Source organism: Nyctereutes procyonoides, unplaced genomic scaffold, assembly GCF_905146905.1.
Source record: "Nyctereutes procyonoides isolate TBG_1078 unplaced genomic scaffold, NYPRO_anot_genome, whole genome shotgun sequence".
Lineage (NCBI taxonomy): Eukaryota > Metazoa > Chordata > Mammalia > Carnivora > Canidae > Nyctereutes > Nyctereutes procyonoides.
Window position 1 is genome coordinate 37,197,715 of NW_026575030.1, and position 72,089 is coordinate 37,269,803.

Here is a 72,089-nt window from a genome sequence, read left to right on the forward strand (position 1 = left end):
TCCTCTCACTTCTACATAAAACTACTGGTACTGAATTTTGGGTGTTTTGGCCACACTGTGTGTATTCGTGGCTATTGCTTTGGTTGGAGTTCAGATAATTGCACTTATCATCTCTATATGATTCCATGATTAAAAACATTAATATGTGAATGTAATTCTGGTGAGTACTGTACTTACATTTTATTATCGATTTTCAGCACAGAATTATGCAAATCTAGGACCCCATGAATGTCATTTAATGCTAATGATTTGCAACTTGGTGAGGAGTTGCAGCTTTTCAGAGGAATTAAAAGAATAGAGAGAATTTTACATTTGTGGGGAATACAGTATAAGTGAAGTTCCTAATTGGAAGAACAGTTAATTTTTTGTTTTTCCCTGCTTAAGAAGGATGCTAATGTACCCCTCTCTCCCTCCTCAAGCCTTTCTGAAGATGGAGACACCATCTCTGTCACCTGCCTTGGGGTGAGAAAGCAGTGTAGAAGAGTTGCAGCTTTTTGTTATCCCAGCAGTATGAAACACTAATTTTCTGGGATAAACCATGAGTTCAGAAAAAATAGAATTTCCTAGTGTGTCAATTGTGGGCATTCTGTGAGTGTCCAGCAGAGAATGCTGTGAATTGCTTCTGTCAGTATGACTGGCACAAGCTCTTAAATCTGTTGACAGCTTGCAAATCCTTTTGCTGACTTTCAGATTATTGACACCATTATGCACTGACTTTCATGTTAATGCAATAACAAAATAAATGATTGAATATACATTTTCAAATAAAATCTCATACTCAAAAATTAAACTTCAGATCTATGTTTATTGTCCCTCAACAGCCACTTGATTGTACCAGGGTGTTGCACTTGAATTCAGTTTTAAGTATATTAGAAAATGTGAGGGGACTTCTGGGATGTCCACATATTTGAACGGGATAAGGCTAACACTGTATTATTATTATGAATTGATCAATCTGGATAAATTGCATCTGACTTGTGCTTTTACTCAGTATATTTTGAATTATGTTGTAAACTGTGCCTTACCAGATTGTTACTGTGCTTTAACTAGTTGTATTCCTACATACTTCAGAATTGTTTATAGTCTAATAAAGTTAACCTAATTTATCCTACTTTTTCAAGCCCGGATCTCAGATGATAACACTTATTTATTTTAGTGTTTAATGCTAAATTTCACCTTTTGATTAAAACCTTATTTAGCCTACTAAAATAGGGCTTGGTTTAAATTCCAATTAACCTTTTGTTTCATCTATGTGATTTAAATGCATAGTATTATTATACCTCGATAATAGAGTATAATTTTATCCTTTAATTCTTCATTGAAGCTGACTATGTTTATTAAGCTAGTTTGAATTTCCTGACTCTAGCTATACTGCTGAGATGACTCAACTAATCATTATTAAATAAAATAAATTGTTCCCTTTACAAAATTCATAAACCTTATTTCCTTAAATATTTTTGGAAATCTGAATAAGCTATTTTTTTTCATAAAAGTGAATATGAATCACATTTTTGCAAACTTGGATGAGCTTAATATGAATCTAGCTTGGTCAACACTGCCTATACTGAAAAATTTAGTAGTACCTTATATTCACTTTAATTCAACAAGGCACTTGAGGCCCTCACAGTATAGTATAAATGTTGAATAACATTTCTGGACTTTGAAGAACTCACTGTCTAGCAAGGAAGATAAGCACGTGAGTAGTTAGCATATTATGCTACATGCTGTAATGGAGGGGTGTATGTGAAGTATGGCTTCAAGCCTGAGAATGGAGCACTTGATGTGGGACCACAAGGGAAGGCTTCCCAGGAGACATGGGACATTTGAACAAGGTCTAAGTGAGAGTACATCAGATGAGATGAGATCCCGGGCTGAGAGGGTAGCGTTAGCAAAGGCACAGACCAGTTAAAGTGTATTGCAGATTTGAAAAGTTTGAGCACTGATGAATGACTGGTTCATGGTATGTGTGTATGGGGCACAGAAGATAGGTAGAAAGATAGGAATAAGAGGGATAGGAGATTAAAATGTAAAAGGTTAGATAACTACATGATATTTTGATGCTTCATATCTAACACTTGCATTGTCAGCTGTTTTATAAACTACCTAGAGATAGGATGAAGGTCAAGGTTGTAGGGTGCTGTAAGAAATGGGAGGGAAGTCCAGATTGGGTACAGGTTAGGGTGATTATTTTCATATTAACTGGCTTCCCTATGAAAGCTATGAAACTAGTCAAAGATGAGTCAACACAATTGTCATAAGTTCACCCCTTTTCTAATGACTAAGACCATGCCTTACCATAGTTTTCCCTACTCAGTCTTGGAACTTGGGTCCCACATCTAGAGACTTTATTTATTCCATAAAGAGAAGTTAAGAGGAAGTTCCAGACACCTAGCCTTTCCTCAAATCAGATCATTAGCAACTCAGATCATTAGCAACACAATTTACTTTGAATCCACCAGGATAAATCTTATACCTCTATCTCATCAGACTATAAGAGAAGCCCTACACTAGCCCTTCGGTGATCTTGTCCTGTACCTTATTTCAGCTCTCACTCCTATGGTATTACTCTCGATCATATCATAACCAATAATTACAGCCCCTCCAATATATTAATTTAATGCATCGCGCTCTCTAACCGGGCTTGAATTCTATGGACAATCATTATAGATGCTTCCGGCCTCTAGCTCAGTTCTTTTGTTTCTCTGTTTCATATTGACTTACTTGGGAAAAGGCCATTACCCTAGTTAAAAGGAGTTCTTTGCTTGCTCCATGCTTACAGTTGTCTTCTGACTAGAGAACAATTCCCAAATATGCTGAATGATTCTACTTTAAATTCATGACCATGAACATTAGATGGGTTTTTAATGCTGCCTGGCAATTATACTGAATTTTCATAAACTAGCATGGACTCTCCTATACTACTCTTTCATATTAGTCCCTTTTTCTCAAACCTAAAACTTATCCTCCATCTATAATCTCAGATAATGGCATCCCACTGAGAAAATTGAAACCCCCAAATAGAACTTCTAAGGACTCCCACAACTGTATCTCCTCACCTATCAGCTTTTCCATTTCTGTCCTTTTCCCTTTGTGCTTGTATCAGCACTCCTATCTTAACCCAATCCTTTTATATATGTTATCAGATTCTATTCTTGCTTTCTATTTGACTATCTTTCCACTTAGCTTTTCAAAAGTGGCATTGCAGCAATTATCTACACTCTTTAAAAAGTTGCAGTGAGGGGATGCCTGGGTGGCTCATCAGGTTAAGTGTCTGCCTTTGGCTCAAGGCGTGATCTCGGGGTCCTGGGATCAAGTCCCACATTGGTCTCCTTGCATGGAGCCTGCTTCTCCCTCTGCCTATGTCTCTGCCTCTCTCTCTCTCTGCATCCCTCATGAATAAATAAATAAAATCTTTAAAAAAATGGTGAGGAATAATGGGTATTCAAGTAAACTGAAGATGCTTAAAATACAAAATACCCGTGAAACCATCACCGTATTTACAATAATGCACACATTCCTTACCCTTCAAGGTTTCCTCATGTCCCATTGAAATATTTCCCTCTCCTCTCCCCACCCACTCACTATCATCAGACAACAACTTTGTCACCATACTCTGTCACTAGAGATTATATTTTCATTTTCTTTAATTTTATATGAATGGAATAACACAATATGTACTCCAGTTTGGCTTTTTTTATTCAATATATTTAGTCTGAGATTCACTGATGTTACATGTATCAGCAGTTCATTCCTTCATCTTGCTAAATAATATTCCCTTGTGTAGATATACCAAAATTTGTTCATCCATTCCTCTTGTCAATTTCTACAAAGCAAAAACAAAACAAGACCTTTGACAGGCTTTTAATTGAAATTGCATTCAATCTATGGATCAGTTTCAAGGAAATACTGAATTTTCTGACCCATGAATATGGATTATCTACTTAGTTAGGTTTTCTTTAATTTCTCTCAGCAGTGTATTGTCGTTTTTGCACCTTTTGGGGGTTAGATTTATTTGTAACTATTGCATACGTTTTGTGTTATATGTGGTATTTTTTCAACAACTGTTCATTGCTAGAATTAGGAATAAAACTGATTTTTTTATATTTATCTTTAATTTTGTGATATCATTAAACTCACTTATTAGATTTAGTATTTTGCTTTGCAGGTATCATTGGATTGTTTTCAAGAAGATGATCGTATTGGTGAGTAATCACAGTTATTTATTTATTTATTTGTACTATGGATGCCTTTTATTTCCCTCAAGTACTGCACTGGAGAACCTCAGGTATAATGTTGAATAGAAGAAATGATAGCAGAAACATCCTTGTCTCATTACTGATCTTAGGGAAAAAAAAGCAAGCTGTTTCTGACCTTGTAATATGTTGTTAACTGTAGATGTTTCATAGATACTTTTTATGAAGTTGAGAAAGTTCATAAAATGGTTTTTCTATTTTAGTTTATTGCTGTGATTAATTACATTGATTGACTTTGAATTACTAAATCAATTTTGCATTCCTGTGATAAAACTCACTTCATTAGGATATTGTTCTTTTTTATAAATTTTTGGATTTAATTTGCTAAAGTTGTGTTAAGACTTATTATAGCTGTTTTTGTGACATTGATTTGTCATTTTCTTTTCCAGTAATGTCTTTCTTTGTGTTGGTATCAATATAATGGTGGCCTTATAGAATGAGTTGGGGAGTACTACCTGTCTTTCAATTTTATGGGCTCTTTATATAAAAGTGGTATTATTTCTTAAATATTTGGTAGAATTCACCAGTGAAGCCATCTAGTCTAGTAGTATTTTTTGTGGGAACGTTTTCAAAAGCAAATTCTTTAATTGATATAGGGCTATTCAGAGTATTTATTTCTTCTTGACTGAAATTTGGTAGTTTTTCTTCCAAGTAATGCCCATTTAATCTAAGTAGTTTATTGCCATGGTATTTCTCATATTGTGCTCTTAATAACAGTAGAATTTGTAGTTTGTGATTTGTTCATTCCAGAAAATGATAACCTGTATCTTCTCTTTTCCTGGTTAGTACGACTAGAGATCTATTAATTTTATTAATCTCAAAGAACCAGTATCAATTTTTGTTTTATTGATATTCTCTATTGTTTTTCTGTTTACTACTTTATTGATTTAAGTTCTGATATTTTTATTTCCTTTCTTTGTTTTAGGTTTATTTTGCTTCTCATTTTCTAGATTCTTAGGTGAAAGCTGAGGTCATTGACCTAAGATCTTCTTTTTTTTTCTAATTTGGGCATTTAAGGCTATTATTTTCCCTATAAGTACTACTTTAGTGGCATCCCACAAATTTTAATATGCTGTGCTTTCATTCATTCCAGGATACTTTCTAATTTCTCTTTTGATTTCTTATTTCACCATTGGGTTCCTTAGAACTGTGTTATTCAAGTTTCCAAGTATTTAGGAAATTTCTAGATATCTTTGTGCTATTTATTTCTAATTTAATTCCATTGTGATCAAAGAACATAATATGTATAAATCCAATTCTATTATGTTTATTCATACTTGATCTATGGTCCAGGATATGGCTTACCCTGGTAAATAGACCATGTACCTTTGAGAAGGATGTGTATTCTGCTGTTGCACAGTAGAATGTTTTCTAAATGTAAAGTAGGCCTAATTGATTGATAGTGTTACTCAAATCTATTATATCTTTACTGATCTTGAGCCTCCTTGTTCTATCAGTCATTAGAGTGGTATTGAATTCTGACTGTAAATGGATTTGTGTATTTTTTTTCTAACAGTTCTATCAGTATTTCCTTTATGCATCTTGAAACTTTATTATTAGGGCACAAAAATTTGTGATTTTTAGGCCCTTTTGAAGAATTGACCTATTCATCATTATGAAATGACCTTGTTTATCTCCAGTAATATTCTGAGCTTTGAAATCTAGTTTATCTGATATGAATATAGCCACTTCTGTTTTCTTTTGATTAGAATTTGCATGGAATCACTTTTTCTATTCTTTTACTTTTAAGTTATTTGCTTATTTATATTTAAAGTAGGTTTCTTGTAATCGCCATGTAGTTGGGTCCTGCTTTCTTATCTAATATTTGAAAATATCTGCTTTTCCATTAGAGTGTTTAGATCACTTACATTTAGTGTGAATCAACACCCACAGTTTGCTACACCTGTAGTCTTAACATTTGATGCCAACTCCATTTTTTTCTAGGCACAAACAAAAAAGCATAAAAAATCTTGGAATTAAACTCGATTCTTTTCTTTCTCTCATAATCTCCATACAATCTGTTAAGACATTCTATTAGTTTTACCTTAAAACTATATTCAGAATCTGACCACTTTTCATCATTTTCAATCTTCAAAAGTGATGCCATCCTGTTCTGAGCCACCATCATTTTTTCACTTGGCATTTAGTAGCTACTTAACTTTTATCCCTGCTTTTTTCCTTTTCTTTTTCTCAAGGCAGTCGCTAGAATATTGCCTTGAAAATGTAGGTGTAAATCAGAACATATAATTTTGCTTAAAATCTTGCAATAGTTTCCTATTTCATTCAGAATAAAGCTGTCATCTTTCTAATATTAACCAGGATTCCAAATAATCTATTCTTACCTTATACTACCTTTCCCTTCACTTCCTCTATTCCAGCCATACAAGCCTTCTCGTTATTCCTTGAAGATGTCATGCCCTTTTCTTTCCTTACAGCTTTTGGACTGGTATTTCCTTTTGTCAGTAACATACCTCTTCTGATATCTCTATGGTTAACTCCCTCAGCTCCTTTAAGTTTTTTGCTCATAAGTTACTTTCTCAATGAATTCTATGCAAATAATCATGTTAAAAATGTCAAACTGCCCATTTTCCAAACCCAGCATATTTGGTTCTCTTACCTCTTCAGCTTCTCATTGTGCTACTCATATTAAAACTTATCAATTTCCAAATGACATATTAGGTAAAGGGATAGTATCCAAGATCTCTAAAGAACATATCAAACTCAACACCCAAAAAACAAATAACCCAGTCATGAATTGGGCAGAAGACATGAACAGATATTTCTCCAAAAAAGATATACAAATGGCCAACAGACACATGAAAAAGTGTTCAACAACTCTTGTCATCAGGGAAATACAAATCAAAACTTTACACTAATAAGAATGGCTAAAATCAACAAGACAGGAAACAACAGATGTTGGTGAGGATGTGGAGAAAGAGGAACCTTCTTACACTGTTGGTGGGAATGCAAGCTGGTGCAGCCACTCTGGAAAACAGTACAGAGGTTCCTCAAGAAGTTAAAAATATAGTTACCTTATGACCCAGCAATTGCACTACTGGGCATTTAGCCCAAAGATACAGATGTAGTGAAATGAAGGGGCACCTACACCCCAATGTTCAGAGCAGCAATGTGTGTATATATATATATATATATATACATATATACACACTATATATATAATATATTATAATATACATAATTTATATATAATATATAATATATATATAATTTATATATTTTATATATACATAGTTACACCATGCAGCAATGTGTGTGTGTGTGTGTGTGTGTAAAGGACTATTACTTAACCATCAGAAAGGATGAATACCTACCATTTACATTTACTTTGGAGGGTATTATGGTAAGTGAAATAAGTAAATCAGAGAAAGACAATTATTATATGGTTTCACTTATATGTGGAATATAAGAAATACTACAGAGGACCATAAGGGAAGGAGAGGAAACTGAATGGGAAAAAATCAGAGAGGGAGACAAACCATGAGAGACTCTTAACTCTGGGAACTGAGAGTTCTGAAGGGGAGATGGGGAATAGGGTAACTGGGTGATGGGCATTAAGGAGGGCCTGTGATGTGATGAGCACTGGGTGTTATAGGCAACTGATGAATTATTGAAAACTATATCTGAAAATAATAATATTTTGGCTAATTGGATTTAAATGTAAAAAACTTACAAATTTCCTTTTATATTAGTTTATTTTTATTCTCTTTCTCATTTCACTAGGCTTTAAACTCCCCAAGGCATGATCTTAGTTTCATTCACTGATATATATACCTGTAAGTGCTTGGTTAATAACAGGCACTTGAGAATGATTAGTTGAAGTAACAAATAAAAGTGTTTTGTGTTGATATTTTGATGTGACCATTTTGCCATGGGAATGATAAAATAATTGTGTCTAGAAAATAACAACAACAATGAAAGCCATGCTTACACATAGAGCAGATTTGTGGTTGCCAAGGGGTGGGGGTGGGTGAGAAAAATGTGTGAAGAGGTTCAAAAGGTAAAACAAAACAAAACAAAATAAAAATGCCAGAGATGATTGGACTGAGTTACCAATGTATTGAGAGAACTGAGCTGTGCTTTTCATAGAAGGTGAGCAAACAATATTTGTTGAACTAGTCAACCCTGGGTTTAAAACAACAGCCCCCCATTATATACTTATATTAAACATGGGGAATGGGAATTGAATATTGCAAAAATAACCTATAAAACCTATTTGTTTCAATAATAAAATCTATAATAGTATGTGAATATGATGTTTTTGTCAATCTAAGCATCCGAAAAAACTATTATACGAGGCAAGTAGTCCAGAAAAAAATCGTGTCAAAAGAAATATTAACATTGTCAAAAATTATGTCATAATCATAAAACTATGTCAAAATCCACTTATTGCCACCACTGCCAATAGGTTAAGCCCATTGTCCTATTTCAAGCATGGGCCATGCATACTTAGAGGCAGAGTTTATGTCTTATGCTATGGGAAATAGGGGGTATACATTTTTTTTAGGAGTTGCACTACACGACCAGACATATGCTTTAGAAAAATAAATGGTGGTCATGTAAAGAAGGGTGTAGATGAGAAAACATTTCTGGAAGAAAAACACTTACAGGACATTACTATGTACCTTTATTCCATGGATATTTGCTATTTGACTATCTCTTTGTGTGCCTTGATCTTTAGCATCTTGCTGCCTTGTACATGCTGTTTCCTCTCCTTAATGTAGACTTCAAAACCATATATCTACATTGGCCTTGCTCAAGGAAAATCAGTTTTTTTTCTTTCTAGAATATTTAACATGATATATTCAGTTGTTTGATTATGCATCTGTTTTTGCATCTATGCTTGGATATCTGCTGTTTCATTTCATTTTTTGGAAACCCAGTAACAAGCATGCTATTCAGTATAATACAGTGAAGTGATCAATAAGTTATTTGGGAATGACTGAGCAAGATGATGAGAATGTGAGTTGCAGTGGCAATCAGGATGGAGGGGTGTGTGTGTGTGTGAGCAGGTGTGTAGCAGAGAGGGAATTAATCAGTCGAATGTGAGTCATGAAGGAGATAGTGGAGGTAGGAGTGTCATATAGGTTTTAGTTTTGTCCTTTGGATAAATATTTCATTCACCAGAAACTTTAATACTGTGGTAGACACAAAAATACTGTCTCTATTATTCTTTTGGAAAAATTGGGAAAATATCCCTGGAATGTTTGTGTGCTCTCTAACTTATAAAGGAAAATAAGATGCTTTCTTAGACTTCAAACATAGGTCCAAGTCTGATTCAACCAAGTGTTGGAGGGAAAAAAGCTTTTGCCAGTATTGTGTTATCTTAATTGAGCACAATATTGTACATTGGCCGTGTAGCCACATTTACAGTCGTTAATATCTTTTTAAAAATGTATGGCTACAACATTGGAGAGCTGCTGTATAAAAGAATTCTAAGCAGCAACACAACAGCTTAGTGATAGCATCTGTTTGAATTGAATTGATAGCATCTGTGGCTCTAAAGGCGCTGACTGAAAATTGATTTGGAGGAAATCTAGAAGTCAGTTCAATTTGGTGGGTTCTAGTGAGACATACAGGGTGCAATTCAGAGTAAGAATGTAAAATTAAACAAGTGGGCAATTCTCAATGGTAATCTGGTTTACTATAGGATGGAAAAAAAGGGAGCTCCCAATCACAAATAGTTTCTGACTCAAATTGATTTAGTCTCCAAATCTGGAAGAACATCCTTAAATATGAAATAAGGGGCAAACACATTCAGATTTATCTGTTTTATTTGTTGTCATTAGCTGTCATTGATTTATGCAAAACAAAAATTGTTTTGCATGTATCAATGACAGTAGTATTTGAATGGAATCAGGTTCTCATAAATATCTATTGATTTAGATACAGATCATGGATGAATTAATATCAGACCAGTCTCAGGAATTATGAATAGAGTGTGTGCTTATTTATACAATAAAGCATGTATATTTTGAACTAAGGTATTTGGCGATATTTTCTGCAATTGTGTTAATATGGATTCAGAGATAACTAACTTCTTATACTACTGTTGTAAGGATAAAAGAAAATATATAAAGGACATCTGATTGAAAAAGAAAGAAGACTCTGTCCATATATATGAGGATAGGAAAAAGTCAATTTTCTGTATACCAGTAAGCTTTGACTTTTTGCTATCCACCCCCATGAGAGAGTCATATTTTACAAAATGGCAGATTGGTGTATTAAAACTCAGTTAGTTATGTTTTGTTCTCTTCTATACAGGTGGGCAGACTGGTAGATTCAGTCCAGTTCTTGCTGTTTCTTGTCTTTTACTCTCTTTTCACCTCCTCTGTTAATATAGGGCATGGGGTAGTTGAGATAGGGCCCAGTCTGTAAACCCAGCTGATTCTTTTGCTTCCATTTCCCATGTAGCATGTAGATTCCTTAGATTCCAATTAGTTGAATTAAGAACTGTCTAGTTGTTGGACGGGTATTCAGAGACATTTATTTTTCTTTATACGAGTATGAGGAATACAAACTCACAAAGATGCACAAAACACAGGTAGCCTTACAGATATAGTGGTGTTTACTTGGGGGTAGGAAGATCAATTTTATAAGAGTTACCATCTACCTAGACACAAGGTTTAGTTTAATAGGGTGAACATCAAGGGGTAAACTGTTTGCTGTACTTGAGCTCTTATGATGAAATTCTGGATTGAATTATTGGGTCTTTATCATGTTATAGGAAGCAATATAGAGGAATGTTAAGAACACAGACTGTGTATTCAAATCCTGAGTTGAAATATGATGTTTACCACTTATTGACTATTTGACTCAGCTTCTTTTTGACTCTTTCAGATTCACTTTTTTCTTATAAAATGGGAGATAAAAATGAAATTTGTTTTATAGATTTTCTTTGAGAATCAAATAAGATAATGCATATAATGCTTAGAATGAGCTCTGATACATAGTAAGTGATTTAAAATTTTAGTTGTTATCATTACTGTTTTATTCTATTTTTAAAAGATTTATTAATTTGATTTAGAGAGAAAGAGGGACTGAGTGTGGGAAGGGACAGAGGGAGAGGGAGAGAATCTTAAGCAGACTCCCTGCTGAGCATGGAGCCCCACGTAGGCTTCTATTCCATGACACTGAGATCATGACCTGAGCTGAATCAAGTGAGGCTCTTGACTGACCGAGCCACCCAGGAGCCCCCTATCATTGCTGACTTATTAACAAAACCATACTTTAGTTCTTATTTATTACTCTTGGTATAATTCCTTTGGGAAAGCCTTGAAAACAATAAGTGATTGACAAGATAGGATTTAGGAACTCTTCCAGGGTCCCTGGAAATAATATTTACCTCAACTGAATAACTTCTAATGCAGTTCTAAAAGAACAGGCTATTTCTATTAGCAAATTGAAGGCTACTTGTATCATCTATGGAGGTTAGCATAATGTTTTGCATATGGTTGGTACACAGTAAATATCTGGAATGAATGAACCCTCTTTGTTTATGGGGAAGCAAACCATGACATAGAAAGGAGAAATTAGCGGAAAATCTCACAGCTAGGTACCAAATGGCCATTAGATGCTACCTATTGTAATGAATCTTAGTCCCTTACTTTAAAATTTTTTTCTATTGCTTTTTGGATTGTTTTGTATTACCTTAAAACTACAGCTCTTCTTAAGAGTTCAGAAAAAAGATCAAGAGTCTACCTGCAAAACCACTTGAGCTCAGAAATCAAACACAGCCTTAAGACACTGAGTGTAGTGTGTAATCAAATTCTACATTGGATTCCAGAAATTGGAAGCAAGAAGCAGCTCTTCTGAATAAAGTTCACATTTAGACAATAGTGCTGGTGCCTGGCATATCGTAGTTGTATGTATGTGCGTCAGTTCTTCCTGATTTAATCTTGATTTCTAAGACGTTTGAGGGGTTGTAAGAAATCATGGGAAAGTCTGGCCAAAGCACAGAAGGAGTTTATTCTGATTACAACACTCATTGCCTGAATCCTGTTCAGCAGGATTTTCATAGAAAGGTATCTTGAAAATTGACCCGATTTTTAAGAGAAAAAATTTAAAATATCATTAGAAAAACTCAGTAGGCTTACTTATCAGCAAATATGTATTAGTTATGAAAATATATTTTGTACATTTAAAGAGCCTTTAGCAATGTAGCTTAATTCTTCATCTATATACATGTAAAATATATAAATATATATACATTGGTATAAATAAATTTATAAAAATATGTATTTTTCAGGCTTGAAAAAAAACCCTTATATATTTTCCAATTTCATAGGATTCAAACTACCAAGAGAAATACTGTGCCCTTCTCTTGTGAAGTGTCACAGTAAAACAATTTGAATTGAAAATCTGGAATGCAAACTGTTTTTGCCATGAAAGAATTGGAGTAAGGCTTCAGAAATATGTTGGTTATAATCCTTGAAACATCAGCACATTAAATTATATTTAATAGGATTTTTTCAGTAGTGCTGATATATAATTGACATACAGCACTGTGTAAATTTAAGGTGTACAGCGTAATGATTTGGTCTACATATTTGGTGAAATGATTACCACAATGAGTTTAGTTAACATCCATCATCTCATATGACACCGGAAAAAAAAAGAAAAAATGTTTTTATTTCTTGTGACAAGAACTCTTAAGTTATATTCTCTCTCTCTCTTTTTTAAAGATTTTATGTATTCATTCATGAGACACACATGCACACAGAGAGAGAGAGAGAGGCAGAGGCAGAGGGAGAAGCAGGCTCCATGAAGGGAGCCTGATGTAGGACTCGATCCCGGGTCTCCAGGATCACACCCTGGGCTGAAGGCAGCACTAAACCACTGAGCCACCTGGGCTGCCCGAGATTTACTCTCTTAACACCTTTTATATATACCATACAGCAGTGTCAACTGTAATCATCATGTTGTACATTAAATCTGTAGTACTTATTTATCTCATAACTGGGAGTTTGTACCTTTCCACCATATTCATGCAATTCCCAACCCTCTCTACCTCCACTTTTCACCTCTGGTAACCCTAAGTCTGATATCTTTTTCTCTGAGTTTTTTATTTTTCTCTCTTTTTTTTTCTTTTTTTGAGTTTCCACATATAAATAAGATCACATAGTATTTGTCCTTCTCTGACTTATGTTACTTAGCATAATGTCCTCAAGTTACATCAGTAGTTGCAAATGGGAGGCTTTTCTTCTTTTTTATGGCTGAATAATATTCGTGTGTTTGTGTGTGTGTATACACAACAACATTTCATCCTTTGTTTTTTTTTATTTTATTTTTTAATTTTTATTTATTTATGATAGTCACACAGAGAGAGAGAGAGAGGCAGAGACACAGGCAGAGGGAGAAGCAGGCTCCATGCACCAGGAGCCCGATGTGGGATTCGATCCCAGGTCTCCAGGATCGCGCCCTGGGCCAAAGGCAGGCGCCAAACCGCTGCGCCACCCAGGGATCCCACATTTCATCCTTTGATTCATTGATGGATACTCAGGTTTTTTTCTGTCTTGGCTGTTGCAAATAATGCTACCATGAACATGGGGATACAGATATTTCTTTGACATAATCTTTTCACTTCTTTTGGATAGATTCCCAGAAATGGAATTGTTAGATCATATGGTATTTTTATTTTTAATTTTTCTGAGGAATCTCCATACTGCTTTCCATAGTGGCTGTACCAATTTACAATCCCACCAACAGTGTACAAGGGTTCCTTTTTCTCCACATCCCTGTCAACATTATGCTATTTCTTATCTTTTTAATGATAGCCATTCTAGCAGGAGTGAGGCGATATCTTACTGTGATTTTAATAGGGTTTAATTTTGAAATAGAATGCCTGTTATTATGTTCAATACTATAATGTAAACTCTGTGAGGGTAACGGCTTTGTTTATTCACACAATCAATACTTTATGAGTACCTGACGTTTCCAGGGTAGTGTATGAGATAGAAAAATAGGTAAAACCTCAAATTCTGCCCTGCGTCAGTATGGTGAGATAGGCAAGGAAATAAATCTAAGAAAATATGATTAGCATGATTGTAGAGCCAAATGCAAGGTATTGTGGAAGCATAAAGATTCCAAAGAGGGAATATATCTTGGACCACAGATTGGGGACTATAGTAGAAACGTCTACTGAATTGGATGTATTGTATTTTCTTTGGGGGTGATTATCTTAAGGACTTTGAAGCTGATGCTGTATCTTTAAATATTTGCATTCAAATGATTCTAGTGCTTTCATGAGGCAGATCTAATACCTTTCTTTAAAGGTACTTAGAAAGAGACTTTATGAGATTGAGATTGAGTTTGGAAAGGTCCAAATTACAGTCTGTGGTTCCTCATACGGAGTTCACTTTGTGTGGATGGCAGAGTGCAGATTAAAGGCTTGGTATTTGGAGCCAGATGCCCAGGGATTAAGTTTACTCTGACTTCGTGCCCATACAGAAGTTAATCAATGCATTCTTGCTTTGTTTTCTTCACTTGAACAAATTTGGATGAAAATAGCACTTACCTTTTATAAGATTGTGATAAAAATTAGATGGGCTTATTCTTTAAAAAAAAAGATCAGTTTCTGACACAAGGGCTGAATAAGTAATAACTATTATTATTATTATGTGATAAGAAAAATAAGTGTGTAGGCTTTTGACCTAACATTGTTTGTGGATATTTTATATTAAAACAACAACAAACAAAACAACTAAATGCCATATAATGTGCCTATGTGTTTGCACCTCCAAGACCAATCATGAATGTCTGGTTAGAATGAGTTGGGTCTCTTGAAGGAGTGGAGCTCATTGGAATGCCTCATATGTGGAATAAGATCGGATTGTACCGTTAGCATGTTTTTCATGACAGTAATCCATTGGATGCAGTTTCCAGAGATACTAGGCAAATGTCCATCAAGCTTAAATACGCAGGTCATTGGACGTATTTCTCAGAGACTCTCTAGTTGGATTGACCTATGAAAGATTACAATTCAAGCCTTTCCAAACTCAATCTGTCCTCATCCTTGAAGTGAATTGGACGGAGGCCTTACAAAAAATCCAACTCATATGAGACAGACTTTTTATGACCTGAGTGAAGAGAAGGGAGTAAGAGAATGATAAACTGGATTTTTACATCTTTATGGGGGCAGATATCAGTAATCTATGTGTAGTGAGTTTCATCTGGATAGAAGTCTGTGAGAAAAAACTAAGGTGGGGGGTGGTGCTAAGATTGGAGAGACTCACATGAGGTGGCTCATTACAAGGAAAGTATTGTATACTTCAGTGTTCTGTAGAGATTCAATCAATCAGTTACTAGCAATATATTTTACCTAATTTTCCTGGTATTCAGTTTCCTCATCTATAAAATGGTTACAGTGTTTCCTAATTTCAGAATTGTTATGAGGAATAAACGTGGCAAAGTATGCAATATAGGACATGATTAGTTCCTAAGTATCAGATCTTTCCCCCATTCCAGAAGTTCCCAATAACTAGCTACTGCCTTCTGGGAAGAAAGCCAGTCTAGGAGATTGTGAATGGATTACTATGGGCAGGTGCTCCTTTCTTCCATCCTTCTACAGGGCATTCTGTAGTTCCATGTCTGGCAGATGAATCTTCTCTCTACATCTACTTAAAAAATTCTCCTTTTCTTGCCTAATGCTTCATTCTAGAAAATATTAAGGAAAAGAGTGTATGTGCAGTCCCAGCACTGGCTTCTTTCCTAGTGAGTCTTCTGATACAATTTAACTTACCTCTTTTATATGTAGTTAAAAAATGTAAATATTAAATCACTGAATTTTATTTTCAATGAGGAGGAGGATAAAAGGAAAAAGAAAAGAAAAACACAGAAGACAGGGGAGAAAAACTTGATTATTTTGGAATTGCAGCCTCTGCTGATGCAGACAAATGGTGGCTGTGTGTTTTGCAGAGCCCTGGCATGCCGCCATCCATGATCCACCTTAATATTTAATAGGCATTTGTGCAGAAATACTGCGTAAGTATGAGAAATGTTAATTGCTCATAACATTTTTGTTTTATTTTATTTCGCAGCCTGTTAGACATAAAATAAAAAATGTTGTTTGGGTAGGTTGAAAATTTTCTATTTGGCTCTTAATTTTTTCTGAGATAATTTTTCTCTGCGGAAAGTTAGTAATAAATACTTTGTATTTGCATCATGCCTCATTCTGAGAGGATCAAAGTCCTGATCACAAACTCACTGAGACCTGGGAAGGATTCCAGGCTCTTCTGTACTTTGCTCAGCTCTCCTGAAAATGCCATTCCTAGTGGTGGGGCTGAGCTGTGGGGGAAACAGTCTCTTTTATGTACCATCAACTTCTTGAAGTTGATTTAGCCCTTGTGGAAAACATCACAAAATCACAAATTCTGAAGGTTCACTGCCTGTCTGGTTTTAGCTTCATTACCAAATGAATTTTTCTCATGTTTTTGTTAAAATTTCACTTAAAAATCGGTTTTAGTTTGGATAGAATTCTGTAAAATATCTGTACAAAGCACTAAATAAAATAATTTCTAGTAACTTCTTAGGTTTACAGCAGAAGGAAAAGTGATACCTGCTTGTAAATGTAGAGAGAATAAATGTGTTTTGATAGAGAATTTTTACATAATGTGAGATTTTCTGGCCATTCGTAGTATAGTCCAAGTTCTATAATTCTGTTTTTTTTTTTTTAATGCAACATGCTGTTCATGCTTTTAATGGGCTTCTTTTTACTTCTGTGAAGACTTATTCTTTTTTTGTCTGTTCAAAAGTTACTTTTGTCGAGTTTTTCTGTACCTACCATGTGCTCAATTTGTCATTATTTACCCCAGCCTACGTGTTTCCTCAAGTCTAATAGCACTTACCCATGGCACTATAATTATGTGTATACATGTTTATTTCTCTCACTATGCTCTGAACCTTTTGAAGAGAGATTGTCTTATTGTTTTCTGAATCTTTATTGTCAGAGTACCAGATACTTTTAAAATGTTCAGAAACATTTTTTAGATGAATACATAAACAAAAGATGCTGCAAAATTTAAAACTTCAACAGATGTTTCATTTCAAATTGGCTCTTCAAATCAGTATCACTTCAAGAGACTTTTTAAGTGGTGTTTTAAAAGCAATTAAACTATATCTTTTATTAATTTTAAATGAGTATTTGAGAAAAATAGGAGAAAATAAATAACTTGAAATCCTAAGTAATAATTGGATAAGAGATAATTATAAGGATCAGTGTGGACTTTAGAAAGTGAATTTGCTTTACTATAAGGGAAAAATTGTAGGTGCTTATAAACAGAAAGGTAAATATACCTGTTTATGAAAGGCGACAAGGTATTTCAATCTCTGGAAGCTTCTACAGATAATGTAAAATGTAATTCTTTACAATTTCACCCTAAAGCAATATAGTCACTTGTTTGCTCTTGTGTGTTGTATTCAACTCTTCATTTTTATCTCATTTTGTCTGCTTGAATTTTGTAGCATACGGTACAATCTTCAAGAGAATTTGAATGTTACTCTTTCATTCATGCTTACTCTGTGGAACTTTGAGGCAGCTTTTCAAAATAGTTCATAGAATTGCCATAGGCCACAGAGCAAGTTAGCTGTAAGGAAGGGAAAAAGGTTCAAGTCTCTTATTTCCCTGGGATCCCATTCTCCTCTATGATGAGTAAAAAGTTCTATCTTTAGACTACATATTTCAAATGATCTATAAAGGTATAGAGTTTCTACAATAGTGTGAACCTCCATAAAGAAATACAGATGCATATCAATAATAGAACCTTAGTACAACATGTCTGGAATGCAGAGCTTTAAAGTGTTTATCCTACTAATTTATATTACTGAGAATCTATCTTAAAGAAATAATTAAAGAAAAGTGGAGGGAACCCTGGGTGGCGCAGCGATTTAGCGCCTGCCTTTGGCCCAGGGCGCGATCCTGGAGACCCGGGATCGAATCCCACGTCGGGCTCCTGGTGCATGGAGCCTGCTTCTCCCTCTGCCTATGTCTCTGCCTCTCTCTCTCTCTCTCTATGTGACTATCATAAATAAATAAAAATTAAAAAAAAAGAAAAGTGGAAAGGTTTATACTAAATGACTTCAAATTGTTATTTATCTTAGTAAAAAAATGAAAATGATTAAATGCTCAACAATGTAGAATTAATAGATAAATTATTGTATGTCTGTGTGGTGAAATATAAAACAAAAATTCAATTATTGGAAGAGTTTTGCAAAGACATTGGTGAATGGCCACAATATAATGTTACATGAAGAAAGATGAAAATAAACTGTTATATAAAGCATGATTTTACTTTTAGCAAAAAGTATCCACACACATACACATTAGAATAAGAAAAAGAAAAAATGGAAAGGAATTAAGAACAATTGTATTAATTTTTTCAATATCCTATAAGAGCATATATTGCTGCAAAATTAAAAAAAATCGCACTGTACCTCCTTATAGGTTAAGCCTCTATTACAATTTGTAAGAAGTTACTTGTCAGAGTAGATTCAGCACATGGTAGAGCATTGATACAAATGTTGTTTTGCTGCCTGATGTCCTGGAAAATGCAAATAGATCTCATTTGAGATCATGGGCTGTGCATCAGAGTGACGTGGGTAGAGGGACATTTTCCTGCCTGGATTCATCTAAATCCTATTGCATAAGTACATCTGGGAATGTGGCTGTAGAATCTGGTATATATATTTTCACAAAGCTTTTTCTAGGTAATTCAGCCTCACTGATTGTACTGCTGCTTTGGTTAGAAATAAAGAGACCAAATCTTGATTCAAACTTAAAAAGAAGAGGTAAGGATGGATGAGCAGGAAACATTTAACTTCTGGCAGAAGGGACTAGTGAGGCACTCAGAGGTCTCTGAAGAGGGAGATAATCATTGAAGCATATTTAGTGGTGGTAAATCTGTCTGTTATAATATAGAATAGTAGCTGGTGACTTATTACTTTCTTAAACTCCTGAGTTGAGGGTAGGCAAAGGGGGGAATGGATAGATATCCTTTTTTATTGGGATTATGACCTGAAAAAGATATTTGAATCATCACAAGGATATGCAAGTCTAAACTGGCAGTTTAATTTAATAAATATTCCTATCCTTTATGAGTATAATACACATAGCTCAGAAAGTTTTAATTCCTATACCCTTTCCCATTATATCTAATAAAACTACTTCCACTGTTTAGTTTTACCTAGTTTTTATATGACATTTTTTTTAGAGTCAATGTTTGTTCAAATTGGCCCAGAAATTTGGCAATTTATTTGCTCACCTTGTTTTTTCATACCATACCTGTTTTATCTAAATTGTTTTTTATGAAAAGTTAGTGGTTCACTATGAGAATCTACGTGGTAAATTTTCTCAGGCTTTGATGTTTTAAAATGTCTGAATCTTACCCACACTCTTGAATATGCAAAACAAAATATGAGCAGATGTTAGCAAGATGGAAGAACAGGAGGTTTGTGCTCTCATTCTCCCATTAGGAACACTGATTTAGCAATAAGATACAAACCAAAATACCTTCATTTGATTTTCAGAATTCAGTTAAGAAGCTTCAGTACTCCAGGTGAGCAAAAAGCAGAGAACAGTTGCATTGAAACATATAAGAGCAATTTCATTTTACCCATGTCAACCCCTCCCCCAAGGCTGCACAGCTCAATGCCTGGAGAAATTATTCTGGCTTCCACTTCTCACTTGGGGGAAAAGAGAAGAGTGGAGCATGTGTACCAGTGTTCTAGCTCTTCAGAGGACCGCTCAAGAGACTAATATCTATCTTTCCGACTCAGGGAACTGGTAGGAAGCCAACATACTTTGGATGCCTAGGGCCTGCAGCTTGCTGCTGAAGAGTCCGAGAACTTGCAATGCCATAGACAGATACTAGAGGAAGGAAGAAATTATGAGCTCCTGAAAAAGAAACCAGAGAGTTTCTCTAATTAAGAAATTTCATATACAGACCCAGAGAAATTGCTTCCTAAAATGGTTTCAGAGATCCTCATAATCTGTAGTTTGACAGATTGGTGAGGGCCTCTACCTGCACGAAGCCAGCCCTGCACAGGAAGAGGGCTGCTTCTTCAAGTGTTTGGATATTAGGTCAAAGCTATGAGGCACATGAGAGGGAAATATGGCCCCATCAAAGGAACAAAATCTATCTCCTGAAACCAATCTTAATGGAATAATGGTAAATTAATTACCTCACAAAGGTTTCAAAATAGTTTTTGTACAGATGCTGTATGAACTCAAGATAACAGTGCATGCACGAAATGAGAATATCAACAGACATAGAAATTAAAAAAAAAGAACCAACAAATTTTGGAGTGGAAGAGTACAATAGCAAATGAAACATTCACAGAGGAGTTCAATAGCTGACTTATCAAGCAGAAGAAAGAATCAGCAAACTTGGGATGACTGGGTACCTCAGCAGTTAGGCATCTGCCCTCAGCTCAGGTCGTGGTCCTGGAGTCTCAGGATAAGTCCCACATTGGGCTCCCTTAGAGGAGCCTGCTTCTCCCTCTGCCTCTGTCTCTGCCTCTTTCTATCTGTGTCTCTCATGAATAAATAAATAAAATATATTTTTTTTAAAAAAAGGATCAGCAAACTTGAATATAGGTCATTTGAAATTATACAATCTGAGAAACAAAAAGAAAAAAGTCAAAGTGACTGAAGATAGCTCACAGGATATATGGTATATTAAATGGACCTATTATGAGAGACCCAGAAAAAGAAGAGAGAGAAAGCTAATTGAAAGAAATAATGGCCAAATGCTTCTTAAATTTGAGGAGAAAAATGGACATACATATTTAAGTAGCCCAACAGAACCCAGCTAGGATGAACTATAAATCCATGGTGAGACACTTGATAATCAAAAAATCAAAGAGACAGAGAATTTTGCAAACAACAAGAGAAAAACTACTCACCACATTAAAGGGAACTTCCATAAGACTATCACTGGATTTCTCAGCAAAACCTTGCAGGCTGAGAGGGAGTGGGATGATATAGCCCATTAATAGATTTCTCAACAGAAACCTTGCAGGCCAGAAGACAGTGGGATGACATATTCAAAATTTTGAAAAAAAATAAGAATATTATATCCACCACCATTAAATCAGCCTCCTTGTTGATCTAGTAAAACAGGTTGATTTCTGCATGGTAACTTGCCTGGGTAGACTTGTGTGTGTTCTCTGGCCTGTAGAATTTGTTGATTCTAATTTTGTTATCTGTTTTGTCAGGCCTGCCATTGCTCTTCTTGATACAGAAGATTTCTTTTGTTTAGCCAATTTGGTATGGCTCAGGGGACTCCAAGTCACTGCCTTTGGTGTAACTGAAACATTTACAGTAGTGTTCTGGATATAGATCATCTTTATCCCAGGTTCCTTGTGTGGGTGTTTCACAGGACTGGATGGCTTGATGTTGAACGTGAAGGCCTCAGGGAGGAGGTACATGCCATCACCCATTTGATACCAGATGTCATTATTAGTAGGTGATCTATAGAGAACATGGCTCTCCAGGTCTTAAAGCTATTAAATGACCCTGGGAATTTCTTTTTGCCTCATTTCAGCCAGATAGGCACAGCTTAACAGAATGTATATACTTGTCCTCCACTGGCTGAAGGGGACACAAATCTTGCTTAGTCTTGATCATATCACAGCTGATAGAAGTAGGTCTTTCCATAATTCTATGTCATCAAAGCCTCAGGATCCACACCTCCCTAAGGCTGAGTTTTCTGATGCAGCTTTATAGATGATAGATACACTCACACACACTGCAATATTACTCAGCCACAAAAAAGAATGAGATTTTGCCATTTACAACAACATGGATGGACCTGGAAGATATACTGTTAAGTGAAATAAGTCAAAGACAAACACCACATGATTTCACTCAAAAGTAGAATTTAAGAAATGAAACAAAGAAATAAAGAGGTAAAAACTCCTAGACTCTTAAATATAGAGAACAAAGTGGTGGTTACCAAAGGGGAAGTAGTTGGGGGGAGGGAGTTGGGTGAAATAGGTGAAGGGGATTAAGAGTACACTTATTATGATGAGCACTGAGTAATGCATAGAATTGTTGAATCATTATATCGCACACCTGAAACCAAATCACTGTATCGTACCCCTGAAACCAATATATTACTGTATGTCAATTATACTGGAATTAAATATATATATATACATAACTGTTATATGATTTAGCAGTTCCACTTTTGGATATTCATCCTAAGAAAACAAAAACACTAAGTTGAAAAGATATATGCACCCTATGTTCAGTGTAGCATTATTTACAATAGGTGAATTATGGAAACAACCTAAATGTCCATCAGTGGATGAAATGGATAAAGAAAATGTGGTATATATACATAATGAGGCACTATTCCATCATAAAAAAGAATAAAACTTGCCATTTACAATAACATGGATGGAGCTTAAAGGCATCATGGTAAGTAAAATCAGAGAAGGACAAAAGCCATGTGATCTTGTTTATATGTGGAATCTAAAAAGCAAAACAAAACAAAAGATAAGCTCAGAATACAGTGAACAGATTGGTGGTTGCCAGAGGGGTTGGGGATGGGGGTGGGTGAAGTGGCCAAAGGAGTTTAACAGTTACAAACTTCCAGTTAAAAAATAAATAAGTCATGGAGATTTTTAAAAAAAAAACAACAACAACAACTAAGGGTTGGTTTCTTGAAAAGATAGACAAAAATGGACACATATTTAGCTAGATTAACTAAGAAAAAAAGGAGAGTACTCATGAATAAAATCAGAAATGAAAGAGGAGACATTACAACTAATACTTAAGAAATACAAAAGATCATAAGAGACTGCTAGGAACAATGATAAGCCAATAAATTGGATGGCCTAGGAGAAATGCTTAAATTATTAGAAACATACAACCTACCATGGCCAAAACACAAAGAAATAGAAAATCTGAACAGAATTATAACTAATAAGAAGATTGGTAAACAAAAACTTCCTAACAAAGAGAAGCCCAGGACCAGATGCTTCACAGGTGAATCCTATCAAACATGTAAAAAAGAATTAAAGCCAATGCTTCTCAAATTGTTCCAAAAAATTGAAGAGGAAAAATTCTTAAATTTATTTTTTTAAAGATTTTATTTATTCATTCATGAGAGACACAGAAAGAGGCAGAGAGAGAGAGGCAGAGACATAGGCAGAGGGAAGAGAAGCAGGTTCCATGCAAGGAACCAGATGCAGGATTTGATCCTGGGACTCTGGGATCACACCCTGAGCCAAAGGCAGAAGCTCAACTGCTGAGCCACCCAGGGATCCCAAACTTATTTTTCAAGACCAGCTTCACCTTAATATCAAGGCCAGATAAAGACACTACAAGTAAAGAAAGATACAGGCAAATATTCCTGGTGAATGTAGATGCAAAATCCTCAATAAAATGTTAGTAAGTAGAATTCAGTAGCACATTAAAAGGATCATATGCAGAAAAGAACCATTTGACAAAATACAGGATCCTTTCTTCATAAAAATCTTCAACAAAATAGGCATATATGGAACATATATCAACATCACAAAGGCCATATATGAAAGACTCACAGCTAATATCATCCTCAGTGGGGAAAAACAGAGCATTTCCCCTGCGGTCAGGCACAAGACAAGGATGTCCCCTCTCATCATTACTATTTAACATGGTACTGGAATTCTTAGCCTCAGCAATCCGACAACAAAAAGAAATAAAAGGGATCTAATTGGCAAGGAAGAAATCAAACTTTCACGATTTGCAGATGACATGGTACTCTATGTAGAAAACTCGAAGACTCCACCAAAAAATTACTAGAACTAATATATGAATTCAGCCAAGTTGCAAGATATCAATGCGCAGAAATCTGTTGCATTCCTATACACCAATAATGAAGAAGCAAAAAAGAAATCAAGGAATCCATCTCATTTACAGTTACACCAAAAACAATAAGATACCTAGAAGTAAATCTAACTAAAGAGATAAAAGATCATTCCTCTAAAGAGTATAATAACTCATGAAAGAAATTGAAGAGGACACAAAGAAATGGAAAGACTTTCCATGCTCATGGATTAGAAGAACAAACACTGTTAAAATATGTATATTACCCAAAGCAATCTGCACATTTAATACAATCCCTATCAAAATACCACCAGCATTTTTCACAGAAGTAGAACAAACAATCCTAAAATTTGCATGCAACTACAAAAGACCCTGAATAGCCAAAGAAATTCTGAAAAAGAAAAACAAAACTGGAGGCATACAATTCCAGATTTCAAGTCACATTACAAAGCTGCAGTCATTAAAATAGTATGGTACTGGCACAAAAACACATAAGTCAATGGAACAGGATAGAAAACCCAGAAATGGACCCACAACTATATTGTCAACTAATCTTCGACACAGAAGTAAAGAATATCCAATGGAAAAAAGACAGTCTCTTCAACAATGGTGTTGGGAAAACTGGACAGTGACATGCAGAAGAATAAAACTGGACCACTTTCTTACGCCATGCACAAAACCAAATTCAAAATGGATGGAAGACCTAAGTGTAAAACAGGAAACCATCAAAACCCTAGACAAGAACACAGACAGCAACCTCTTTGACATCATCTGTAGCAACTTCTTACTAGACACAACTCCAGAGGTAAGAGAAACAAAAGCAAAAATGAACTATCAGGACTTCATCAAAACAAAAAGCTTCTGCACAGCAAAGGCAACAATCAAAATACTAAAAGGCAGTCTATGGACAGGAGAAGAAGATATTTGCAAATGACATATCTGATAAAAGGTTAAGAACTTTTCAAACTCAACACCCCCAAAACAAATAATCCAGTTAAGTAATGAGTAGAAGATATGAAGATATCTTTTCCAAAAGAAGACATCCAGATGGGCCTATAGACACATGAAAAAGATACTAACATCACTCATCATCAGGGAAATGTAAATCAAAACCATAATGAAATACCACCTCACGCCTTTCGGAATGGCTAACATTAACAACAGAGGAAACAACAAATGTTGGCAAGGATGCAGAGAAAGGGGAACCCTCTTGCACTGTTGTTGGGAACGGACACTGATGTGGCCACTCTGGAGACCAACATGGAGGTCCTCAAAAAACTAAAAATAGAACCCTATGATCCAGCAATTGCACTACTAGGTATTTACCCAAAGGACACAAAAACACAGATTGGAGTGGGTACATGCAACCCGATGTTTATAGCAACATTATCAACAATAGCCAAACTATGGAGAGAATCCAAATGTCATGTCACATTAACTGAGGAATAAAAATCATGTGATCATCTCAATAGATGCAGAAAAAGCATTTGACAAAATCAACACCTTTTCAAAATAAAAACACTCAACAAAGTAGGAATAGAAGAAAATTACCTCATCATAATTAAGGCCATAAACGAAAAGTCCAAAACTAGCATTATATTCAATGATGAGAAACTGAAAGCCTTTCCTCTAAGATCAAGAACAAGACAAGGATGCTCACTCATCTTTTAAAATTTAATTTAATTTATTTAAAAATAAATTAACATACAGTATAGTCTTAGTTTCAGAGGTAGAGTTTAGTGATTCATTGGTTGTGTATAACACCCACTGCTCACTACCTCAAATGCCCTCCTTAATGCCCATCACCCAGTTACCCCAACCCCCCACCCACGTCCCCTCCAGCAACCCTCAGTTTCCTAGAGTTAAGAGTCTCTTATGGTTTGTCTCCCTCTCTGATTTCATTTTATTTTATTTTTCCCTCCCTTTCCCCATGTTTATCTGTACTGTTTCTTAAATTCTACATATTGAGTGAAATCATATGATAATTGATTTGCTTATTTTTCTTAGCAGAATACCCTCTAGTTTCATCCATGTTGTTGGAAATGGTAAGATTACATTTTTTTTGATGGATGAGTAATATTTCATTGTATATAATTACATCACATCTTCTTTATTCATTTATCTGTTGGTGAACATCTGGGCTCTTTTCATATTTTGGCTATTGTGGACATCTCTACTATAAACATTGGGATACTGGCATCCCTTTGAATCACCATGTTACAGAGAAACAGAAGTCACCTACTTTGTTTTTTTTTTTTTTAATTTATTTATGATAGTCACAGAGAGAGAGAGGCAGAGACACAGGCAGAGGGAGAAGCAGGCTCCATGCACCAGGAGCCCGATGTGGGATTCGATCCCAGGTCTCCAGGATCGCGCCCTGGGCCAAAGGCAGGCGCCAAACCGCTGCACCACCCAGGGATCCCAGAAGTCACCTACTTTGGAAAGGAAGATGTAAAATTCACAGATGACAGGAAATTATACATAGAAAACAGAAAAGATTGCACAAAAAATTAACAGTTAAATAAATTTGGCAAAGTACAAGATACAAAATCAACATACAAAACCCAATTGCAATTTTATACATTAACAATGAATAATCGAAAAGGGAAGTAAGAAAGTCCTATTTATAATAGTATCTAAAAGAATAAAATACTTAGAAATAAACTTATCCATGCTGATGAAAGATTTCTGCACTGAAAACTAAGGAAAAAATAATAATCAAAGAACTAAAGAAGTTACAAATAAACGAAAAGATTTTTATTGTATTCATGAATTGGAGAACCTAATATTGTTAAAATGTCCATGCAACCCAAAGCGATCTACAATTTCAGTGAATCCCTCTGAAAATCCCAATGGCATTCTTTAAAGAAGTAGAAAAAACAATTTCAAAATTTATATGAAACAACAAAGGGCCCTATATAGCCAAAACACGTTGATAAAAAAGAACAAAGCCAGAGGTCTCATATTTCCTGACTTCAAAACATATTATAAGGTTACTGTAACCAAAACAGTATGATATTAGCATAAATACAGACATATAGACCAATGGAACAGAATAAAGAATTCAGAAATAAACTTATGCATATTTGGCTAAATGGTCTTTTTTTTGGGGGAGGGAGCTAAATGATCTTTGACAAAGGTGCCAAGACCACACAAGTGGGGAAAGTATAGTCTCTTCAATGAAAAATTATGTTGGAAGAACTGAATATTGACCAATACAAGAATTAGACCTTTTTTTTACATTGTATACAAAAATCAAGACTTAAGTGTAAGACTTGAAACCATAAAATTGTAGAAGAAAATATAGGGAAACATTTTCATATCATTTGTTTGGTAATAGTTTCTTGGATATGACACCAAAAGCAAAGGCAACAAAAGCAAAAATAAACAAGTGAAACTAAATCAAACAAAAGCACAGCAAAGGAAACAATCAAGAGAGGAAAAAGGAACCCTATGAAATGGGAGGAAGTATTTGTAAACTGTTTATCTGGCAAGGGATTAATATCCAAACTATATAAAGTACTCCTACAATTCAATAGCAAAAAAGCAAAAACAAAAAAACCCAAAATGAAAACCTGATTAAAAAGTATACAAAGGACTTAAATAGGCATTTCTCCAAAGAAAAAATATAAATGGACAAGTACATGAAAAAGTACTCAACACAACTCATCATCAGGAAAATGTATATCAAAGCCACAATCAAATATTACCTCATGTCTGTTAGAATGGATATTATCAAAAAGATAAGAGATAACAAGTGTTGGTGAGAATGTGGAGAAAAGGGGACCCTTGTACGTTGTTGGTGAGAATGAACATTGTTATAGCCATTATGGAAAACAATATAGAGTTTCCTTAAAAAACTAAAAATAGAACTACCATATTATCCAGCAGTCCCACTTCTGAGTATCTATCCAAAATAATTGAAATCAGAATTTTAAAGAGATATTTGCACTCCTGTGTTCCTTGCAGCATTATATACTTTAGTTAAAAGGTGGAAATGATCTAAATGTTCATTAGTGAATGAATGAGTAAAGGATATGTGGCATATACATACGATGGAATGTTCTTTTTAGCCATAAAAAAGAAAGTAATCTTGTCATATACTACAATATCAATGAGTCTTGAGGATACTGTAATAAGTGAAATAAGCCAGTAACACAAGGACAAGTACTTCATGATTTCTCTTATTTGATGTATCTAAAGGAGTCAAAGTTATAGAAACAGACAATAGAACGGTGTTTTCCAGAGACATGAGGGAGGAGGAGATGGACAGTTGCTATTCAGTAGATATTGAGTACCAGTCATGCAAGATGAAAAAGTTCTAGTAATCTGCTATACATTGTGCTTCTAGTTAACAACACTGCATCGTATGATTAAAAATTTGAGAAGAGAGTAGTTGGTTTTTTTACTACAATTTAAAAAAAAGAGCCAATTGAATTCAGTAATACATAAAAAATGCTAATCATAAATGAGGTGTATTCTAAGGAAACACTGTTAGTTTAGCATTTGAAAACCTCAGTCACTGTGTTGACTAAATTAACCAAATCAAGGTAAAAAGCCTTGATTATCTTGTTAGAAAACTAGAAAAGATTTGATAAATTAAACATACATTTATGGAAGAAAGTTTCAGTAAACTAGAAATAGAACTTTCAAATCTGAAAAGAACATCTACAAAACATTTACATGAAATACTTAATGGATTAATAGAATTCTTAGTAAAATGTTGAATCGTTTGTTGTTTAAAATCTAAAATGAGACAAAGATAGCCATTATCACTACTTCTCTTCAAATTATACTAATAGTTCTGATAAGTATAACGGTGCAAAATGAAGAAATTAATATTCATAGTATTCATATTTAGTGAATATTGAAAATATAGATTAAAACAGCTGTTATTTGACAAAGCTTATATATATATAGAACATTGCAAAGGAATTAACTACGAACACATTAGAATTAATTAGTGAGGTTGGCAGTTTTCCTGGATAAAAGGTAAATATAAAATCATTTGTATTTCTATATACCTTGAAAAGGTGTTTAAAAGAACATATCAAATACCTAAAAAATAAATATAATAAAAGATGTGCTAGACTTTCTAACCCTGAACACAAAAAAAACATTTTAAGAAAATATTATAAAAGACCATAATAAGTGGAGGGATATACAATTTTAAGACATCAGAGGACTCTATATCATTAAGGTGTCAATTTCCCCAAAGTTGATTTGTAAATTCAAAAGAATGTGGATCAAATTCCAAGCAGGTTTGTGTGTGTGTGTGTGTGTGTGTGTGTCAAGTTTGCATGCTGATACAAAGGACATAAAATAGCCAACAGACAAGATGATATGGAAAAAGAAGAAAATATCGCCACACAGTAGTAGTCAATACAAAGCTTATGAAATTATCAAGGCAGTGTGGGGTTTTGGTGTAAGGACAGAAAATAGTTTGAACATTTCCAGTAAATGTTTACATTGATGGAATTTAGACTCTGATCTCCTGATCAAAAATAGACTACTTTTATTTTCCCAGAAGGTTTTGCCTTCTTGCTTTCCAGGCTTTTCCCACCCTTCCCCAGAGACAAGCATTGCTATAATTTCTATGAGCATAGGCTATTATTTTATTTAATCATTGAACATCATATAAATGGAATGAAGCAGCGAGTACTCTTCTGTGTCTCCCATCTTTAACCTCAGGTAATATGAGAGTTTCATTCATGCTGTTGAATGTCTCAGGTTTTGTTTTTGTTTTTGTTTTGTTGTAAAGTAAATGCTACTACCCCCAACATGAGGCTTGAACTCACATGACCTGAGAGTAAGAGTCCCATGCTCCACCATCTGAGGCGGCCAGGTGCCCCTCAGTAATTATTGTACTTTTTTAATTGTTGAGGACTAGGAATGTTACATTTTGTTTTTTTCATTAGCACTTAGGTAGGTTTTTGGGTCCTTTTCAGTTTGGGCCAATATGAATAAAGCTGCTATGTAAACTAGGTACCAGTCATTTCATGGACATCTGTTTTTATTCTTCTTGGACAAATGCCTAGGAATTGCTAGGGCAGGGGTAAGGTGTGTGTTTTATAAAAACTGCCAAATAGTTTTCCAAAGTGGTTGCACCATTTTGCACTCCCATCCACACATTTTGAGAGCTATTCGTCATACATTCTTGCCAATGTTTGGTTTTGTCAGCCTTTTTAATAATTTTCTGAATATATAATTCCTTATCTGATGACTAATGATGCTTAGTACCTTTTAATATACCTATTGGCCTGGGAATTGGCCTCAAAATGACTTTGCTGAGAAGTCTTTTCAAGTTAATTGCCTTTTATTTTCCACTTGGTTGATGTTTTTCTTATTGATTTTTAGGAGTGCTTTATATATTCTGCATATATGTTTTTTGTTAGCTATATTACAAATATTTTCTCCAATCTTTGGATTTCTTATATATTTTAAAGCATGTTTTTAAATACATATATGTTAAGGATTTTTAAAATTTTTTATGTTAAGGATTTTATTTAATGTATTATTGAAGTAACTGGTAAAAATTTTAACTGGTTCATGTGAGAATTTAAATTATAAAGATTTATATTCTCTACTGAAAAAATTGATTTGCCCTGTTATGAACAGGGATCATTTTATTGCTAAGAATCCTTTGCATGGCTATCAGTTTTCTACAGTTTAATCACTACCACTATAAAGTCATAAAATTGCCCAGTCAATAGAAAGTTAATGAAAGGTACATTCCCCTAAAGAGCCAGATAATTAGAAAGAGCACAAAGCAATGCCTAGCAGTCTACGAAAGTATACCTACTACACTCTTTTGTCTCTTTCCAAGACTTGGAACTTTTTTTTCTGATGGTATTCCTCCCTTTAATCTCCTGTGACTATAAATAATCTCTAAAGCTTATTCTTGTTCATCCACATGCACACAGACACACAAGTTTGATCTCATTAGATTTGGTTTGATTTCTTACTTAGGTGCTCCAATAGTATTAATTAATTATATATGGCTCATTCAATTTTCTCTGCAAATCTACAGCCAACAGTATAGAGCAGCTACTAGATTTAAAGAATTTTCTTTTGCCTAATTTTTTTTTTTTTAAGTAGGCTCTGTGCCCAACAAGGGGCTTGAACTCATGATCTTGAGGTCGAGTTGGTATGCTCTTCCAACTGAGCCAAACAGGCACCCCTTGCCTGAAATATTTATAATGATTCTTGGATTGGAATTTTTAAATCCTTTATGATTTGCTTGTCCATCTTGAGGCTAGAAAGTCAAATCCAAGGAATTTCTTCCATCAGATTTCACCTGCAGTATTTCTAGATTAGATAAATTATTTCTGGTAGAAATTCTCAAAATTTGCTGTTTCCTGGTCTGCTGGGAAGTGACCCAGGTACAAGGCCAGTTTTCTTGGAAGGGCTTTGCAGCCCTTTGCAGAACTGACTACACATCTGGTTATTACTTCTACCTTAACATTGGGTTTGTCATTGCTAACTAAAAGAAAACAATGCTAACATGACCTTGGTTGCACACAGTTGATTTGTCTAATTATTTTCTGGTGAAATGACTTATTCTTATTGAATGAACTTTTACAAATGATATTTCTCTGAAGTGTAAGAGGAGTCAGTAAAAGTGTCTGCATTCTTGGGGGGTCAGTGAAAATCAAAGTCCATGTAAATGTATTTATGTTAGTTTATAAAACAATTTTATTAAACTGGGAGTTAGATATATCTTAAGAAGAAAGAGAAAGCTTTTCTCATATGTCCATAAAAATAAGACATTAAAAATTGTACCAAAAGTATTTCAAATAATCACATTTAAATTCCCCTATTCATTTTTTTCATCTTTATAATATTACTTCTTGTTCCGTCCAATCTCGAGTCCATAATTTACCCCTTGACAGGAAAAGAGTTCTTGAGATCTGACTTAGTCTACTGCTATTATCCAAAAATAGTGTAGAGGTGTCAGCTTTGCAAGTCTGAATTCAGAGTCTATACTTTGAAGTATTGTTATGTGTATATATATATATATATATATATATATATATATAAACATGATAGCATATGTATTATATTTTACATAATTTTGTAAGTTATAAATTATATATGTGTATGTGTGTGTGTATATATATATATGTATATGTATATATAATGATATTTTGACATCTTAAAAAAAAAACTTTCTGGCTGCGAGAGACTGTTCCTCTCTGGGCTAGCCAATTCTTAGAGACACCAAAGGGCTCTACAGGGATCATGCTTTTTTTTTTAAGATTTTTTTAATTTATTCATGAGAGACACACAGAGAGAGAGACAGAGAGAGAGAGAGGCAAAGACACGGGCAGAGGGAGAAGCAGGCTCCATGCAGGGAGCCCAATGTGGGACTTGATCCCGGGCCTCCAGGACCATGCTCTGGACCCAAGGCAGGCGCCAAACCTCTAAGCCACCCAGGGATCCCCGGGCTCATACTTTTGGTATGCAAACTGACCAATCCAGAATCATGCCTCCTCTATCTGGCACAGGTACCCCAGGAGGCACTATTACTCTGCCCTAGGCATCCCAGGGCAAGGTACCAGGCAACTAAAGACCACCCATAGACCAAAACCCAGCAAAATTCCTCAAACTAGCCAATCCTTAACTGTTCACTATGCACTGCCTTAACTTTCACATGGAAACCCCAATAAAGTGTCTGGCTTAATGCTTTTCCCTTGCTCCTGTCCTCCCCCCTCTGACCAGAATGGGGTCATTCTCATGTAGCCTGGTAGGGAGTGCTGCACCTACTAACTTTAGGACTTATATTTTTTTTCTCTGAGCCTCTTCTCAGTCTCTTCTTGTAGCTGTGCCTGACTGAACATTGCATAAATAATACAAAACAAGTATCAGTAGTAGAGAGTACCTAGTACAGACCTTTCTGTGAGCCTCCAACAATGTCTTTCCTTGATGAAGATGCAGATTCTGGCCTGCAGTTTACAACAGCACCATCAGGCAATTGCTAAAGTAAAGCAGAAATAACCTTAACTTAAAATGACTAAATAGGGGGGCTTTTGGGGGGCTCAGTTAAGTGTCTGCCTTCAGCTCAGGTCATTATCCCAGAGTCTTGGGATCGAGCCCGGACCTGGACTCCCTGCTCGCTGGAAGTCCTCTTCTCCCTCTCCCTCTGCCTCTCCCCACCCTCTAGCATACCCTCTCTCTCTCAAATAAAATAAAAATCTTTAAAAAAAAGTCAAAATATTTGTAGTTTATTGTATGAGTCAATAATTAAACTGATGTCAAATAAAATTTTCTCCTCAGATTTTATAGATCAACTTTAAGAAAATTGCGTCTATAAATATTGACTCTTCTGATCCATGAACATGGTGTATTTTGGCTTTCTTTAAAATACTTGCAGCAGTATTTTGTAGTTCCAGTAGGAATATTTGGCACTTAAAAAATTTAAGTATTTAATATTTTTTATATTACCTTTGACTTTCAGAGAAAAATGGAAGGTAATTTTTTGGTAATATACAAGAATTTTAGCAACACTAAAACTCGTGAATAAAAAAAATCACTCTCTACAGCTATTCATATCCTTTAAATATTCCTTAAGTGCAAGAAATGAACATACTTTTCAAATAGACCCAAATGGATGCATGTAAACCTAAAATTATGCTCAGTGATCAGTCTTCCAGTAATCAGCCCTTTCTAGAAATCATCTACATATCCAGTAATTACCTAATTATTAAGTCAATTTTAATATTAGTCAAAGTTTTTACAGTAGTTAAAGATTTTGAAAATTATGGTCAGGTTGACACTGGAAAACATAATTACTATTGGTAAAAATAATTGTCAAAATCATGTTTAATTTAGGTAAAAATTTACAAGCGTTACTTTAGACATTAAGCATTAGCCTCACTTCTTTGAGAACAGATTCCAAGATGGCATTGATTATACAAAAAAAAATCCATTGGGCAATCCTCCTGTGAGGAAACAATGAGGAAGGAGCTGGAGGAGGCTGGGAAAGCATCTTATTGCAATTCATGTCCAACCTCTGTGGAAGATGGAGGGAAACAAAGAAGGCAAGAAAGAAAGGTCTTCGGCTGCAGTGCAGTTTTATGAATGTATTGACAAGGCCAGTGGAGAGTCTTCATGCCAAAGTGGTTTATTAGGGAAGCCTCAAATCTCACAGGAATTGGCCTGCCAAAGCACCTTTATTGCACTGAGTCATGGTTGGGAACAGCTAGAGGAAACACGCCCTGCGTTGTGATGCAGTGATATATTTGGGGTGTAGTAGCTGGGGCTGTCAGTCAATTGCGACCTTATATTGGCAGATTTGGGAGATGCAGTTTTATGCCTCCCACAGTCTATACCTTCTATCAGACAGATCTACTTCTCTACACAGATTCAGAGATCAGTTTCTCCAAGACTTCTATGAGTCTAATCTTCCTGAGAGGAAACAGGGAAGAAAAGAGATCAGTGAAATAAATGATAGCTCTAATAGTTGCAGGCGATATTGGGGCTAAACCTGTGCTCACCCTTTCTCATCTCCACTCTCATTCCATCACCCTCTGCTCTTACTTTCAGTAGCTTACCTGGCGGGATGACCCAAAGTTCCATTCAGATCTGAACCTCTGGCAAGCATTTGCAGGCCAGGGTTGCTATAAATGTCCACTTACAGCTGCAGTGGGCAAAAGAATACCAGTTGGCATCCAAGGGGATCACCTGGGTTCATGTGTTCAGAACCACTTTACTCCTATTGTTTGGGTTAAATACCCTGGATGATATGGAAACTCCCCTTCTTGCCTGCTGGTCTCTGGACACAAAAGATGCAAAGTGCCTAGCAGTAGCTCTAACTTATAGTTTAATGGAACCCTTGCTCTGTCCACCAGCAAGAGTATGTCCTTATACTATCAATTGATGCTTCATATATTTAGAAGTTGTGTTATTAGGTACATACATCTGGAGGACTTATTTTGTTCTTGATAAATGGACCTTTATTAATACAAAATGACCAACTTTTCTCTGGTCATACTTCTTCTGCTGAAGTTCACTTAGTATGTTATTATGACTACTTCAGTTTTCTTTTTATTATTGTTTGCCATAGTATCTTTTCCCTTTTTAATCTGTTTGTATCTGTAAATTTAAAGCATGTCTCTTGTAACTAAGACTCTGTTCTTGACACTTTAACCACTTTGACAATGACTATTAATTGGGATGTATTGTCCATTTGCATTTTGCATCTATATGATTTTGGTGTAAGTCTATCATTCTTTGCTATAAATAAACATGAACGGAACCAAGATACGTGATAGTATTTAAACCTTCTAAAGTGTTCTTAGAACTTCATCCAATTTTATTTTCATAACATTCCATTTTACCTATCAAGAACTTCAATGAGGATGCATCCATATGCCTGTTAGACACCTCCATCCTTCAGTTTTCAAAGCACATTTCATCTACATCATTATTACCTTGATCCTAGCAACCGTCCTTTGAATCTGCTGCTCATAAAACATGGAAAAGCAGTAGAAGGAACTGTATTTGAAAGGAAAAGCCGGGGGCGGGGGGGGGGGGTGGGGAGTCTCAATGAAAAAAAAGTTTGAATCTCTGCTCATCTGCTTGCTGGCTGTGTGACTTCCCCGTAACCTCCATGAGCCTCTGTATCTGTTAAATATGAACAATAATTTCTACTGGTAGAGTTTGTGCCTGACCTCTTTCTAAATGTTGGCTCATTCTTTTCTTTTCTCTGAACTTAGTTTTGTCCCTAGAGATCAATTCTTCCAAATATAGTTTGTTTGTTTTCCTTTCTTCATGGAAAAGAGTATTTTTAGGTCTCTAATTTATCTGCAAATTGGCTTGGGCCTGCATGTGGGAAGGTAAACATGAACTGCATCTGGCTGTGTACTAGACTGCTAGAGCTGAACCCCTTTCTCTCACATGAAACAAAGACCCAGGAGACATCTCATTCTGTGCAAAATTTATTTTTTAATAGCACATCAAAACACCCCAGATAGAATAATCACTGGAAAATAGAAAAAAAAGAAAAGGAACCTGAAAACTATTATGTGGCATGTGTATAGCTGCACAAATTCTAATCTGGTAAGTGTTCAAATATAACAATTAATGTCACACCTCACTTCATTCAGATTAGTCTAAAGCTTATCTGCCTCAGGCAATAATAATTGGGACTCAATAAAAGATGTTGGAGCAGATGGAGGTACTACAGTTTCCAATTAAACTCTTCTTTGTTAAACTTTGTATTCTTTCATGATTTATTGAACTGACTTCAGCTCTCTATCACCTATACAACTGTTGTTTGTGTTTGACACAACCCTGTAACTTTGGTTACTTTTTAGGGTAGAGAAAGGCTTTGTTTAAACAGAGAATCTCATTTTACCTTAATGAGATAGTTGTAGAATAGATAGCATTTCCTTTTGTAGCTGGAACAAAAAGAGAAGTAGAAGAAGGCATCTGATGTTTATTGAGCATCGGGAATGCCTGGTAGGCATTTTGAATAAATCTGCTCTGGGGCAGCACTTTGTATGTATTACTACTCCTAACGATCATAACCGTACTATGAGGAAGAGGTTGTTTCTTATTTGCTCACAATTTTATTGTGAGAAAACTGAAACTCTAAGGGAGATGGTGGAGCTTGAATGAGTTAGCAGATGTGAAAAACAGAAAGACCCTCTTTGCTGCTCATAAAATCATATCACCACAGGAAAGGTAAGAAAGAATTTTAAAAGAGAATTTTGAAAATGATATGAATAAAAACTTCTTGTTTTATTAAAAGAAACATAGCACATACATATGCATACATGAATCCAAAGAGCTGATCTTTAAAGAATTCTAAGAGCTTCTTTTGCATGCAAATAGCCTCACTATATGAAGCATATAACAAACATGCATGTGGATATCACAAGGCCAGACACTGTGCCTAAATATTGGTAGCTTAATCGTGAGGAAAAAATGGGCTCCATTTCTGTTTTCATAGAAAAAAATAAATACAGATATTTATGTAATTTCAGTAAGTCTTTGTTCACTAAAAAAATGGGAGTTTTGCCTGCTTCACGGGTCCGAGATAACAAGGCAGAAAGGATGCACTACTATGTGAAGTGCAAAATAACTCAAAGAAGAAAATAGGAAAAAGGTAGGTCCTACCTCACCTAATTAGTTCTTGAAAAGGAATATGGAATGGACTAAGGTTCAGATCGGGATTTTCAGTATTTCATTAAGAAGAGCAGGGTCGGGACGCCTGGGTGGCTTAGCAGTTGAGCCTCTGCCTCTGGCTCAGGGCATGATCCCGGATTCCCAGGATCAAGTCCCACATCGGGTTCCTTGCATAGAGCCTGCTTCTCCTCCCCCTGCCTGTGTGTCTCTGCCTCTCTCTGTGTGTCTCTTATGAATAAATAAATTTTAAAAAATAAAAGAAGAAGAGCAGGGTCTAAGGATTTCTGGTGGGTCAGTCACTTAAGCATCTGACTCTTGATTTCATCTCCGGTCACCATCTCAGTCAGGGTTGTGAGATTGAGCCCTGCATCAGGCTCTGTACTGGGCATGGGACCTGCTTAAGATTCTGTGTGTCCCTTCCTGTCCGAAAGAAAGAAAGAAAGAAAGAAAGAAAGAAAGAAAGAAAGAAAGAAAGAAAGAAAAGACACACAAATAAACCAAAAAACCAAGCAGTCTAAAAGTGATTAGACTTCCCCAGAAAGTGGAATTTCTTTCAGTGTAACTCTCTTCACTCTCAAGAAGTTAATGTTCTTGGACTTTTTAATGAACAGTCTAGCTACCCAATAAATAACACTTGTTAACAATATATTTCAGGAGACACTTGTCTTAGAAACAGCATATTTGATATGTCACTCTACATACAAAGATTCAGTTGTGTGTCACAACATGAATTCTCTATGTACCATAATTTGAATTAAGCCAGAGATTTTATTGTTGATAGCTTAAATGTAATATAAATATCTTATTTAAAATATTTTGAGGCCACTGAGTTCATCTGATGAATAGGTGTGTTGGAAAGGCTCCAATTTCACAAACTTTAGCAAAAGGTCAGAAAAATGAGCTATAGAGAAAACTTTAATTAGAAATATAAGTAGGCCTAACCCCTTATTACCATATGACTCATAACACAGATTTGAATGTAACACAGTCACATGACTCCTCAAAGACTTCACAGTGAAATGATCAAATGCTTAGCCTATAACATAGCAAGCAGTTCTATCTCCTATCTTAGCATTTGAAATTGGACTTAAAAAGAGAGCAATGAGAACAGACTAAATAGCTTTTGGTAACAATTCTTTATGTGGTAAACCAAAAACTTTTGGAAGAAATGTAAGAAGATGAATGATTTTGAGATGATGGCAATGCACTAGTCCAAAACAGGAACTGGATTCTAATTCCAGTTCTTTGTAGCATGCTGGATATATCTTGCTCATTTATATGTGGAGATTACACTTGATTTATTCATTTAATAAAGTAAGAGGATAAATTAACATGCTTTCAGAAAAAGGCTTTGAAAATTAAAATTACAAAGTAACCTTCTTGCACATTGAAGTCAAATGATAGAATGGATCGAAGTAGATGGTTGTGATGATACCACAAGCAGGGGGAAATTATTTCAGTCTTGACTCTAGAAAGTTACAGAGACACGATGACCTGTTGTCACTCAGAGACCTGAAATTTTGATTTCTTTAGGTTTTAGCAAAGTTCCATGTATAATTTAGTGGCCTGCATTCTAATCTGGGGTATACGAATGTGAAGATTCCAAAGGTACTTCTTAACATGCTATCTTGTTTGTCTCATACAATAGTTTGTAGACATGCTGCCCCACTCCCCAGTCTATTTGTGGGTCTATGAAGTAAAAGGCTAGAAATCCCAACAAAATCTGTTGAAGAGGTGAAAATGTGAAGTTCTCTTAGTGCTGTTAAAAGAACCCATGAATTAGGAAAGGATTATCTTTCTGCAGTGCGGCTCTCCTTTTAGAGCTGACTTACAGATTTATTTCTGAGGGGTCATCAGGAAGTAAACAACTTAAAGTATGAATAATAAAATGTTTTAGGAATATGAGAATTTAATGTCATGAAAATATATGAGCCTAGTGGGAGGTACTGCAATGGTGAGCGTGTGAAAGAATTTATATTTTTAAAAAGTACGTGTGTGCATCTGTGGTAGATCCACATTTAATTTCCTACTCAGTTTTAGGAATATATCTACTCTGCTAGAAAGGGAAGTCAAAAAGAAAGTGAGTTAATATTAAGCGTCTGACATTTTAAATAGAAATAAGTCAATCGGAGAAGGAAAGTCATCATATAGTTTCACTCATACGTGCAATATAAGAAACAGTGAAGGGGATTATAAGGGAAAGGAGGGCACTTAGTGGGAAAAATTAGAGAAGGAGACAAACCAGGAGAGACTGATAACTCTGGGAAACAAATAAAGGGTTGCAGAAGGGGAGGTGGCTGGAGGGATGGGGTAGCTGGGTGATGGGCGCTGAGGAGGGTACTTGATGCGATGAGCCCTGGGTGTTATACGTTGGCAAATTGAATTTTAAAAAAAATACAAAGATGAAGAAGCTCTGGGAAAAAAAAAGAAATTTACAGAAGACAATAATATTGAAAGCCAGGTTTTGTTAAAACAAGAGGATTTTCTAGGTTGTTTTTGTTTTTCATCTCTGCAAGAGGCGAGTGAGGCTTATAAAACTTGATCTTAGAGTTCTATTTTCAGGGGGTCCCTATCAAGCAGAGACAGAGGTGGGGGTAAACTGCTACTTTTAGTAGTTGGTGAGGAGAGGACAGTGAGAGAAAGGGCAGAGAGGTAGCTGAGTAGATCAGCAAAAAGTGCGGGTATGATCTGCCTACATTTGAAAAAAGGCAGTTGCTGTTGGGTGTGAGGGGCCTGAGTTCATCCAGGCTGGTCATGCTTGCCTGGGTGTACTGGAGGAAATCTAGTGCTCAGACACTTTTAACACAGCCTGTGGTGGCTATGCATGTCCTTGTCACAAGGCCACTAGCATTCTGGGATCCCAGTGACGTAATGAAAAGATGTCGAAATGGCAGGGGTCTGAGGTCAAGACAAAGTGGCTGCCATGGGTGAGGAGTTTGAAAATGGATGAAAATGGTGCCATAGGTTTCAAGCAGAGGTGCCAACATATCACCCTAAAGGCCTGGGGGAGCCAGCTGTACATCAGCAGTCACCAACCTGAGGAGCAGACCGGTCCATATAGTCCACTGAAGAGACTGTAGAGATCCAGGGGATGCCACATGGATCTGAGGAACAATCTATCTCCTCAGTGCTCTCTCTGTCCCTCACCCTTGTCTGTGAGGGCAAGGTTAACTTTCCTTACATGCCCTTATAAACTTGAGGCTAAGAGGTGAAATCCAAAAGACATTTACCTAAACATTTACCTAAAAAGTCTGAAGTATATGTGATAGAGGTTTAAAAAAAAAAAAAAAGCCCCTGCTCAGCAGGGAGTCTGCTTTTCCCTCTCCTCCTCACTCGTGCTCTCACTATCTCTCTCTCTCTCTCTCTCAAATAAACAAATAAAATCTGTTTAAAAAGGGGGGAGGGGGCACCTGGGTGGCTCAGTCGGTTAAGCATCTGCCTTCGGCACAGGTCATGATCCCAGGGTCTAGGGATGGAGCCTCATGAGCTCCCTGTTCAGCAGGGAGTCTGCTTCTCTCTCCTCCCTCTCTGTCTCTCTCTCATATAAATAAATAAATAACTCTAAAAAAAAAAGTCCCAATGTAGAGTTTAACTTAGAAAAAACTAAGGATTGTTGAAACCAGAAGAGGTAGAAATGTATTTTAACTGTCTAGTTGAAAAAAAAATATTTCTATCTAGATGAAACATCTATCTAGTTAGATGTTGTAAATGTTGCATCTCTGCTGTTCGTATGAACTCAGAGGGTTTGGAAAAATAATAGTTGGAGAATTAAAATGTTGGCATTTCTCTTCCATTCTTAGGGGAAAATGATGATAATCTCAACTGGTACAACCTGGAGATTAGAAAAAAATATCAATTAAGAAAAATTAATAAGACTTTACTGTTGCCTCAGTGAACTAGCCTCCAGCCTTCCCAACTTGGATGTAGTAAGTCAGACTTGACATAGGAAGTCCTGGTTGGATGAATTCATTATTTGCCTGGGTCCCCTCCAGTAAGTTAGTTCATTTCTCTGAACCTGAGTTTTTTCACCCATAAAATGGGTAGCACCTCAGGGAGTTGTGACAACTGTCATAGGTGAGTGTGCCTGTGACCTGAAGTGTAGAGTGGGGCCTTGTCGGGCCTGCTGCGTGTTGTGTGTGTGAAGTGTTGCTAGAAAATGGCCTTGCCCATTAGCTTTCTTACCCCCTTCTCCATGCTGCCTTGTGCTGCAAAGGCAGGGTTCAATAGTTGGGCCAGAGTCTGTGGCCCGTGTTGCTAGAAATATTTACTTCATGGACCTTTATGGGGAAAAACTTCCCTAGCCTGGTGTAGAATGTCATAAGCGCAGTGAGCAAGTGCTATTTTTTGTCTTACACTAACCCCATTTGCTGAGTTCATCCTCAGATGTATCTTGACAGGCAATTATTTTTTAAAAACTACCTTCATTCTGAAGAAGACTCTTCTTAAGTCCGAAAGCACGTTTCTCATTGTAAATTAACCAGTTGGCATCAGGTTTATCAAGCAAACTATTCAGAATTTGGTTACATTTTCTTCCTTTGCCAAGGCCTGATCTCTCTGACTGAGTTGATAAAATTAAACTTCTGCATCTATAATCTAAGGACCACCTGTTCTTCTGAAGCCACAGCGAGTCATCCCCCACCCACCAATGTCATTGGGATCAAGGAACCTGCTACTTCACTCAGATTTATACTTCCCACAAAATTGTCAGCCACCATCTTTAGTTCCTTATGTGAATGTGAAATCAAAAGATAAACCGCTTCCAAGAAAGACATAGCATATCTATTTTGATATTTTCCCTTTGTCTTTTCTCCAGTATCTATCCTCACATGGACTGTGATTTCACCTGCTGCAGGGCAAAATCTAGTGAGAACAACAGACGGCTGTTCTGTGAAAGAGAACCTTGGGTAGATTTGGCAAGAGGCTAGGATTATGAATAAATAATGATTTAAAATGTTAGTTTATTATTAAATGAAGCCTTCTTCTTCTTCTTTTTTTTTTTTTTTTAAATCAGGAACAGGACATCCAGCCATGGGAATGTAACATACTTGGACTAATTATGTCACCCTTTAGGTAAGAAGTTGGTTGTTAACAGCTAACCACCTGCCATGTGTTAAAAAATAAGAGGCTTTAGATTCTTTTCTGGAAATAGAACATTTTTGAAGTGGAGATGCTGTAATTTTGCCAAGTGCTGATGAAACTCTGAAAGGTAATTATGTCAGCTTGAGAAGACTATGATAGTGAAAATAAGATTAAAAAGAAAAAGAGTTGTGGGTTTTCAGCCACAATCAGCAGACAATTTTAATTTTGGAAGTGAATGCCATTGTGCTTGGGCATAGTTTAAATCTTTTCCTCCCTACCAACTGTTCCTCTCATCTGCCTGAAAAACTTCCAGATCTCTCTCTCCCTCTTTTCTTTAGTTTCTTTCTTTCTTTCTTTCTTTCTTTCTTTCTTTCTTTCTCTCTTTCTTTTTTTATTCCTTTCTGGACTCTGTAGTGCTTTTCACCCCACCTACAGCCACAAATACTTTTAACACAGAATTGTATAGAAATCTGTGCTCTTTCAACAGTGAGGGGAAAACAAAATGTTTTCCCAGTGTATCAGTATTGCTTCTCATTATTCATGGAAAAAGTATTTAACAGCCCCCTCAAGTTCTGTGCAAAGAATTTGTCCCGTAGATAGACTCCCACCAGTGTGCAGGGTTCTATTATGAAAACACACATTGCAGCATGAGCACAGGAAGAGAGCTGCAACAGCAGGAGCAAGAGGGACAGGAGACACCAGGACTGGGGAGGGGAACAGAGCAAGCTTGAGGAACATAGGAGAGAAGAACGAGCATGGAGGGCTTTTCTCCTTCCCCATCCCCAGAGGGCTCTGTGCCAGGAGGGCCCCCCAACAGTCTGCTCAGGAGCACTGGATTCTGAATATCTTCCACATCCAAGATTAGTCTGTGCTCTAACTGAAATGATTAAATTCAGTGATGGGGACCTTTGGCCTTGTAAGATGGCACGGCAAGGGGGGAGGAAAATCAGTCTGTAAAAAAACACGGAATAAAAATGAGTCTTTTCACAGAATCCATTTTTGAATACTGACCATTTCCTGCTTGTTTGATCAAGGAAAAACTAAATCATGTTTTCTCAGATCTTGGCACGTTTTACACCAGTAGTTGTTAGTGAACACATTATTCCTGGGAGCCGCTTCGTGTTTGTCCCTACTCCAGGCCAGCATAACATTAAACATCCGGTGATTTGAAATGTTAGTAAAACACTTAAAGGAATATAATTTACTGTAGTATAACAAAGCGTGCCGGTGCCAAGAGACAGCGAGATAGTCCTTTCGCCCTCAGTTAAAGATAATTTAGAAACTCTAGGTTTATCAAGGTGCGGTAACTGTTTTCACTGTTGTCCAGCCCCTTTCAGGAAGTCAGATTTGATGTGATGTAAAATATTACTCATTTCACCCGCCAGTATTATCTCACAGATTCCCAGTAAGGTCAAGATTAAGAACCTGAAATAGTTTTTCAGCCACTTCATAAACTCTGACAGAGGTCTACTATGGGTGACTTACTGTTCTAGGCGGTATACTGAGGACACCTTGGGAAAAAGGTATTCTCCGTGTATGTTATGGGCTGAGTTGTCCCTCTTTTCCCCTAGATCCGTATATTGAAGCCCAAACCCCAGAACCTCTGGATAAGACTATAATTGGAGATAGGGCTTTAATGAGACAACTAATTTAGCATGAGACCATTAGAGTGGGCCCTAATTCAATCTGACTGGTGTTCTTATAAGAGCAAGTTTGGACTCACAGGGAGACATCGGGGATGTGCACAGCACAGAGCCCATAGAGGACACAGAATGAAGGTAGCCATGTGCAAGCCAAGGAGAGAGCCCCAGGAGAAACCAAACCTGTCATCACCTTGATCTTAGACTTCCAGCCTCCAGAACTGTGAGAAAATACATTCTGTCACTTAAGCCACTCAGTCTTGGTATTCTGTTATGGAAGCCCAAGGAAACAAATGCGATGTGTCACAAACAGACTCTATACAGCACAAACTATACGAATATTATTAACTCAGTATCATAACCATAGATAGTCTTATATTGTTTTGCAGATAAGGCATTAGAAATAGGCTCAAGGTATCCTAGAATAATGCTGGGTGCATCTGAGGGTGCTTTTCACTGACATTGTATTAGTGAAAGATGCCAGAGAGAAAGAGGAGAGCATTAGACTGCCAATAAGGTACTTACTGGAATAAATGTAGTAAGGCGGATCGTGTAACCTGATTGGGCTAAAGTCATTTGGCCTGCAGCAAGAGAAAAATATGTTAGGAATAGGCAGTGCCAAGGCTAGGGAAACCCGCTCAGCTGGAGAGTTTGCCTGCAAGAATGGTGGCAGGAATCTGAGTCAAGATCCAAGTTGATGTAGCAAATTTGTTCTCCATCTGGGCTCGAATTGCTATCCTGAGACCCAGATTAGGTGGTGGGGGTCTGTGGCCTGACTTTCCCCACAGAAACGCTACTCTGAGACAGGTGGGTGGGAATCGTGTGGTTTCTGGAGTGTGGGAGGCCATCTGGGTTAAGGCAGGATTCTAGCTGGCAGTTGGCAGGAAGGGCAGAGGGAGCAACTTCTAGGAGAGACAGGCTTGTTTGAAAATGATATTGTGACTGTTCAGGCCGAGGAGCCAGATCCAATCCTAATCAGGAAACCGGGGGTGTAAGTCAGGGCCTGAGACAGTTTCCCATTCCCAGGGAAAGAACTTGGAAGATTGGGCTGGGGAAAGACATAAGCTCAGTAGGCAAAAAAGCATTTTGGAACTCACACCTGTTACAGGGCTGAGAGTTATTCCAGACCCTAATGCAAAATTATACAGTCGAGTTTGTTCATTTGGTTCAGGCTTGGAGAGGGCAGTGTGAGAAGCAATAGAGATGATAAGAAATGACATCCATGGTGAAATCATAAGAAATGTTTTGAATGGTGCTGACAATTCAAAAGATCCTGGAAACACAAGCAAAGGAGATAATTTTCTGGAGGGCAAGTAAAACAGTTCAGGGCTGATTACTTCAGTCTTTAATTTATTAATTTATTCTTCAAAAAGTTAGCGGTGTTCTACTGCCCTGAAGGATAGACGGCTCAACATTCCTCGCTTCAATTTCATAAGAAAAATGCAAATGAGCAAAAAGCAAGCTAATCATCTACTTTATATAGAAAGCAAGTATCTGAGTATGGCTCTGGATCTATCCTACTTACTCTCTGTGCCCCATATCAGGAGCAGCAGTGGCATGTAGAGTTGACGGATGTTATAATGATAATTATGAGTAGTTAATAAGATGTGAAAATTGGCTATATTGTACTTAAGAAGGCAAAGAAAAATATGCTATTGAATGTGTTGCTTTAAGAGGCTATATTAACATTGTAAATATTTTTGGAAATTTGGTTTATGCACATTTTAATCCTTAAGTTTCTATTATATAGTATCAGATCTCATTCATGTTTTTCAACTGTGAAATTCTATGTGGTAACTCAATTACAACAACATTTCCAAAGAGGTATAAAAATAAATTATTTAACAGCTGTAACATGTTTTCATTCATAATATATATGTGGGTATGAATATTTATACCCCGATATATCCATTGTATGATTATACTGAGTGGAATGGATTTTGTGCACATCATGATAATTATCGTTAGCGGGTGCTTACTAGTTGTCAGACACTGTGCTAAGTGATCTTACAAACATTAACTCTTTACTCAGAAAAATTCTATGTAGTGAATACTCTTGTTCTGGTTTCACAAGGGAAGAGAGTGAGACTGAGGGCTCTAAAGCTAAGAAGGGGCAAAACTGCCTCGTGCCCTGGAATTGGAAGTGGTGGAACTGGAATTCAGAGCAAAGTCTATCTGCACCGACGCTCTTAACCTCTCTGCTGCATTGCTCACACAGATTAATTAACTTGCATATTCACGGATGAAGCCACAGTTGTAGTCAATTGATACACAAGCCAGTTGGCTTTGCAGGGATGAAGGAGCACTGCTTTATTGTCACCATCCTTGACACCGCTTGAAACATCTGTGCCTCTAATTTCAGTGCGCTTGGGCAAGACCGAGGAGATATTTTTATTTTTATTTTTATTTTTATTATTTTTTTTTATAAATTAATTTTTATTGGTGTTCAATTTACCAACATACAGAATAACACCCAGTGCTCATCCCGTCAAGTGCGAGGAGATATTTTTAATATAGAACTTGCAAATGAATAACCTTAAATTCCACATTTTGATGCTGTGGTTTGTAACATAAAGAACAGTAATTTATTACACTTTAAAAACACTTTTTAATTTTATCTAATTCAACAGCAGATGGTAGGATGGAAAGAGGAGCATGTCATTATAGACAATGCCACTTACTTTTATCTACCCCACTTTGCCCATCTGTAAAATAAGGGTCTGGATTAGATGTTTTTTTCAGACCACTTTTATTCTTGGAATTATTGTTCTAAGCATGTAATCCGTTTCTGGTCAAATTATATTTATTATGAACATAAATATAAGTTAGAAATACCACTTTGCCTGGATGAGTGTAAGGGTGTGCCTGCACACACACACATACACCCACACATTCATTTATTTAGTTATGTAACATAATTTGTGTAGTAATCCTGCATAGCATGTGATTTTAGAAAAAATCATACTGAGATTCAAAAGTCAGTTAACTCTCCAAAGATATCAATCACAAGATACGAGCTTGGTCTTTAAACATTTTTTTTTAATTTTTATTTACTTATGATAGTCACAGAGAGAGAGAGAGAGGAAGAGACACAGGCAGAGGGAGAAGCAGGCTCCATGCACCGGGAGCCCGACGTGGATTCGATCCCGGTCTCCAGGATCGCGCCCTGGGCCAAAGGCAGGCGCCAAACCGCTGCGCCACCCAGGGATCCCCGAGCTTGGTCTTTAAAACCAGGTTTTACCAAACTCCAAAACCAATGCACTTTTAATGACTTCAGTTTTAATAATCTTCAGTTTATCTGGAAAGTAACTTGTTTAGAGCACATTGCGTATCAGTTAGGTCAGGTAGGTATATACTGTGTAACAAATTGGGACGTGAGATAACAGTGACTTAATATGGCAAGAGGTCTTAAATGGTTCCTCAGACTACAGTTTACATGGATCAATTCTGTTCACATTCTCTCTAGATGGACTAATCAGCTCTGACCCAATAACAAGAGCAATTTGTAAATGTGGTCTTTTTGTATTTTCAGAAGGAGAAAAATGAAATAGAATTTCATAAACCCATAACATTCGTTCTACCTACACTGTTCCACCACTGATCATGATGCAGATCACCGAAGGGCTGCTACATTGTTTTTTTATTATTATGCTCACAGACAAAAAGAGGATAAAATAGACCTTTGTTATATCTTCTGGATAGCAATGTTCTTTGTTTGGAAATTTCTGGAAAGCTGGAGTATATATAGTAGGACAGCAGAGCCTTCCTGTTGATACAGGAGTTCCACACTTTAGTATGTTCTTGTGTTCACCATTTCACCTCCAGTATCTCTCACAGAGTATAGGCTCCTATATTTGTTGCATGGCTATTGGAATGTGGCTGTAGTGACAGCGGATAATTAGTGGGGGAAGTTGCTAATATTTTACACGTACTTGAAGATCCTCTTAATGAAAGTAAGTATTTAGAAAGACACTACTGAAATTTTGAAACGTTTTTACAGTAAAAGTTTTATGATAAACTACCTTTTCTCAATCTCAATTTATCTCTGTTAAAAAAAGAAGGCAGGCTTCTTCCCTAACGATTTAAACTATTTCTGACCAAAGGCCTGACCTTTTTGCCGAAACAGAATTCACCAATGTAGACAAACTCAGGCAATGATGCCCAGAGCCCTTTTAGAAGAGAAGGCTTAGCAGGAGCACTTCTCGTCTTTGTATATCCTTGACTCAAGTGCCCTTTGCTGCTTTCCCAGGAGCTTGGAGAGGCCAAGTTGGCATTTTAGTGATGAAGCATGACCTAGACCTCTGATTCTCAACCTTTCCAAGTATATGATTCCCTTTTAAATGTCAAACTTTTCAGAATCCCAAAAGACGCTAGTTTTTTTTTTTTTTTTGAATCAGTTGCTAAGGAGCTACAGAACAAGGAACTACAAAACAATGAGAAACTAACAGAACAATGATAACTTCATTGAAGTCAACAATCATTTTAAATGCATTTGTGTTTCATTAATTATAACCACATATATGTGAAAAGGAGTCATGTAAATGCAAGTAGAATTTAGTCAGTCAACTAAACTTAGATCACTATGGACTTGCAGATGCTTTGCAGTATCTCTGGGGACCACCGTTTGGGAAGCATTGAATTTGGCTGAAGCATGGGTCCCTGCGTTGCCAAGTGCACTGCTGGGCTTCATGATAGCAACTTCATGTTGCATGTATATATTTGACTTATACAGGTACTTTGAATAGTTTTAATTATTTAAAAGGGAACACCTGATTATGAATATTTCACATTTCAATAGCAAGTAGGATGTGCAAAGTGTACCTGTGTCTTTGTGTATTTATCCATTCATTTGCTGTTCTCAGCATTAAGGCAATGGTGACAATTAATCAAAGCTAACATTTATGTAGTGGTTAGTATCTATTAGATATATTTTGTTATTGTGTATTTTTAAATATATTAATTTGATCATTAACTCTGAGACATTGAGAGTTTAAGTGATGTGCCCAAGGCTATAATCCGAGTGTTTAGTCTTCAATTCCATGCTTTTAATCATTATGCTGCATTACTTCTCAAATGATTATTACCCTCTGTCTCATGACCTTACATCCGTTAGATGAAAAAGAAAATAAACATGTAAAGAGATAAATAAACTCTGTAAATTAATGCATAGACAAGTTTTGTGATAGAGTGAGTGTCGGGCACCTAAATTCTACAGGAGTGTTTGGGAAAGTCTCACCGAAGCAATTACACTGGAGTATTTACATAAGGTTATGTTCAACTCCTCGCATCTCAATCAGATTATCCCCACCGAAGCCTCTCTATAGGGTACCAACTGCAAACACAGTGCTCATGAAGTCATAACTTACAGCATCTATAGAATTATTAGATTGCTGGCTCAAATATATCTTTCCAACATAGTTTCATTACATATTTGCCACTTTGTATGCATAGTGATCTCTGGGCTGGTCAACACTGCCAGAGTGGTCCTATAGTAAAAATTCTCAGGAATTGTTTTCAGTCCGTGATTTTATTGCAAAGCTATGTTGTACTGGATCAACTGTCATCCTTTTGTTACCACGCACCACATCTTGCAAGAACTCTGAGGATAAGTTATGCCTAGAAGTTGAATTGAAAGAAAACAGTATCTACTCAGTTTAAGCCAGCAGCATATTAAGGTGACTCGCCATCTGGGCCATGCTACCAAACTCCTTCTATTTGAATGACTTTCACTCTGTTCCAGCAATGGGAGATTTGAACTTACTGTTCATGAACTTATTGATCATGAGCCTTGTGCTCATGCTCCTTATGAGCATTTCAGGGGCAAGTTCCATCCCATCGGCACTATTGCTTTTGATTCTTATATCCTTGTTGTTTTTACCCCAGAGGTCTGTTTTCCACATTTGTGTGACCTATTGGTAGATTGTTAATCTAGATGCCCTCATATCTTTATGCTATTTGCTCACATTTGTCCTGAAACACATAGTATATACACACATATCCTTCTAACCTTTGTGGAGAGGGTGAGACCTCTCTTCTTTAAGTAACTTTCTCTATTATTCATCTCCTCACATACAAATCTCTGTGTCTCTGGTTTCACACATATATTTTAAAAGACTCGAGGCTCCATTCTCTTTAAAGAGCCCTCTTTCCAGTTTATCTCTTCAGCTTTCCTGATCCCTCTTAAATCCCCCGTGTGATTCAATATCTGTTTGGGGAGACCTAGCATGATTAAGCTGTCAGCTTGCTCATGTTCATAATTTCAGGAATTTTTCATATATTTCCTTGGAAAATGTTTTGGGCATTGGTTCAATGAATTTCTCTAGGTTGAAGTAGAGTTGAAAGAGAATTGGTGAAATGTCATTACTGTCATGAACTCTTCTAATAGTTTAACAATCAATATTCAATATTAGCCTATTTCTCCCTTTCTGTATTGATTGTTTCCCATGGGAAATACTTATTGCCTGCCTAAGTCTATGAATAGCACTTTGTGAACTGCTGTGAATATAGTTACGAAAAATTCACGATTCTTTGTCCTCAAGATAATTTTTACAAAATAAGGGAATTAGTGTAACAAACTTGTGTTTGAATATGCAACATGTACGTGTGATAAATAATAATGAGTAAAATAATAGTGATTTTTATTGAATGTTTATGATGTGCCAGATCCACTCCAAGTTTTTTCTTCCACTTATAATATGAATTTAAGTTTCCTCCATGTCTAAAATGGCTGAATATTTCATTTTATTTTCAGCAATGAAAAATATTTTATTACCCAGAAGTGCCACAGTTTACTTATTCATTTTATCTAGCGAAGAACATCTTGGCTGCTTCTAAGTTTTGACATTTGTGAATAAAGGTACCAGATACACCTGGGTGCAGCTTTTTTGTGGACATAGTTTTCAGCGACTTCAGGTATATATCAAAGAGTGCAGTGGCTGGATCATGAGAGAAAAGTATATTTCATTTTATAAGAAATTCAGGCTGTCTTCCAAAGTGGCAATACCATTTTGCATTTCCATCAACAATGAATGAGAGTTCCTGTTGCTCCACATCCTCACCAGTATTCACTATTGAAAGTCTTCTATATTATGACCGTTCTAATATGTGTGTAATGTTTTGTCTTTTTAAAAAATTTTTCACTTCCTTGATGATATATGAAGTATGTGTGAAGTATTGTGTGGAGTATCATTTTGCACTTTTTTTTGCCATTTTTATATTTTTTGTATATACTACCTCCTTGGGTAAGGTGTCTCTTAAGGTCTGGACCATTTTTTTTTTTAATTTGATCGTTTGTTTCTTATTGTTACATTTTAGGCATTCCTTGTATATTTTAGATGGCAATCTTTTATCGGATGTATCTTTTAAAAATATTTTATTTTATCTATGAGAGAGAGCGCGAGTGTGTACACGAGTGGGGTTAGGGCAGAGGGAGAAGGTGAGGGAAAGCAGACTTCCTGCTGAGTGGGGAGTGTGAGATCAGGGTCCCAGGACCCTGAGGTCATGACCTGAGCCTAAGTTGGGCTCTTAACTGGCTGAGCCACCCAGGCACCCCTGTCAGATGTATCTTTTGCAAATATTTTCTTCCAGTCTGTGACTTGTCTTCCCATTCTTTTACATTGTCTATTTAGAGTAAATATATGCATTTATTTTAATGAAGTCCAGTTGATCAATTATTTCTTTCATGAATTGTGCCTTTGGCATTCTACCTAATATGTCAACACACCCTTGGTCATTTAGATTTTTTCCTATCTTTTGTTATAGGAGTTTTATAGTTTTGTATTTTGCAGTTGGATCTATGATGTGCTTTGAGCTAGTCTTTGTGAATACTGTAAGGTCTGGTGTCTAGACTCAATGCTTTTGTATGTGGATATCCAGCTGCAACATTTGCTGAAAAACAAAACAAAACGTCTTTACTACATTTTATTTTTTTTTATTTATTCATGATAGTCACACAGAGAGAGAGAGAGGCAGAGACACAGGCAGAGGGAGTAGCAGGCTCCATGCACCGGGAGCCCGACGTGGGATTCGATCCCGGGTCTCCAGGATCGCGCCCTGGGCCAAAGGCAGGTGCCAAACTGCTGTGCCACCTAGGGATCCCTACATTTTATCATCCATTCTCCTTTGTCAAAAATCAGTTGACTGTGTTTCTTTGAGTCTATTTTCTATTCCAAACCCTTAACCTCTATTAATCCATTTAATTTTCTTAATAACCCAATAAGCTAGGTAATTTATTATGCCAACATTTTAGATGAGGAGACTGCAGTGCAGGAACTTCAGAGTTCTTCTAGGTAATGTGGCTAGTAAATAAAGTTGCTGGGAGTCTAACCCAGACACACTCATTCTAGAGCTTGAATTCTTCCAGTATATTCTATACACTTAAAGTGCCCAGGAAAATCTTTAGTTTCTTAGTTCATTTTGCCCCTGCTTCCAGATTAAGCTTCCAGATCAAAACCAACAGCTTGTCATTTTCCCACTTCAGTCCTTTTAATGGTTTGTTTATCTTTACAGATTCTCATGTGACATTTAACACTCCCCATTAACTAGATAGTATCATAAACATCTTATTGATGAAGCTGCTTCAATCATATTGGTTAACCTCTACTTCCTACATGCTTTTCCCCATTTTGTACCATCTTCCAGTTCTCCCTCCCACACAAAATATATCCTTGCTTCTTCACCAGTCAATTAAACACCTATTCTTCCTTCAATGACAGTTTGAGACCAGTCTCTTCCATTCTTTGCTAAATTCCAGTAGTGAGTAAAGCCTGAAAACATTCTAGTGTGCCCTAAAACACTAGACTGTAATTATTTTTTACTTACTTCTAGTTGTCTCTTAAAAAACCATCCAGACTTGGTTCTTTAGTGGTAGAGATAACATATTTTACTCTTTTTTAAAACCTCCACAGTGACTTGAATATATTTGATGATGACTAACTCCTTCTCGATTGACATCCTTTGGGAGAGTAAGAAATAGTAATTTGATTTCAAGTACTTCTTCTTTATAGAAAGGATGTTTCCAGAGAAGAGTTAAAGATACAGGTTAATGCTGTCTCTTTATGCAAGTAACAGTTTGTAGCACATGCAATATTATGTGACATAACCCCAGAATTTTACAATTCTATGCATTTTGATTGCAACATAGTATAAATGAAAGTGCTCCTCTGACTTACTGGTATTTCTTGGATGCTTTCTAAATATGTATCTGTTTTGACCTTGTCACTCTTGGAACAGACTGAATAGGGATAGCAGAAGAGGTAAGCTTATGTTGCATAGGACATTTCCTTATTAATCCTATTTCTTTTACCATTGGCTCTGTGGAAAAGGTTGCTGGGCCGGGCAGTAACACATGCTCTTATCACTATTCAGAGTACGAAGTGGGTGAGTAGGCTTCTGATAATGTACTCTTGGCACTCCTGCTTTTTTTCATTGGATGAAACTATCTCTGTTTCAAATTCTGCTTCCTTTATAAATTATAGTTGAAAATGTCTATCAAGAAACCCAGAGTAAGTATATACAAGTCTCTACTAAATAATTATAGTGAATGGCATGTCACCAAGGTAGGGAAGGCTGTCTTACTTTCTGATGTAACTCACAATGCCCTAGTCACCAAATGCAACAATATAATAAAAGATTAGATTATAAGGATTTCAACAATAGTTTTAGTTATAGTCCTTAAACATTCATATCAATTCTTGTTGCTCATATATTTTTGAAAATATATTGGCAAATAACAATCATTGTATTTCATAGGAGAAGTGGCACATCAGCTGCATACTTTAATTTGCAATATTTCATTCATATGGACTACAGAGAAGTTGGCATTTCCATAATAGACAGTGTTTTAGAGCATTAACAGAACCATAATAATTGGCCACCAGACAAAATCTGCAATGCCAGGCCTAACCTTGGGGCAGTTTTTAAGCAATTACTGCTATGAAGTCAAACCACTTTGGAGTATTTATTTTACAAAGTACTGTATACTGAAATAGACCAGGGAAATAGGACTTCATTCTCAATATGTTTTAAAAAGATTTCTAGCTTTGGGGCTTGAAAATACATTTCCTCTTAAATGTAGAGGATTCATAACTCACCATCAAGATAAAGGCAATCAGAACCTACCAGCTTTAATACATAAATATCCCATACATATTTTAAGCATATACACTTAAGGATAATTACTCTATTTGAATACAACTTTAGTGAATTCATATGAAAGACTTGAGATTTATGCTGTTCTGTAGAAGATTAAAAAGCGTTTTTTGTGAAAGCTCTGATAAATGGCTTGTTAGGCAATATGAATATTCAAAATTGTGCCAAGTACACAACAAAATTTATCTGAGATATCCTATTACGTGTACAATAGGGACTTATTATTCTGCAAAAATGGAAATAAATGTCATTGAATATTTTAGAGCGATATATATTTTTTCAAATTATTTTACAATCATTGCATTACTTTTCCTTCAAGCACACTGGCTGGAAATGGTGCTATTTGTTTTAAATTGGAAGGCTGGGGAATAGAAAGGTATATACAGAGATGGAAGGAATCACAATCTCTCAGATAAAGATAGTGCCACATTACTAAACCTTCTCCCCTTACCCCCTTACTGTCATTTTACTGAGGGAGCTTAAGCATGTATTTTCTCAGAATTCCTATCTTTTTTGACAGTATGTAATCTCCTTGAGCCTCTGTGGACTTGAAACTATAGGATTGGTTACCACTGGAGAGCTGAATGGACCCTGGGGAGCAGAGAGAATTGGGGAGATCATGGAGCTGTTGCTCTCCAAACCATAGCCGAGTCTGAGTTGAATTTAATATTAACCATGGCAAGAGTGAGGCTGTCAAACTAATCTCAGGGTTATTTGAGTACTTGGGTTTCCTACTTAGCACTGCCACTTGCATGGATAACTTACAACACAGATGTGAGTGATGTGAGTGCTTGAAATACTGGTTATGCCCCTTTAGAAGGGATCATTACCTGTGCCTGGGCCATTTACTTGTTTTTTTTTTTTTTTTAATGTCAATTGCCCCATCTGTAAAATGGAAATAATAATAGTACCTATTTCATAGTGCTGTTGAGAGATTAAATCGTATCTGTTTGCATTTCTTAGAACAGCAAAACAGTACCTGATACAAAATGAGTCCTATACAGGCATTAGCCATTATTATTATTGCATACCTTCAAATATCTAATGAGATGTTTCTCTCTGAGCTTCCATGTTCTCAGATTCTGATAATGGTAGAAATTCTGCTCAACATTAAACATTTGTTTTATTTTTTAAAAAGATTTTATTTACTTATTCATGAGAGACACACACAGAGAGAGATAGAGACATAGGCAGAAGGAGAAGAGGCTCCTTGAGGGGAGTCTGATGTGGGACTCAATCCCAAGACCCCGGGATCACGACCTGAGCCAAAGGCTCAACCACTGAACCACCCAGGCATCCCTAACATTTGTTTTTTACTGGGTTTCATGACTGCTACATAATCTTAAAGGAGTGCAAAGTGTAGGCAACAGTTGTTTGACAGATTTTTTTTTAATTCAAGAATATTCCCTTTATGCAAAAAGCAAAAATAAAATTATATATGAAATTTTTGACCTCTATAGGATTTTCTGTAAGAAAGAGGCATGGTCTGATAGTGAAATAGAGAAAGTAATCTTCTTTGAATGTTTTTATAAAGAGAGTAAATTAAATAAAGTATGAAGATGTATCTGTTATTGGATAGTTTAAACATGCTGAGAATGTTGTCAAGGTTGGGAGGGAGATAGAAATGTTGTAGAATTTATTGGAAAAACTTGAGTATGTAGCTTATAAACTTAAGGGTAGCACCTCACACACATACAGGAATAACATACAGAACTCCCAGATTAGTTATAGGAAAGGAGTAGAGAAAAGGAAAGAGCAAGAACACTTGGTCAGTGCAACAGAAAACAGGAAAAATGGAAAAAGAAGAACAAAGAAGGGAAAACCCAAAACACTCAGAAAAATATGGTAGAGATAAAATCAGTTATATTCAAGCTAAGCGATCCAATGAGAAAAAAAATTTAATTTGTTGGACTGGTAATATGTGGGTGTTAAATACTATTCCTATAGAACAGAACTTACTAGCATGAATCAGTTTCTGATGCTCTCAGCCAAAAAATGAAGGTGACTGAAATGCCCATCAGCTGATGAATGTATCAACAAAATGTAGTATGTATCCATAAAATGAATAGTATGTAGTAATAAAAAAGGAGAAAGTATGGATGCATGCTATAATGTGAATGATCATCACAAATATTTTGCTAAGTTAAAGAAGTCAGTCACAAAAAGCCCACATATTTTGCATGATTCCATTTGTATGAAATTTCCAGAGTAAGAAACTATAGAGACAGAAAGTGATTGTCCAGGGCTAGGCAGGTAAGGGTGGAGAGTGAGTGCAATGGGTGTGAGAGTTCTTTCTGGAGTCATAAGAGCTCTTAAAGTTATATTATGTCAGTGGTACCACAATTACATGACAGTGCTAAAAACCATAGAACTGTACACTTTAGATGAATGAATATTACGGTATGCATATTGTATCAAATAAAGCTTTTAAAAATACATTAGTGAAAAAGCAACTGATATAATTTACTATACTAACAAAATAGTAAATAATTTAATAATCATCTCAAGAGATTCTAACAAAAACCTTGATTAAAATACATTTATTTATAAGATGTATTTTAAAAACCCTGCAGTGATCATGAACTTAATGGTAAAATTTTGAAAAATTGTCCCATCAGAACCATAAGAGCACAAAGATGTCTGTTATCATACTGAAGGTCTTTGGTAGTGAAATAAAGCAAAAAATATAAAAATAGGTAAAATATATACAGGAAAAGAAGAAATAAAACTTTCATTATTTCCAAATATGATCATTCATATAGAAAATCCATAAGATAACTGGAATTTGTTAATACATATAGCAAACTTGCCAGACATATAAGTTTAAGAGAAAATCACCAGGGTATTAATATATATAAGTAATATACATGTAGAAAACAAGACAGTAAAATAGTTACCTCTATCTAAAATAAAATCAAATACATAGGAATAATTTTTAAAATGGGCAAGATCATTACATAGTGAACTACAGAACTCCACAATAAAAAGTATTAGGAGAAGTTAAAGAAACAGGTAAGCAGAGGTATATACCATGTCCGTATATCTTTAGTATCAATATTTTAAAGTTGTTTATTTTGCACCAATGGTTTGTAGATCTAGTTCAGCCCCAGTGGAACTCAACAGATTTCTTTAGAAATGGCAAATTGATCATACTAGGTACATGGGAATGCAAAGTGCTAGTATAAGCTCAACACTGTTGAGGAAAGCAAGTGGTAAGTCCTGCTCTACCAGATGTTAGGATGTATTATAAACTATACTAATAAGAAAGTGTGACATTGGCACAAGGATAGTCAAATGGACATGTAGAAGAAATTTGAGAGTTCAGAATTGGAATAATGTTTGGAAGGACATTTAATTTAAGAGAAAGGGGCACTACACAATGCAATGAAGAAAAACCCATCTTTTCAGTAGATGTTTCTGGTTCAAATGAATTCTATTGGGTAAGAGGGAAGGGAGGAAGGAAGGAAGGAAGGAAGGAAGGAAGGAAGGAAGGAAGGAAGGAAAGAGAAAGGAGAGAAATAAGAGAAAAGAAAAAGAAATGACCCACTTCATCTGATACATAAATTGAGAGGCAAAGCAATAAAGTTTCTAGAAATTAATATAGGAGAATAATTCATGACCCTGGGGTAGGGAAAGATTTCTTTCAAAGAAGACACACACACACACACACACCACTAACCATTAAGGGAAGAGGAATAAACTGGACTATATTAACATTAAGAACATGTTAATCAAAAGGCACCATTAAGAAAGTGAAAAGGTAAGCCACAGAGTGAAAGACTATACCTCAAATATGTACAGCTAACAAGGCATAGCAAATATTTTTTAAAAAATCAACAACAACAAAAAGACAATCCAATCTAAGAATAGGCAAGAGATTTGAACAAGAAGGTCATACACTTGCAAAAATCCAAATGACTAAATGAACATATAAACAGGAACTCAGCCTCATTAGTGATGAGGGAAAAGCAAGTTATATACCACTACACACTCGTCAGAATGACTGAAATTTAAAAAGACAACATTACCAGGGTTTGCTGAGAGTGTGGAGAAATAGGAATCCTTCTACCTTCTGCTAGGGCTAAAGATTAGTGTGACCACTTTGGACAAATGCTTTATCTCTTAAAGCTGATCTTTTGCATATCTTATGATCGGGCAATATCACCTCTAGGTACCTCCAGCAGAAAAATATGTTTGTGTGTGCACCGATAGAAATGTAAATGAATATTCATAGTATCATTATTCATTATAGTCCTAAACTAGAAAACAACATAAATGTCCAGCAAGCAGTATTGTAGATAAATAAATGGGTTATAGTTATACAACGAAATACTCTACAAGAACGGAAATGAAAGGACTGCCATCACACCCAACGACGTGGATGAATTTCACGATTATAATAATGGGGGTGGGGAAGTCAGACGCAAAAGTGTATATATACTGTGTAATTTAATTGATATAAAATTTTACAAAATAGTCAAAACTCAGCTGCTATGGTGGAAGGTAGGAGAATGGTTTCCTTTGAGGAAATAGGAAAGGACAGTGTTTGGGAGAGGACTGGATGGAGGCTTCAGCAGGGTTTGCAAGGCTCTTTGTTAACCGAGCGGTAGTTATATAGCAGTTGGCTTTGTGATAATCGGTTGAGCTGTACATTTATATTTTTTGCACTATTCATTGTGTGTACGATGGTACAAAACCATTTTAAAAAACCAGCTATACTGACACAATTGTGGATCTTTCAGTGTGAGGGTGGTGAGTTTACATCTCTAACTGTATAAAAGATCCCCAAGTAAAATACAGACATAAAGTGCAGTAACCAAAATCACACAATGAAATGTCATGTGGCATACCCATGAATATTTTAAATTTTAATATTGCCTTCCATTCTGCACATTTTAATAGCAAATCAGTCTACTTTCCTCTTTTCATCAGCCTAAGATTTAAACAGGCATTCTTAGAATGGCTGGTTCACGCCAAGCTGTTGAAGAGGCTGCTATTGAGAACGGAGCTGAATACCACTGCCTAGGGTTTTTAGCAGACAAGAACACAATCAAGGCAGTTTTTCTCCTGTGCCAGCAAGATTGGCATCATGTTATTGGCTCTAGCCCTCTAAATAGGGCCTTGAGAGCAAATGCAGTTGAGGTTGTTTGTCACTAGCCTATCTGGAAACTGTTGAACCTTAAAAATGTCCTGCATATTCATTAGTGATTGCTGCTGCAGACAGGACTTTAAAACAATCACACAGATGAATGAGTACCTTCCACTGACGTTTTTTGGCACAGTTCACAGTCCATAAAATTGTAAATAAAAGCATCCTGGAAACAGCTGCGTGATTTTTCTGGACCTCACTGGCTATTTTATCTTCTTAAAGATCTGAGCATGGTACATTGATGCTAATCATTTGTCTCTTGGAAAGCATACCCTTCCTGGCCCGACACATGTGTCACTTCCTGGCCCGACACTTGTACCACAGAGATGTTTAGGTGGATGCAGGTTACAGGTCTCCTTACTTTTCTTTGAACTTTTTGACTCCTCTTAGCAAGAAGTGGGCTTCTGGATGGTGAAGAGTGGTTTATGATTTTGGGACATTGTGTGAGTTAAGATTTAGTATAAAACTCTTTGCATTCTGGTGGTAATGTTAATCCATTAACAGTGAAGTTACATCTGTAAAGCATTTAAATCAAATGTATAAAAGAGCTTTTGGGCAATTGAAAAAAAAACATTAAGATGGATCATCACAAAGGAGGAAATATTTCTTACTTGGAAGTCTCAGGAAATAGGATTTAGCCTAATCTGTGTGGGATACTGTAAGTAGAACACAGACTAGAAGACCTGACAATGGTTCATTCTAAGCACTTTAACTTATCTTTCATTGGGAAAAAGCACATGGGTGGCTTTAGACAAACGGTGGGCACCTTATTACCGGGTTATAAGTTTTTACCTATTGTAGTCCTAATGAATTTGTGACTCTTGCTGGAAAACCATTGCAGCTCACTACTCTACCCAGTATTTTCCAAATATTCCTCATGAAAGATCCTACTTTGGATGTTTTTTGAAAACATATTAGTCTGGATCTCTCCTGAATCTGAATCTCAAGATGACATTCTAGAAATTGTTACTCATGTAAGAAGCAATCCAAGAAATTCTTATATTTAAACGTGATGGGGACACATGATTTATAACTGAAATTTCAGACTGAGATATTAAGGAAATCAAGGAAATATTATTTAACTATCTATCTCTATATGAAATCGGGATGGGATAGAAAGATATGATTATTTACATAGACATAAACATCGCAAAATTTCTTTCATACATAATAAATTAATTTAATAATAATAAATAGCATTCATTATCTGTTATATGGCAAAAGCCTGAATATGTGGCAAAGTACTGTTTTAGAAGATTTTACAGTTTATAAAAAATAAAATCAAATATACTTACCCACTTAGTCCTCACAAAACCCTGTGATGTGTATGCTGCTATGATCAATCTCAGTTTCTAAATAAGTCACTGAGAGTTCACGGAGGTTAAGTGGCTTGATCTAGCGTTTTTTGCAAAGTTAGATTTCATCTGATTTTAGAATAATTTACATTGAAATTGATTTTTTACTCATGACTCTGCTAGGAGCTGAGATTCTGAGTGCCATGGGCTACATCTTTTCTACCAAACTCCTTTTCATGGACTGGCTTAAAGAAAACAACCTCTTGGAACAAAAATCATCATTTTGATGCAAAACATCTCCATCATGATTTTTCTTTTTGGAGAAGGATTATTTTTGAGCTGTTATTTTCGTACTAGAATCTGGTAGTGGTAACATTCTACCCAAAGTTCTCCAAGAAATTATTTGTTTTTGTCTTCCAGGCAAAGTAAATATTCAACTTGATTATTTCATTTAAAAGCTACAAGTACGCTCCAATTGTCTAGAAGGCTAAACGTGCCAGAATAGAGTTTATCTTTCTATTAGCTATTCTGTCAGTTAGCATTAAATTCATTTCAGGGCAAAAGCAGGATTGCAGTATAGCAAAACAAAACAATGAAATGAATGCTACAGAAGACACTCTAATGGAGAATCTACCCCTTTAAAAAATATTTAAATTCAATTTGCCAACACAAAGTATAACACCCACTGCGCATCTCATCATGTTTTCTTCTTAGTGCCCATCACCCAGTCACCCCATCTCTCCACCCACCTCCCCTTCTGCAATCCTTAGTTTGTTTTCCAGAGTTAGGAGTCTCTCCTTGTTTGTCTTTCTCTCTAATTTTTCATCATTCAGTTTCTCCCCTTCCCTTAAGGTCCCTTTTACTATTTCTTATATTCCACATGAGTGAAACCGTATGATGATTGTCTTTCTCTGATTGGCTTATTTCATTCAGCATAATACCCTCCAATTCCATCCACATCAATGTAAATGGTAAGTATTCATCCTTTCTGATGACTAATACTCCATCATGTAAATAGACCACATTTTCTTTATCCGTTCATCTAATTGAAGGACATCATGGCTCCTTCCACAATTTGACTATTGTGGACATTGCTGCTATGAACATTGGGGTGCAGGTGTCCCATAATTTCCCAACATCTGTATCTTGGGGTAAATATCCAGAAGTACAATTGCTGGGTCATAGGATATCTCCATTTTTAACTTCTTGAGGAACCTCCACACTTTTCCCAGAGTGGCTGTACCAGTTCATATTCCCACCAGTGCAGGAGGGTTCCCCTTTCTCCACATCCTCATCAACATTTGTTGTTTCCTACCTTGTTAATTGTAGCCATTCTCACTGATGTAAAGTGGTATCTCATTGTGGTTTTGATTTGTATTTCCCTGATGACAAGTGATGTGGAGCATTTTTTCATGTGCTTGTTGGCGATGTGTAGATATTCTTTGGAGAAGTGTCTGTTCATGTCTTCTGCCTATTTCATGACTGGATTGTTTGGTTCTTGGGTGTTGAGTTTGAGAAGTTCTTTATAGATCTTGGATACTAGCCCTTTACCTGATATATCATTTGCAAATATCTTCTCCCATTTGTAGGTTGTCTTCTAGTTCTGTTGACTGTATCCTTTGCTGTACAGAAGCTTTTTATCTTGATGAAGCCCCAATAGTTCATTATTGCTTTTGTTTCCCTTGCCTTTGGAAATGTGTCTTGCAAGAACTTGCCATGGCCAAGTTCAAAAAGGTTGTTGCCTGTGTTCTCCTCTAGGATTTTTGCCTGTGTTCTCCTCTAGGATTTTGATTCTTGTCTCGCATTTAGATCTTTCATCCATTTTGAGTTTATCTTTGTGTCTAGTGTAAGGGAATGGTCCAGTTTCATTCTTCTGCATGTCATTGTCCAATTTTCCCAGCACCATTTATTGAAGAGACTCTCTTTTTTCTATTGGATATTCTTTTTCCTGCTTTGTCAAAGATGAGTTGACCATAGAATTGACCACAGAGTGTCCATTTCAGGGTTCTCTATTCTGTTCCATTGATCTATGTGTCTGTTTTTGCGCCAGTACCATACTGTCTTGATGATCACAACTTTGTAACACAGCTTGAAGTCAGGCTTTATGATGCCCCCAGCTTTGATTTTCTTTTTCAACATTCCTCTGGCTATTTGGTATCTTTCTGGTTCCATACAAGTCTTAGGATTATTTGTTCCTACTTGTGAAGAAAGTCCATAGCATTTTGATAGGAATTGCATTGAATGTGTAAATTGCTCTGGGTGGCATAGACATTTTCACAATATTTATTCTTCGAATCCATGAGCATAGCATATTTTTCCATCTCTTTGTGTCTTCCTTGATTTCTTTCTTAAGTGTTCTTAAGTGTTTTTTAGAGTACAGGTACTTTACCACTTTGGTTAGGTTTATTCCTAGGTATCTTATGGTTTTGGGTGCAATTATAAATGGGATTGATTCCTTAATTTCTATTTCTTCAGTCTCATTGTTAGTGTAGGGAAATGTAATTGATATCTGTGCATTGATTTTGTATCCTGCCACGTTGCTAAATTGCTGTATGAGCTCTAGCAATTTGGGGCTGGAGTCTTTTGGGTTTTCTATATACAGTTTCATGTCATCTGTGAAGAGCGTGTTTGACTTCTTTGACAACTTGAATGTGCTTTATTTCTTTTTGTTGTCTGATTGCTGAGGCTAGAACTTCTAGTACTATGTTAAACTACAGTGGTGAGAGTGGGAATCCCTGTCACGTTTCTGACCTTAGGGGAAAAGCTTGAAAAAGACACACGAGGGATCCCTGGGTGGCGCAGCAGTTTAGCGCCTGCCTTTGGCCCAGGGCGCGATCCTGGAGACCCGGGATCGAATCCCACGTTGGGCTCCTGGTGCATGGAGCCTGCTTCTCCCTCTGCCTATGTCTCTGCCTCTCTCTCTCTGTCTCTCTCTCTCTCTCTCTCTCTCTGTGACTATCATAAATAAATAAAAAAATTTTAAAGAGACACACGAGATAAAAATTTGAGTATCCAGTGAAATTCATCACGTGAAAGAAAAACAACACAGAAGAATTAAACCCAAAGAAATTGTTGTTAGGACAAACAAAAGGATTTTATTTTAGAGTATATTTTAGCACAAATTGTTGCAAGAGGATATTGCTGCCTAAACATTTATTAATTATGTTACATGGATAATAAAAATTGGTCAATCATTTAATACAGAATAGATAAGCTAAGTAGAGCAGAATTGTTCCTGAAGTTGAAGAGTAAATTTATGCACCAAAAAAAATTGAACTGAGGAATTCTTGCAGAATTCAGATCAAAAGAAAGACATGAAAGGTAGGAAAGGTAAGGTAATCTCATATCTTAACAAACTTCATTTAATAGAAGATTCAGAAAAAGAGTAGAAGCGACATAATAAATAATATTAAATAAAATAATTATTTTAAAAAATTCTCAAAATTGGAGAAAGTTGTCTCCTTAGAATAAAAGCACATAACCCCTGTAAACACTCAGCAGAATTTAGAGGAACCTATCCTAATGACATTTAGAACACCAAGAACAAAGACAAAACCCTTAAAACTTCCAGAGAAAGAGACTAGGAAAGATTGTTTATCGGGAAATAATAGACAAAAAAGTACTGAAAGTACTGAACTGAAAGTAAATTCAGTTCAAAATTCATTAGACTACGTGCAAGAAGATAGTGAAAAAAAATATGTTTTAAGGCAAATTACTTTGAATTTATAATTCTGTATCATAGTATTCAATTGTGTGAGAGAGCTAGGGTTGTTTTGCTCATGGAATGATTCAAAAATAAGTTACTTACAGATAAAAGTTGAATTACTGTTGGATATTCTCCAGCAAGAAGACAAATATGAATCCAAGAGGAAGAGTAAGGATTCCAAAAGCACTGATAAGCAACTGAATTAGTAAAAAATATTGTAAATTCTAAATAAGTATTGACCATAATTATTTTTTTCTAAAATTAGCTGTTTACAATGAAACAGCTAATGAAAAATTTCCAGGTGGTGTCAAGATGGCAAAATAAAAGCCTAAGCATGCTACAAACTTGATTTTTAGAGAAGCTATAATATATACACAGTTGAATTCCAGCCATTGCCAGAAACAATATAATTACAATTAATTATAAAGTAGTTTAAAAATTAAAGTTATTACTGGAAGAAAAATGGATGTATAACTTTCAACCATTAGTAAAAAGAAACAGAAAAGTTGATTGATTCAGTAAAAGGCAAGAAAGGGGGAATATAAATATTTAGAAGTTTGATAAAGATAAACTCATATGTAGATTCACAGAGGAAAAAAACATAAACAAAGATGCAAAATTCTTAAACATTTATAAAAAGTATCAAGGATTACATTGAAATTTAAAATATGTCATGAACATAGTTTTTATCCCAGAAATGTAACAATATTCAACAACACGGAAATTTGTCAATGCAATGAACAATAGTGACATGGCAAAGATACAAAAATCTTTGAAATAAAACTTAAGTGTCATTCCTTATCAAATAGGGCAGAGACTGTAAAGATTATCCTGATGAAAGTTTTTTCTGAAAACCTACAAAAATAAATATCATGTTAATGATACTTGATGTTTTCCCATTGAAAAGAGGGACACAAAAGAGGACCATTATTGTCATTATTATCTACTAGGACACCAGAGGCCAGGTCAGTGAAACAAGGGAACAGCAGCAATAATCATGCAAGTGGACAACCTGCAGGAGGTGACTGTCATATACATGTTTCAAAGGACCAGTTGACAAGCTGTCCCAACTCATAAACCTGTTTAGCAAGGTGGCTAGAAAAAATATCAACATACAAAAGTAATCACTTTTCTGTATGTAACTTAACAAACCAAGGAATTCAATATTAATATTAAAGGGATTCATGTAAAAGTAGATTATAAAACTATCAGAAGACAACATAAAGAATATATATTTGATCTTTAAGTTTGGGAAACCCTTCTAAAATAAGTCGCATAGACAAAACATACGAAGGAATAATTTTTAAAAATTGACATTATGATTAAAATTTAAGTAGAGCGTGAGACACAATACAAAATCAAAATAGAAGAATATTTGAAGCATAGATAATAAGAAAAAAATAATTTTTAGAATCTACAAAAGCTCCACAAATCAATAAGGAAAAAAATAAAGAACTTTATGGGAAAAAATGGAAGATATAATTTGTGTAAGTAATTCATAAAATATGAAAGAAAAATAGCCCAAAAAAAGTTCATTCTCTGTGGTAACAGGTATATTCTTATATTGCTATTATAACGTTTATGGATTTGTGCTTATATATGTATAAAACATATGTAAAGCACTATATACTTTTACATACATATGAAAGTATGTAGTATTTTACATATATGAAAATATATAATATTTACATACATTTTATATATGGTAGTTATGTCATAAATATGTGTACACACACACAAATCTATAAAAAGAAGAATGAAGGATATACAAACTCTGCTGATAATGGTTACCTCTGGAGGGGAGCCTGGAATTTAAGTTGTATTCCACATTTTCTTCAATCTTATAATTTCTTAATTTTGCACAAGGAGAATATGTATTATATACGGTTGAAATTATTTAAATTAACTTATGTGTAAAGTATTAAATAGGCAAAATGAATAGCTCATATCAATAGTTTTTACCTAATTCCAAGCTTTAGATATCAGTAACCTAAGCCCCTTCATATAACAAAGCAACCTGACCAATGTTCATTTTGGAAAAACAGTTGCAAATATTTAATGAAATGATCACTAATAAAACACAAGAATTTTTATGCTGCTTCTAATTGGCATCTAGAAAGCATTCTGTGTTCCACCCACAAGGTAACCCTCTGTCCCTTGTAGAATTTGTTTCACAAAGTTGATGTTAATCTTGCAGGCCCCATTGACTTCTTCCAGAATTTGTATATCAATTAAAGCATGTGCATATTGGTAGGAATAAAACTATAACTTATTAAAACATTATTATCATTTGTTGAGAGCAGCATAAACAAATATTTAATTCCACTTTGGGAAGATTTCCTAAGGCATTTTTTCAAAGGAGAATTTTTAGATTTACTTTGAAAGACAGGGGAATGGTGTTACAATGTTTGTAGCACAGAGATGCAAGAACATTCAAAGTATGCTGTCATTTAGAGGTCACCAAATGTCAGAAAAATACCAGTATATTTTGGGAATAGATAATGATGATACCATAGTCTGAAGAAAATTTCCTAAAGCGTTGTTTCCTAAAGAGAATTGTTGGAGACAAAGCCTTGACATCCATAAGTCATCACCTTATACAGAAAACATCCTACCCGTAGCATGACTGAGGAAGGTGGTGAAATAGAGCCATCCTGTTCTGTACTTCAGTGGTTCATTTACTTACTTGCCAGAAAGCTTTTTACACTTGAGAAAGACTAGTACAAAGGAATAGAATTTCTTTACTCACAGGAGAGCCGCCACAGAGGAATAGTATGCTAGACAAATTATTTAATCAGAAGCTCTTGAACTGATAGTGCTATTGACAAGCCCCTCTATACACACAATTAGCTCAATTTTTCTTGTAGAGAAAATGACTTCCTTGATCTCCTTTTGTAGTCACCTTTATAGCATTTATGCTCAAAAAGTCCACGATTTATCTAGAGTCCAAAATTTAAGACAAAAAAAAATTGATTAAATTTAGTTTTACTTTCAAACCTTCAGTAATTTGATAACTTGTGTCCAGGATTAATTATTCAACCTTACTCATCATCATACCAACTCTTTTAACTTGTTTTCACATATTCTACAATATACACATTTTTTAAAAAAAAGGATGGCACCATCTGCTATAACAAATCCATCATAAAATATAAATGAAAACACCAATAGGCAAGGCAGGTAGATAACTGTATTAAGAAAATAGAATTATGTGATTATTTTTCTCTGAATGACACTTGGCCCTGCATTTCCTGGTAGGCAAGGATGAAAGAGAAATAAGTAGGTATGTAATTATCATAATTTCTTAAAAAGAATGACTCAGATTTTCAGAATAAAAAAAATCCTGTTGAAAATTATAAGAGAAAATCAGTTATTGAATTTTTACATGAAAGAGAATGAGTAGAATTTTCCAACAAAACTTTAAAATTACTTTTACCTGTTATTTTACTAATACTTGCCAGATGCTGATGTTTCTTTTTTATTTTTCCTTTCCAAATGTTTCAAATATTTTCTCTCCTTATTCCTTTTTCTGGTAGTAAGTGATACAGATTTGTTTTGAAAATATAGAAAGCAAAAACAAATTAAATATCTCATACTATGTCTATAGAGCTAGAATTACTCTCAACTTTTTGGACTATAGTGTTTCGGGCTTCTGTGATGAATATTTTATGTAGTTGAGAATTTGTGTATTCTTATTATTTCATATGCAGTTGTTCAAAACATTAAAGTCTTTGTTTATTAATTATATATCAGGATTGCATTTGATCATTCCCTAAAGTTGAGTGTTTATATTGTGTTTATGTTTTATTGGTAATAAACAATGCAATAATAAATTGCATTGGCATACATTTTTATCTTTTTAAAAATTTACATTTCATAAAACAGACATCCAAAAGTAGAATTACTCGGTCAGAAGTTTTAGGTGCTTTTCAAGCAACCAATAACGATTATTTTTCATAAAAATTACATCAATTCGGACTATTATCAGTTGTGGTTGGGAGTGCTTTACTCCAATGCACCAATTCCAAAATTAGATATTCTTGTTGTTTTTTTTTAAATCATTGCTAGTTTTATGAGTTAGACTGGATTAGATTCATTTAATTTGCAAAGAAGTATTTATTAGTGATGTGAATATTTGCTCAAATATTTATTGTGCATTTATTTTTGCTATTTTTTCAACAACAGTAGTTACCCCCTCCCCTTATCCACAGAGGATATGTTTAAGACCCCTTCTGCATGCCTGAAACCATGGATAGTAACAAACCCTAAATATGTACTATGGTTTCTCCTTTACATACTATGTAAACTTTATTTTTTTTTAATTTTTTTTATTATTCATGATAGTCATACAGAGAGAGAGAGAGAGAGAGAGAGAGAGAGGCAGAGACATAGGCAGAGGGAGAAGCAGGCTCCATGCACCGGGAGCCTGACGTGGGATTTGATCCCGGGTCTCCAGGATCGCGCCCTGGGCCAAAGGCAGGCGCCAAACCGCTGCGCCACCCAGGGATCCCCTGTAAACTTTAATTTACAAACTAGGCACAGTAAGAAATCAACAACAATAACTAATAATAAAGTAGAACAATTGTAACAGTATCTTGTTATAAAATTTAGGTGAATGTGGTTTGTCTTTCAAAATATGTTTTTTCCCCCAAAATATCTTATTGTACTGTACTCATCCTTCTTCTTATGATGATGTGAGATGACAAAATGCCAACATGTTGAAATGAAGTGAATGACAAAGGCAATACATGACATAGTGTTAGGCTGCTGTTGACTTTCTGTTGACATGTAAGAGGGAAGATCATTGTCATCTGGATATCAGTTGGCTGGGGGTAACTGAAACTATAGAAATGAAACCATGGATAAAGAGGGACTGTTGTACTTCTTCAACAGTGTTATTTTTTCATAACAGATAAAAAGGTCTTTCATTTTTATTAATTAATTTACAGTCCTTTATGTGTGAATAATAATGCTTTGCCATATTATAAAGTTTTTATGTTGTGATTTTAATTCCATATTGTTGTAGATATATTGCTTAAACTTCTGTAATTGACTTTTCCTTTCTTTCCGAGTAATCAACCCCCTTACCATACAATTTCTTCATTTTTAAATATGTTAAGCCTTTCTTTTTGGCTTATATCAATTTTTGTTTATAGTTCATAGATACAGTAAGATAATTCTCTCTCCATGAAATAAATTATTTTTCTTAATTTGGTTTAGAGTCCAAAAAACTATTCTGATGTGGATACTCATTGGATAAGTACATTGGATGACTAATGTTTAGTTACAATAATTGTATTATGTGATGGTATAGACTGGTTTATTTTGCATCTGTTTTAAAAAAATATAACACTTTCTAAAAATGGGTTAGTATTCTAATATTTATGGGTAAACAGCAATATATATTCAGTTATTGCAGTCAGTTACTTGATTTTTATTTATTTTTTGTCAATTTTTATTATTTGTTTGACAGAGAGCACATGATAAAGCACATGCAGAGGGGTTAGCAGAGGGCAGAGTTCCTGCTGAGCAGGAAGCCTGATGTAAGGCTCCATCCCAGGACCCCGGGATCGCTACCTGAGCCAAAGGCAGACACTTGGCCCAATGAGCCACCCAAGTGCCCTTATTTTTGTTGATTTTAAAATAAAGAATACTTATTTTTACATCAGAGTATGACTGCAGGCCCATTAAACATATAGTTCTGAGTGAGAAGTAACATGTTGCTTTCTAAAGACTGAAGGCATATTACATGTTAATAGGTTTTTATCTTCATTCAATATTCATATATCGCTATTTTTAGAAATTAGACCTTTAAAAATATTCTGTTCACAAATGAACACCTTTAAAATTAGACTCCAACACTTCTCTCCAACGTGTATGAAACATTCCAGAAGAAAGTGCCTTAAATGTAATTATTCAACCTTTGACAGCCACTGAGTTGAAATTTGTCAGCATTCAAGTTATGAAGTGTCAGTGATTAGCTTTGGATGAGAGGAACATTATAGACTCTGAACTCTCAAGGTCAATACATGTCTAAAAACAAATTTGGAGTAATTATGTTTTTGCGGTGCATTCCTCTATAATTCTAAGTGGAGATGTCAGCTTAACACACCTGAAGATCTTGCCCGAACTGCTTGCTTATTGTAATATTTAAAGTTTCCTGAAGCTTTGTATGTAGCTGTATGAAGTTAGCTTATTAAAAAAAGAAGTCATAATCCTTATTACTAAAGCTTCTCAGAAAGATTGAAAATGCTATTGATGACTTGGGCATTATTACAGATACCATAATAGATGAAAGATGATATAGCATTTTAAGCATTTAATATAGCAGAGTATATAATTGGAAGAGAACTCTGTTGGAAGTTAAAAGATTTTGAACTGGAACTTAGACAAGTTATTGAAATTATCTGTGCCCTACTATATTTGTTTATTAACTAGGGGTGTTTGATAGAGGGCCCCTAAATCTTCTTTTTAGCATTAAAATCAGACAAAAATGTTTGTATATCAAATACAGACTCTTAAGATACAAGACTTGAAATATTATTGCACCTTGAGTTTTAGAGACATATAAGCATGGACATTTTAGTTTTCTTTTACTGGTATGTGTAGCAAATTCTATTTTCCCAAAACAGTTGCAACAAGTTCTCCTATTCCACCTACACTTCTTATAGTGTGTTATAGGCATTTCTTCTCCGGAAGATTTGGGGCAAGTGAGAAGCATTGTCTGTGTTACCTTTCCTTGAGTTTGGGCATGACTGTGATTAAGGACTAAGTCACACTATGTGACTTCCAAAGCTAAGCCATAAAAGGCAATGCAGCTTGCTCTTTGAACACAGTCACCATACTGTGAGAAGATGAAGAGACATCTGCAGAGGATATATGTAGGTGTTCTCACTGGTAACCCCAGTCAGGGTCCTAGCTGAAAGCTAGCATCAGCCTTCAAGTCATCGCCAGCCTTTGAGTCTCTCCAGCTGAGAGTCAAAACATTGAGGGGCAGATGCAAGTCACCTCCTCTCTACTTTGTCCAGATTTCTGATATTCAGAGATTGTGAGACATAATAAAATAGTTGTTAGGTGTCGGAGTGATTTGTTGCCCAGAAACAAAAAACCAGAACAGATTTGAGTGCTGGGAATGGAGAGCTAAACAATTAAAACATATAGTTTTGGCTTTGGATGGCATGTAGAAGCTGGAAAGATATTGAGAAGACTGTTAGTGAAAGCCTAAAAGGTCTTAAGGAAAAGGTAGGGAAAGCCTAAAGCATCTTAAAGAATGAGTTCCATGGACACTTAGAGGGCTACAAGGAAGCTCTTGGAGAAGGCTTAAAGGAGTGAGAAAAATGTTATTGGGGAGTAGAGATAGAGGACCAATGATTATGTAGTGGTGGTAAGTTTGGTGACACTTTCATCTGCAATATATAGGAAATAGTATTTGTATCTAATAAATTCAATGACTGAGTTAAAGACTTTTCCAGGAAGAATATTAAAAGTACCACTGAACTTTTTGACATCTGTGCTAAAATGTGAAAGAAGGGGAATATGCTGAAGAACAGACTGTTAAGTATAAAAGGGTGAGGACTTGTGCATAAAACTTTTTATTCCCACCTCTACAAATGGAAAATGATTCTAAAATTAAGAAGAGTCTTCCTAGTAGAGGTCAAATCCAGTTCATTGTCAGGAAAACATGGTCAGAAGAAAGAGCCAAGAGTGACTATAAGAACATTTTCTAAAGACCTCAGGAAGAGGTCCTTTTAAGGAAGGACCTTCCTTCCTTTTAAGGAAGCCAAGACAGAGAAGAGCTCATCTAGAAGAGATTTGTGCTTACTGTATTTGCCTGATGAAGTGAACTCTAAAAAGATTCA